Genomic DNA, 72,089 nt, shown 5'->3' with positions numbered 1-72,089 from the left:
GTCTATCAAGTATTCCTATTAGCCATACTTACCTGAGCTACTTATGGTACTTGGAAAGGATTCTTCTGTGTTTATCTAATGTTAAGAATATCAATTTCTTTAAATTATACTTCTCTAATTTGAGGATCAAATATGCTACATAATTGTTATATGAAATATTATAAATATTTGTTTAGGGCCAAAACTGAAATTAATCCAGTACTTGAAACATCATTGTAGGTCTTTCTATGCATGGATAATACATTAAAGAGTAGTGTTGTTAAGCCTGATTGCTGGATTCAAATCCACTAGAGTGCATGTACCTATCCAGAGGGGAGCCAGAACTTGATAGAGCTTGTCGCCGCACAACCAAACGTAAACGTTGTGGCGAGCTAAACCCCACATCACTGGGCCAGGCCAGTTGTATTGCTCACGGTTGCGTTGTCCCAGGCGAGCCGTCATCACGAGGTGGGAATGCTCCATGGGGTGTGTGTGTGTATTCCTTCGGTTGATTTTGTGACACGGACAGTCAGACTCTGCACACCGGTAACACAAACGAGGAACCAGAGAGCATATGGAACCGCTCAGCTGGCACTTGCTTGTGACACCTTGTGTGTAGTGTGTTTTGGTGTATGTAGTGCAAGTGTGGTGCAAGTTGGTGATTAGGACACATCACTTGTTGTCATCTACTTTTGTTGGTGATTAGGACACATCACTTGTTGTCATCTACTTTTGTTGGTGACTAGGACACATCACTTGTTGTCATCTACTTTTGTTGGTGACTAGGACACGTCACTTGTTGTCTTCTGCTTCTACCGTTTCTCCTTTCCTGTGACTACGACCTTGCAGTGGCTGGCGTGGACCCACGTAGCTCTCTCTCTGACCCTTGGCCTTCAGAGCTGTCCTACTGTAGTTATTGGGTTAACACTTGATAGGGATGTTTTCCTGAGTGCAGACAACTCAAGGTAATGGATTAGCACATTATCATTTAAATACAAAAATAGGATAGGCCCCTCAGAATTATTTGGGAGCCTTCCTGAGACATGCACATGCATAAATGTAAGGTTTGTGTTAGTCATTTAACATGCAAGAATCATAAACTCATCAGTCCAAAGTAGAGACATTTTATTGTAATTTAAAGGTGAGCTAACCCTGCGGATATCACCCCTTCTCAATGATTCTAAATGTTATATTAATTCACCATTTACCGTTTGATAACATATTAGTTTATCAGAAATATTTTCCTCTTCCATAAAACAGGTTTGAGAAATAAATGTTCCAATATAAAATCAATTACTCAATATAATTGACTCTTCCCTCCCTTTTCTTATATATGTCTCATATGAAATAATAACTTAGGAGTCTATTTAAGCATGGTGTAATCTATTAATCGAGAAGACTCAGTATCACCTGTGTGCAGCTTACAAAAAAACAAACAATTGTGAGAAACATATATTATGCAGGAAATGCATACCTTTGTTAAAAAAACAAAGCATATCTGATTTGGGAGGAAAAGCTTCTTCCCCTTAACATCTGAGTCACTACTGAAGGCATAGCATGAATGATAGTGGGTGTCTGAGGGTGTTATTACTGAGAAATGTCAAACACATTCAAAACCTTACATTTGAAAACTGGTTTGCATTCCTCCACTTAAAATGACGTTATCATTGGAAACAATAAAAGCGAATTGTTTTGATGTAGAATCTATCAATTGAATCGTTAGAGCAGAACAGAATGGTCGTATTGTAGCCTGAGTACCGTGCAGCCTTCAGTTTCACCAGGTGGAAACATTGTCCATATAATGTGAATACATGTAGAACTAGACATTAAGAGGCCCCTGACATTTAGGCCTATTTTAAAAAATAGTAGGGGCTTTTAACAGCTTGCCAACCTACAGGCATCCTCTGCATAGCAGTATGAATAGCCTTAAAAAAACAACCCACTCTGCGGTAACGAGAGTCATATTTCTGAACCAAATGCCCTAAGTTAAGCCGTTAGTCCCATCTGACTGACCCAAGGGTTGGTGCTGGTGTGACCGGGAGGCTTCTAGGTGTTCAAAGCAGATGTCAAGCTTTCAGTTCATGGCTTGGTGGGGGGAGTGGCCCACGTTAGACAGTATTGTTCAGTTTGAGGAGCGGCATTGTCTCTGGAAGCAGGTAATGGTGTCCATTCTCAGACCAGACCATTAATGTCATTTCATGTAGAGCAGCCATAGCATCTCTGCGACTGCACTCAGAACTGTGTCAGAACAGGGTGATTCTTAGTGAAGTCGTCCAAGGCCATAGACAGAATGGAACCACGTACCAACAAAAGGGACACAAGGTCATCAATGTCTCTCTTTACCATTGGCCTAATTGCACAACAAATTAGTGGGATAAATGTGGAGCACTAGTCCATCATCATGTGAAATGTTGAGTTAATCTAAATAATTACTTATGGGTTGAAATCAAATTAACATTATAACTAAAGTCAGTCATAATTGGACTTTGCACGGATCCGAATCTAAGCAATACACCATTTCCCCAGCTCTGTAATGAAAATGATAAGAAGATTAGGTACATCACAGGAGTGTTCCACACCCAAACATGCACACTTATCTTATTCTAGTAGAGATTAGAGGACAAGGTCTAATGTTGTGAACAAAATGATCAAGTCAAAGTTATTTTGTTTATTGTTATGTACCTAATTTAATTTAATAATTAATCTTGAATTACTAATAACTTTAAAGAAGGCAACAATTTACAATTTGGATGAAGTGATTACTCATCCAAAGTGTGTGTGTGTGTGTGTGCTTGTCTGCCCAAGGTTTAAAACATTTGGGACAGCACAGCAGTGAGAATGTTATGAGAACCAATCTGTTGTTTATACTAAACTCGAAGGAAGCTAGACTGGAACATTTTAAATAAATCAAAACACTTGCACATTAATTAAATACATTTGACATTTAGCTCGAGCTGGGTTCAATACTTTTCTTTATGGTATTTAAAATTGGGCTCGAGTAGAACCCCTGGATTTGGCTTGCAACACAAAGTGATACTGATCTCTGTAGGACTTGGAAGTGTTATGATTCAAAGTGCCTGTGAAAGAGAGGCCCTTGGAAAACAACACCTATTTTGTAACTGTAATTACTTATTTTAAAGAAATTGCAACATTATACTTTTAAAGAATTGCTCAATTAATTTAACACATTTATTATGCACACAATAAAAACTTCAACAAATATATTGATCCTGGCTTAACCAGCAACCTTTAGTCTGTTGTTCATAAGCTCGGTTTCAGAAAACTTGTCAGTAGTTTAACAACTATTTTAATTTTAGTAATGTCTATAGAGACCAATTGGTTGATACTAGAAATAATTTGAAGCAGTTTAATAAAAAATGTTAAACAATTTTTTTAAATGTAATTGAACTTCAACTTATATTAATTACCTGATTCCAGTGGCCAGTTGGAACAGAATAATTAACACAGTTTCCATTTTGCTGCAACAGCGCAAAAGGTTTCAACAACAATTAGTATTATGTCTGAGTCTAGTTCTGCTTATCTGCTTTGTTTCGGAATGTGTTCAATACATTACGTTTTTATTCATTATTACTATACAATACATAGATTAAGAATAAATGAAACAAATAATACAACATTGACCTAAAACCAGATTTTGCAACTCCGATCTCCTCAGGCAGGTCTCTGAGGGTCTCGGGGCGCAGGACGGGCATAGGGTTTATACAAGGTCACAAACATATCTTAACATACCAGCAATACCATCTAAGAATGGATTATTAAAGCAATATAATCTTATTTTCTTCTTACACCTATAGCGCTCACCCTGAACAGTGTGCTTCTTGTTTACATGTTCCCCTGCACACTCAGAGGCAGGACATAAAAACACTCTTTTTATTTTTCTCAAGTCATTTACTTTTGGTGAGATAATTAAAGTTTAGTTCATTTTTCCCTGTCTATGGACTGATTCATTATTAGTTGTTACAAAACATACACAAGACGGCGGGACAAACCAATATAGACCCCCATACAAACAATCAGACAAACAAAACATGAACTCTTAATAAACACCAGCGCGACAGCAAAGCTCTTCAGCTCAATTTAGTCCGGATTTTAGAGATCTTAGAGGGGGTGGGAATTCTCTCCAGTGCGGCGTCTTCTCACGCCTCACCCTTGCATACAAGTGATTTATCGGTGCCTGAAAGCCGTCCAAGAACGATAACTAGCTTATCCTCTTGCGACAACCACTAGGCTATTTGTTTCTAGTGGCGCTGTGCCCCCCCCGATCGGAGCCCACAGACTTTTTCCCTGCCCTTTCTCTCCAAACAACAGCTCAGTTGACTGTAGTCCGTACGACCAGCCTATATCTACTCGCTATCGAGTTCACCTCAAGGTGAAACACAGTTTGCCTATGCTTGCTTGCCACTACACACCTCTGATCAATTAGCCTATAATTTTATGTATGCACTCCTGACCGCCACCTGCTCCAGAGAACCGTGGCGCATCGGGTGATGCACGCACTTCGCGCTGGCCCGTCTAACCATGAGAAAAGCGGTCCTAAACAACGAGTGCTTTTAGACCGTCCCGTTTGAAGGACGGCGGTGCCGTGAGTTAAAACCTAGACAAAAAGCTGTGACTTTCTCCCTCTCAGCCTGCACTGCTCCAGCCCCACACACACATATGGGGAGGTTTTACACACACACGCAAGGCTGCAGCTGGAGCCGTGTTTTTACAGAGAGGTGATAGCAGCAAATATCTTTGGCTGCTTATTTTCAACTGCTGTGCTTAGCCACTACGACCCCCAAAATCCGGCGATTTGTTCAATACAAATCTTTTACATTGCTTTCAATTCACACAGAAGCTCCACTTCACTGATGCTCTTTCTTTAAGGTATCTCTAAACATGAGCTGTGTATGCCTGTATTGCACTTCCGTCCCGAGCAGCATACACAGAGGAAATAAGCCAGGACTGAGTCCCCAGACACTGATCTCCTGGGTTTATCATCCCCAAATGTTCATTAACCAAAAGGAAACGCAGCCGATCAGTTTCACAGGTAATTTTAGGATACCGTCAATCACAGATTCTGATAAGGCAATGTCCAAAGTAGATTTGAAAATCACACCTACCAGAATCTGAAGATCTGTTGGCATCCTGCCGACAACGCCAATTTGTAGAGGAAACTTCTGTGTAGCTATGCAGTGGGAGTCACCGACTCAGGAAGGAGACACGGGAAGAGCAGTAGCTTTGATGTCAAACACATGATGGTTTATTTGGAGTTAACGGCCGGAGGATTCACATCACAAGTCCAAGAGTCAGAGGTTCTGACTTCACGGTAGAGTTGCCACGTCAATTCTGGAGAGCCTCTCTCTTGCCAGCCCATCTAACTGGTTTCGCAGAGAGTAAACAACATATTTGAGGAGATAGCCTAAACAGTGTGGGAACACAGAGCTACTTGCCTCGGACACTTATGACCTCGAAGATTTTACCTTGGAGTCCACAAATACAGAGAAGGAAGTGTCCCAGTGTACCCACAACACAGACCATCTGTATCCCAGTATTGACCGGTCACAGAATGGGAACAATAACATTATTGGCTAAGCCGCCTCTAAGCCTGTGTCCTTAAAGAAGGTAAACAGACATCGAGGTTTGTCCTGTATGTTACTAATTGGCGTCTTATGATAATTATTTCCACAACACTCACTATGGCCCGTGTTATTTGCCTGCACTTGATCTGTCACCTCTTTTAACAATGTTCTTCCCTCACTTTATCTTCTCTTCACGTGAAGCTCTCCTCCCTCAGCTGGTGTAGTAGTTAGGCACGCTAACGCTAGCTATATAAATATGACGCTCTATGTATAAAAACACAACTTACCTTCTTATAACTTTCTCCACTTAAATGAACTTTCTTTCCTCTTGTTCGTTTTCTATATGTCTGGTCAGACATCAATCTGTTCCACGTAGCGCGCCCCCTAGAGGCCTGGAGCACTTCCGGAATGTTTTTTTTTTGTATGTGTTTTGGGATTTGTACCTGCTTTGGACTTTGCATATCGTTTTGGTATTTGCAGCGTTTTTTTTTGTTGCGTTTGTTTTCGGGGTTTGTGTGTTTTTCATTTCATTATTTGCAGGTGTTTCCTGCTTATGTATGCGTTTTGGGCCGTTGTTCCGCGTTTGCACCTGCCGGTCACCGAAGTATAGGCCTATATTACAGATCACAAACAAAAATGTATTTACTGGCCAGCTAACGCTAACACAGAGCTACTTGAAACTCTGAAAAACAGTAAAGCATTTAAGAAAAAAAGCCTTTCAGTTGTTGCAGAGAGTGAGCTATGACGATTGATACTACTCTTGTTGCTGTGCAGTAAATTTGAAGCTACAGCAAGCCACTAGCTAACTTAGCTTAGCATCAAGACTTGAGATTGTGGAAAAAGTTAGCATGACCTTATCTGAAGTCAACAACATCTGCATTTTCTCATCTTTCGAGGGTGGGTGTGAAGTCATTCAGATATAAATGATTCTACTTAAATGTAAATCGGCTGTAATTGTTCAGTAAGTGATTTCTCACATTTGTCTAAAAGATGAGGCTAGTAGAGTGATGTTTTTAGAGGTGCATTAATACATCTTTCAGCAATTTTCTCCCCAATTGTTTTTTAAAGATGCCAAAATGAGGAGGAGTCTTTCTATGATGATGCGTTTGATAACGCCAAAGGTAAAACAATATCCCGACAATTCAATTATTCCGTGGTGACCCAAAGTGGAACACAGTGGAACATTCCAGCCACAGATCCTTCAAGACTTCATTCAGGAGTAATAAACACTGTGATAATGGTATGCCCTTTTAAGAGGCTGTGCAATATATGTTGAATGTTCAAAAGTTCAAATTTACCTCCAAAGTTTTCTCTCTTATTATTATTATTATTATGTACTTTATATCACTTCCTGATAATCCTGAATGCCTGTCAACTTGTTCAGCCACTTTAAAATCTAAATTAAGAACTCTCCCTGTGTCTTTGATAGATTACTTTCCTCTACCGTAATGTTCTTTATTACATTTGGGTTTACTTCTACTTTGCTCAAACTGAATTATAATTATTAGTTCTTCATGTAATATTTTTTTTGTCTACTTTTCATTAGTATTTATTGAGTTATTTTGTTCTTGAAATATAAAAAAAGTATTGATTTGGGTTGCATTGCTTCTTAAAGAAATAAATCAGCAGCACCTATAAAGTTCCCTACTACACCACTTTGTATCACGTTTAATTCGAATGAAAAACAAAGTGGCAAAACAACACTTTACCCTTTTTACATGGGTTTATGTACTTGACTATTTCTTATCTAGAACCATTGACTTTTGGCTCAAGAGATATGTGAATGGTATAAAAACTCCATTAAGATGCCAAATGACAAAATTACAAAACATTTAGACCTCTACATATCCAACATTTTGCATTTCCATTCACTAGCCTCATTTTCTGTCCATACTTACAGAATCAACTTGCAGAAAAGCTCAATTATACTACTCTCAATCACACTATTGTGATTTGTTTGCAAACAGGAATACTAAACACACATTAGTACAGTTTTAATTTGGCCTCTGCTTTCTTTCCTGCCATTACGTGGAGCCCTTTTTGTATTTTGCATGTGAAACAATATGTTCATTATCCCGGAGGGTGGCAACCGACTGCTGCGCTCTCCCAGTAGCTCGGACGCATCTTCCACTGCTACTCCTTAATTAGTTGAGAGTGTGCCTGGAGACCCGCTCTGCACTTGACCTTTCTGAAGGTAAGGCAAGCAGCGCATGTTCATCAGACCACAGGAAACGAGCAGAGGAGAAAAGTTTTCATATTTCGATATACCGATAGTCTTACATGTGTGGCTTTGGTTTGCAGAGGATGCATGGCTCCTTTAAGTCAATATTTTAGTGGTACATTGAACCCGTCAGTTGTAATACATGAAGCATGACACAGTGTTCCACATCCTGAGAAAATGCATGCACCTGCAGAGGAAGTAAATCAAATTTTTTGGGTACATCTTTTAATTTAGAGGAACAGCTTGAAGTATGATACTCGGCGATAGAACATGTTCCATGGAATACCTTGGGGAATAATGACATATTCTAAAGGTGCATTGATGCAGTTAGAGGTTAGCTTAATGAGATTTTCTTTGGAGGGGTTTCTGGCTGCCAAGTTTCAAATAATCTAAAGGGAAGTCGACTCTTCTCATTGTCCATTGGAGAAAAGGAACATCCTCATTATCGTCCATAGCATTGGCTCATTGCAGGGGCCAAGGAGATATATCCATATAAATACTTTTTACTCTCCTCCAAAAGGAAGAAGTCTTCTTAGAGAAAGTGAACATTCCAGCTTGAATTACATCTGGAAATTCAGCTGACATCAATAGACAAGAAGCAGCAAACTTGGTACATTATGTACAAGAAGCCAATAAATATTGTAAGATATTCTCAGCCTTTTTCAGTGCTGTAGTGGAAATATTTTGATGCCGCAATTTTGAACCGGCCCATAGTTTCTCTGCTTTCTGGGACATTCACAGCAGTTTTTATATTAGATGTCGTCTCCACAATATAGAGATTACCGACACAAACTTGTAAAGTGTATGAAGTTTCAGGGTTGGAGCCTCAGTAGAATCTCAATTGGTTTTCAAGGCAGGAGTTATACAAGAAAGCTTTAGAGTTCTTGAGCGGAAAACACATATATTAATGCTGCCTCATTATTTCTTGTCATTTAATAGGAGAGAAAATAAGTGTTCCACAAGGTAATGGATTTTATTGTGTGTTGTTTCTGATGAGTGGCAGAGATGTATTTTACCTCTGAGTCTTGCAAAGTTCATGACATTTACAACAGCATCTTTGGTATTTACTTTGAAGGTTAGACTGGTCAGACAGCTTTTAGTTACCTTGAGCAAACTTTTGTCCTTTCATAATGAGGAGTTAATACATTATAGTCAATGCGTATTCATTGCCAATATTACATTACATTGCATTTAGTTGAGGCTTTTATCCAAAGCAACTTACAATAAGTGCGTTCGACCAACAAGATACAAACTTGAAGAAAACAGAATCATATAAGTACATCAGGTTTCATAGAGCAACAACATTTCAAGTGCTACTCAACTGGCTTTAGATAAGCCAGTCCTTTATTAGTATATACTAGCCAATACTGTGTGTGTCCTTGCCTGTGTAGGATGCATTGACAACACACTCTCACTCCCTAAGCGTCCAGGAGCGACGTTTGGTCAGGGTCCCGTGGCGTGCAGTTGGACGCGCCGAGGCTCCTTCAGCTTCATAAACGGACGCAAAGAGCTTTCAACTGATTGCAATGTATTCCCATCGGCGGCGGTATTTGACGCTTAGGGAAGCACCGCACCCGTTTATGTCGGCAGCTCTTAAAGGCAATGTGAGCGTCCATTCCCATTGAATAACGGAGAATTGTACACCCGGAAGTAAGTATTCTCCTCACTGTCGATTGATTTGACAGTGATATCTCCACTACTCATCAACTCAAAAACACCAGATTACCTTTGTTAATTAAACGACATTGATAGGTTTCAATTGTGTACAATGCTTTTGTGTTTTTCCCCTTCAATTCTGAGAAACAACTTGTTTTCTCTGAAATGTGGAGCGCCAAAGAGACTACACTACCCACAATCCCCAGCTATTGTTGTGACGACACCTGTCCGCTTTGACAAACCTCGTGATAAGTCAACAAGCTCTGTGATTGGATGAAACGTAAATTCATACAAAAAAAGTGATGTAGATTTTATTCTCATCTATTCAAAACCATTTTATTTATTCTAACGTAAATTACATGCCAGTGTTTTATCTTTTTATTACTTATATTTTTATACTTTATTTGCTATGAGTTATATCTGAAGCAAATTATGTTTCTGAAGATGTGTAGTCAATTCCACCCTTCAATGTAGCATACATGTGAACTCTCATTACAGGAACAATACCGGAAGCAGATGTAGGAAAGATCCTCAGCTCGCTGATTGGATGTTTTAGCAGCAATGCACGTTTTTAAAGATATTACTGATTTTCTTTGAATATAAGAATGTAAATACTAAGTTGAAAGAATAGTCAGGGATTTTGGGTGATGGGAGACACATCTATGGAATCACAATTTCAATAGCTTACCATTAAATGACGGATATACCTTTCTGTCTGTGATGTTTTACAAATCAGATATTAACGTGTAGAAGCAAAACATGAGAAATAGTATAGCAATATCCTGTAAAATTATGTAAAAACATGAATAAACTAAATATCTTCAGATGTTATACATACACAAGTGTCCTACACTAATAATACAAAGTTATTATTAGTATGCTGTGTGTACCTTGTGTGCACCGCCTAGTGGTTAAAGCACGTTATTGAATTATTTTTGTTGAATAATGTTATTTTATGAAAAAAATAGTACATACTTTCATAGGGGGAAAGTAGAAGGTCAATAATGGGGCGAAGCTAGTTCAGGCAGTCAACTCGAGCACTTATGCTGCATTCATACATAACGCTCCCTTGCCACTCTACAACCAACCAAACAGAGTCTCCTTAATACACCGCTCTATTTAACCTGCCAGATCTCTCTCCATGCATTGCTTGCTGCTGCTATTGCTGCAGCTACCTCTACGTCGCTGCTGCTTGCTGCCCCACCACCACCCCAGCTTCCACCCCAGCTTCCACCTGTAAGCTCGGGGGTTAGTTATTTAATCATCACTCATCGTGCTATGTATATCTATGGAGTGATGATGCCCGAGCCTAGTCGCCAAACTCAACTATATGCTGCTTCTAATAAACATGTTAAAGGAACACGTGAGTTGTCTGACTGAAATAGAAATATAGAATATAGAAAATCAAGAAGATACTGTAAGTGATCTCTACAATAAAACAGTTTAGTGCAGGATGTACAAATATATTAATATGAGGATGTGCAAAACAGACAAACTAATTAACCTCTATTAACACATTAAAGAATACTTTAGGTTAAGGTCTTCTTTCAAATAAGAAAAAAACTTTGGGGGTATCTAGAGAGAAATATTAAGCCTGACAAAGTAGGCTACTTAACGTCTAATATATTGCTTTCCTGCAATGTTAACTATGTTGAAGCACTTATTTGAACTGATATTATACACATTAATTATACTCTTATGTATGTAGATAGTATAAGAAATGTGCAGAATTTGACAGTTTAATGGTGGAGGTACACACATATTGATAGATGTCTTGTAATGCACTGTTGAGAAACCTGTGACCCAAGTTTTTCATTCATTGCATAACTACACCGTAGTTGTGTATATGATATGTCAATAAACCTTAGAAAATCTTGAAATCTTGAAAGGGATGTGCAAAATAGCCATTATATACAGTTTTTAACCCTTGTGTGGTGTTCGGGTCAAATTGACCCGATTTCCAACTATTAACTATTAGTAGAGAATAACGATTAATGAATATACTTTATAGAGATCTGCAGATAAATGTTTAGTCTTCTCAAGCACCAACTATCAAATATCTCTCCTGATTGTTGGCACTTGATAATCACCTTTCTCTGAATTTGACTCAGGTGTAACTAAAGTCTGCTTTAAGGGTTGTTTATATTTCACATCATTAATCAGAATCTGCAAAGTAACTAAACTAAATGTAGTGGAGTAAAAATACCAGGTTAACTTCTGAATTGTAATGGAGTAGAATTACAAAGTAACAATGAGCTGTCATGTGGGTATATATTAATGCTGCCCATTATGGATACAAGCGATTTTCACCCATTTAGTACTAACATGTTTTAAATTTGTACACACCAATTTGTTTCCTATCGCCTAAACCTCCAGGGCTGTACACAGTTTAATACTGTCAACTTCTAATTTTGGAAAAAACAAAAATGTCTTTTAAAACTACAATTCCCAGTAGAGACGTGCCATAGAGAACATGTTGCGAAACACAATAGCCAGCATGTGTAGTTCTGGGGGGGAGTTCAAATCCAGTTTTGAATAGTCTGCCGTGGTTTCGTTCCATTTCAAAGAGCTTGACGCTCGGCGTAACCTTGGCGCACTGCCACTCCAACATCCAATCCCAGAGCTTGAAGATTAATCACGGGGTTTGTCACAACAATAGCTGGGGATTGTGGGTAATGTAGTCTCTTTGGCGCTCCACATTTCAGAGAGAACAAGTTGTTTCTCAGAATTGAAGGGGAAAAACACAAAAGCATTGTACACAATTTAAACCTATCAATGTCGTTTAATTAACAAAGGTAATCTGGTGTTTTTGAGTTGATGAGTAGTGCAGATATCACTGTCAAATCAATCGAGAGTAAGGAGAATACTTACTTCCGGGCGTACAATTCTCCGTTATCCAATGGGAATGGACGCTCACATTGCCTTTAAGAGCTGCCGACATACAGTAAATGGATGCGGTGCTTCCATGAGCGTCAAATACCGCCGCCGATGGGAATACATTGCAATCAGTTGAAAGCTCTTTGCGTCCCTTTATGAAGCTGAAGGAGCATTGGCGCGTCACAACTGGGCGCCACGGGACCCTGACCAAACGTCGCTCCTGGACGTTTAGGGAGTGAGAGTGTGTTGGCATTGAATGCTGCAAGAAAGCATAACAAATAAATGAGCACAAGCATTTTGGCGAAAATATTTGCAGACCTTTACCAATTTCCTCTCTGCAACTTGTCTTACATCCATGAATATTCCCCAAAAGGTTCACCTTATATTCCATATGCAGGACTGATAACACATCAAAGTATGTATTGGGTATCATAAGGTAGCAGCCATGTGGGAGTTTCTTTTTTCAGTGCCATGCCATCAAGCCCAGAGCATTCTTTGGGATGAGTTATAATTATCTGAGCTGAGATAAAGTTGAGTTTATTGCTAAAATGCGGAGTCTGCTGATGCAGCTGCAGAACGCATTGGTAGGTTCATCAAAAATGTATGGAGAAAATCACAAAGGACAGTTTAAATACTGCTGATGGCTAATGTAATGTAATGTAGAGGAAGAGAACAGTTGGAATTCAAGGGAATATCTAATATTCTTAATAAGGAAGGTCACATTGTCACATTAGTCTAAGTGAGACCAGATATGGCTGCTCAATTCACAGGCCTGCAGTGGGGAATTACACAATGAAAGTAAGACACCTAGAGAAGAAGTCACACCATTTTTTCATGCCTTAAATAATTGTGTCTCACAGCTGCAAGCACTCGACAACGGCCCAAAACACTTCCATTTGGAGAAACGCGCTGCTGCTCCAGAATCAATCCAAAAATAAAAACACGTGCCAAAACAGATTTTAGGAAATATCTTCACCAACTTCACAACACATGTGCAGCATTTAAAAAATATATTTAGCAACTTAAAGAAACATACGCAGCGCTTACTAAACAAAATGCTGCAAAAACAAAATGCTGCAATTTAAAAAATGCAGAATAAGCAGAAAGAAGCTCAAAACAAGGGGAAACGGGGACGCTAAAAAGTGATGCACACAGCTGGGATCAGAGCGCTTGTTGACATCCGGGAATTATAATGTTGGCCAACTGTAAGTGTTATGTCAGTACATTTGAAATGACTATTAACTACGTTAGCTAGCTCGCTTACAGCAGATCTACAATAATCTTGGAAAGAATCATGTGATTACATTTTAAATAAGCAAATAAAACGTATATTTTAGGTACTTTTCCAGTGACAGTCTGCCTACTTTATAATCCCCGGACGTCAACAACCGCTCCGGTCCCAGCTCTGTGCATCACTTTTTATGCTGCGGTCACACCGGACACGATGCGAATATTCGCTTGGCTCTAATCGCTCTTATCGCATCGCTCTAAACGCTCGAGTTTCACCTCGGCTGTCAGCTGTGTTTACTTGCATCATTCAAACAAGACGCGTTGGCTTAGGGGCTTCAACTACAACAAAATGAACATATTTGACCGTGATTTAATTGTAATACACGTTTCAAAATGATGCCGAAGTAACAACATACTGATACCGGTTAGTAAAAACCATGAATGAATGCTTTGACAAGTCTGCAGACAAGACGGCAGGCGAACATTTAAAATGCGTGTTTTCTGAATGGAGATCGGATCGATCAGGCTAAGCTAACGTTGTATATGCTCCGGCCACACTCACAACAACGGCCTACAGACATAAATAAAGCAGCGACTGTATTCGCCATGACACAGACAGTCTGTGGTTTGTACATGTTTAACTTTTGTCCAGTTTCTGAACAGATATGAGGAGCTGTGAGTGCTAACAGCTAACGGCTGATGTTTTGGTTTTCTGGTTCAACGTAAGTTGAACCAGCTGAGATCCTCACCGCTGATTGGTTACTGTGAGAACGCGTCACGCAAATTTGACGCTCGAGTTGAAAAATTTGAACTCGAGCTGTTTAGTTTGGAAATGTTTTGGGTGGTTTTGACGCGTTTGCACCTGTCGGCCTACATAGCATACTGTTTCATCATTACAATAGCAGCTTAACTTGGCTGTTTCTGTTTGCTGTGCTGAGATTCTTAATTAAAGGTGCTGTTTTGGAAACCATATGAAGCATACAGTTATTAAAAATGTTCCCAATTCTATGCATCATTTTTGTAAATAATGCCCAGATTTAGACTATTTAAAAAAAGCGAAGATCTGCAATTTTCTTGCTGCAAACAAATACACTTGATATAAGGAGAATGCAACTTCTCTGACCAATTAGGCTTATTAATTGATTGTTAAACTTAAAAACAACATGCCAGCCCTTGCAGTTTCAGCAGGGTTGGAAGGTCAGCTCAAAGTTAAATCTAAAGCTGTTTTCACATGGGAAGTATAACCTGGAGACTTCATTTAAAATAATTGCAGAGGTCGTCAGTGTTCTTAAGCCTGTGCTAATCAGACATCTGTAGTCTGTAGAAAACAACTCCACTGTGCATTCGCTGCCAAACATCACATCAAACAGATCCAGCATACATTTACAAATAATTATTTAGTATTTATTCAATGTATTTCTATTAATTTTGCACTGACTGGAGCCCTTTTCCTCCCCTTTTCAGAGGAGAATTGTTGAGGTCTTGTGTACATTATGAATGACAACTGTGATTGGTTTCGGGGTGCAAATTCAGGAGGTTAATCTAGCTGCTAAGCATGGAGAGACATTTAGAAAGAGCACGATCAAATCCATCAAAAGAGGAAATCCTGGAAGTTAATGAGATCAATGGCACGCATTTCAGCAGCTGGTAAGGAACATTTTATCTTTCAACAGGCTCAGTAAAAACTTCTCTACTGATATGTTCTAAAAAAAGTGGTCAGGAGACAGAGTGGATGTCACAACATAAACACATAAAGTGTGTTTGTAATACAGTCCTGTGTTAACTCGGCTTCACAGCTTTGATATAGATCACTTTTGTATTTTATCAAGGTAGGAAATAACTGCCTTGATTTGTGTGTAACAAAACCATCTAAATGTGTGTGCTGCACTTGTTATCTTAGATCAGATCACCACATACACTATTGTTACATGGACTACACAATCAGAAGAAAACGCTACTACTAACTTCTATCCGTATGTAAGCAAGAACATATCTCAAATAGTACTTGATTATAGACTTCTGCATTTTATTTCGATGATCACAACAAAAATACTGACACAGAAAGAGCTGAAGTTTAATAAACCTTTATCGTCGTTATAGCATATGTTTTAATATTCAAGACGTTTTTTTTTACAGTACATTTATTCAGTAAATGTGTCATTGTTGCCTATGAACTTTTGTCAACAATACAGAGATAAACTTCACTGCAGAATAATTGACAGGCAGATTTGAATAATCATTTGACATTTGGCTGCAAATTCCTGTTAGGAAGTCAATTTAACATTAAAGCCGATGGTTCATTTTGATCAGAATGAATATTTAAGCAATGTCCTTGTGAAAGAAGAAAGAAACATATTTTTTGGATATAGATATTTATATTCTTTATGAAATAGCACTTGTTGTCATAATGACCCAACCTAAAACTCTTATGCTTGATATATTCTTCTATGTTGATTTTGTCAATGAATACATATCTCAATAAACTTTTCATTTAAACATTTGTATGAAGATACCCTCATTTATATTTATTTTCAGAGGCCATTTAAAAAAAGCCTTGTTTCTGTATGGAACCCTCAATCCCACTTGAAGTCTTGCCCCACGGTTTCAAAGAATTTGATATTGAATGGCCTATAAAACTCCTGCAGCTGCTCTATGACCTCCCGTTCGATCTGTACATGAGTCCTGCCCTTGGATTTTCCCAGGCAGCGCGGCTGGCTGCTGCTCTCCGGCTTTTTCAGACAGGGAAAGCCTTTGGTTCGGTTAAAGTAAAAGTGCTTGTCCGTGATTATTCGTTTCAGCCCTAAGAAGTCCTGAACGCGGCCCATTTCCCCCGCTGGATCTGTGATCAGCCGCTCCCCGCTCACAAAGTGCATCTGCGACAGGCGAAAGTACTGCAGCCAATTCTCCAGGTGCAGGATGTACATCCCAATCCGAATGGCGTTCCAGGAAGAGTCGACGAGACCCTCACTTTTGTTCTTAAAGGCCAGCTCCTCAAACGTAGGGATGTCGGGCTTCTTGGAAAGAGTCTGTGTGTAGTCGGAGATGGCTCTTGTGACTGGGTTACGCACCACAACAATCAGCTTTGTCTCGTGGGACATGCTGCAGATGCGTCTCGGAGCCTCTTTGGTGACAAAGTAGCTGGGTGTCTTCTCTAATGTGATCTGGCTGTCTAGTGTTCGTGGCATTAATCCCCTTGGGAGAGAAGAAAAGAATAAAACACACATGGATGAGTCAGCAGGAAATGTTATTTCCTATCCAGGAGCATTTCAACATTACTTTTCTGCTGGAGGGATGACAGTTGATAAAGACAAGTAGAAGTCATTCATCCCTATGTATATTGCAAATACTAAGTTAAAAACAACCATAGTATTATCATGTTGGGAAAAATACTGAAAAAAAGCTATGAACAAAAATATAAACGCAACACTTGTTTTTGCTCCCATTTTTCATGAGATGAACTCAAAGATCTAAAACATTTTCTATATACACAAAATAACCATTTCTCTCAAATATTGTTCACAAATCTGTGATAGTGAGCACTTCTCTTTTGCCGAGATAATCCATCCCACCTCACAGGTGTGGCATATCAAGATGCTGATTAGACAGCACAGGTGTGCCTTAGGCTGGCCACAATAAAAGGCCACTCTGAAACGTGCATTTTTGCTTTATTGGGGGGGTCTGGGGGGGTCCGAAAACCAGTCAGTATCTGGTGTGAGGGGTAGGGGTAGGGTTAGGATTAGGGTTAGGGTAATGTTGTGAATCGAGTGGCCCATGGTGGTGGTGGGGTTATGGTATGGGCAGGCGTATGTTATGGATGACGAACACAGGCCACTCGATTCACAACATTACCCTAACCCTAACCCTACCCCTCACACCAGATACTGACTGGTTTTCGGACCCCCCCAGACCCCCCCAATAAAGCAAAACTGCACGTTTCAGAGTGGCCTTTTATTGTGGCCAGCCTAAGGCACACCTGTGCAATAATCATGCTGTCTAATCAGCATCTTGATATGCCACACCTGTGAGGTGGGATGGATTATCTCGGCAAAGGAGAAGTGCTCACTCTCACAGATTTTTTCAGATTTGTGAACAATATTTGAGAGAAATGGTTATTTTGTGTATATAGAAAATGTTTTAGATCTTTGAGTTCATCTCATGAAAAATGGGAGCAAAAACAAAAGTGTTGCATTTATATTTTTGTTCAGTGTAGTTATACAATCTGCAGTTTGATGAATAAGGTGGAGAACATTGTTACTTTGTATTTTCATTTGCAAAGTAACTGTTAAAGTTACCTACGGTGGCCTACTGTAGGAAAATGGAGAAATGCACTGAACATTGGTTGTCAGGTTGGTGACGATGTTTCTTAATTTGCATGTGTTTTGGCACATTCATGTTTTTACATTTGCATAGTTTTTGAAATTGCAGCATGTTTCTCCAGATGGGAGTGTTTTGGGTCGAAATACATGTGCACCTGTCGCCAACCGTAAATGATCGCCAATGAATTGCGGTGGAGTCGGTAGAAGTATAAAACAACGGGACAGGAATATGCTTGGGTAAAGTAACTCAGAGCTGTGCTCAAGTACTTTAACAAATGTCCCAAGTTACCCTCTGCAACTGGAAAGACAATATACTCTTTGTAACAAGTAATAGAAAATCTGTAGAAAGTGTAGTATTACAAACAGTCATAGACTTTTTATCGCAAACTGTAGAGCTAACTTCCAGCGTACACAGAATTTTAAATAACTGTATCCCAAATAAAAACAATGTAAATTATTTGTTGGGCATTCATTGGCTACAAGACAGCTTGCACAACAAAAGCATGCATCATAATTATCATCATCCTGCTGCCAAGATAATGGCTGTGCAAACTACCCGCCAATGTTTCTTCTTGTCATGTGAGTTTTCCTTCCCCAGTCTAATATGTCATTCTGCTTTGTCACTGCGGTTCAATAACATTTGAGTAATGAGCATCTGATGTTGGCTGTTCAGAGAGTAAATGCCTCGGCCTTAAATCCTCCATGCTTTGCTCCCTGTATTCGTGCAAGCAGAAAAATAATTGTGCTGTAGCATCAGCACAATAAGCCTGCAGTGAGGTGACAATAATTACAAAATAGTATGATTAAACTCTTTATTAAACTGAGATATAGTACCAGAATTCCTCTATTTTACAGCAATTGGTTTCTGGATTTCAGCTACCACATCGTTCTGATGATTAACCACACTTTCTTTAACATTTCTGGTGGAAGGCTTTGATTAAAACATAACCTTTCTCAAAGCTTTCTCTCGCAAGGTAAGGGTATAGCAATAGGTTACCTCGAAAGTCTTGGAAATATTGATCCATTTAGTTTTATTTATGAATCTTGAGTTGTTGGCTCGGGTGCCTCTGGGCCACCAGGCAACTATTAATCTTTTATGAGAACAGCACCTTTTTGAGCAAACCGCTTTAGTTTCACACTCAAAAATACAGACATTTTCCAGGAGCTGCAGAACATTGTGTTATGGAAGCTGACTTTATTATAAGGATTGTCAATCCCATGCATTTTCATCATCTTCGGAGATGAAGATTGTATAGAAGAGAGGACATGAACAAAAAAAACTGGGCTGACAATGTGAACACAGACGGTGACAGTATGTAGATGGTTTTGCTTAAAATAGTCTTAATACAGATGCCTGCTGATTAATGTTGCACCCTAACATGAGTAAACTGGAGGATTTCACACTGAAATGTTTCCCTGACACCAGTTGTTTTTGATCCGATGCAGATTTAAAACTTAGTAAGCCTGTCTGTCAAAGGAAGTTGCATCATGTGCTATACAGTGATTTATTTATTTGAACAGCTGTGAGTCTAAGCGCCGTGTAAATGACATGTTACGCTGAAATTACGCATTGACGGGAGCGATACAGACACGATGAAAATAAGAGTGTTGGAAAAAGTTTGGAAGACAGCGGGACCACTGGGATCCATTATCATCAAAATGTAAAGAAGGATTCATTTGACTTTAAATTGTTAGGACAGACTGGAAATTAATTACACAAGTCATTACAGTATTTCACACCTAGGTTCCTGTTTTCTTTGGATATTAAAAACATTTTGATCTTGGTATCTTATCTACATAAGAACACGTTTTACCATTGCATATTAGAAGAGGAGCAGCTGTCAAATGGTGCATACATTTCGATCCTTTTTTACAATCGGAATATGTTCCAATCTTTTCAATAACATTTGGAAACTCTAAAAGAGCCATATTATTTTATGGTTTTATCGTGTTTATGTGCTTGGGAAGCTAACTCAAAGTCAGACGGTTCAAACTGTGGGAGTCTGGAATGCTTTGACATGCGCCAATTGAGCAACTTTTAGCAATGGATATAATTCCATTTAAAAAAGCAATGTAGTTCTACTTTATACATCATGGTTCATATATCACTACATTGTGTAGTCACATATGCAAGACAAGTGGCAGAGCATGGCATTGAGACATAAAGGTGTTAAGCAAAAATCTATACCCTTCTATATAGTATACTTGTGAAGCTGACCGTTGAGCGGCCAAGACCAAGCAAGGAGGCAGAGGCAGAACGTCCAAAAATATAACCCGACGTGGGCATTTATTAAAATCCCGGGCACAAAGTTCACAGCCTCAATCTTGCTGTTCTCCTTCCACCCATCCTGCAGCCACAAAGATCTCAAAAACACTACCAGCCTCCCAACAGACAGGGAAACAGAGCCTAAATACACACACTAATCAGCACAACAAGACACAGGTGAGGGGGGGAGGAGACAACACAGGACACCAGGTGCACACAATTACCCGGCCTGAAGCAGTCAGTCCATAGTGTACCTTTGTCACAATACTGTATGTATGTCTTGTTAGCAAAGTATTTCTACATCACTAAGTAACACTCACGCTTAATTCTATTGGCTGACGCTTCAACACATTTTACGTGATAGGCCAAGACCCCGTTTACACGAGGATGATACGGGTTGTATCCGCATAGTTTCTCTTGTCAATAGCCCTTTCATTTTCTGATAACGATTAATTAGCCCCGCCTCCCTCTCCCCACGTCTGCTGCTCAGAGATCAGCTGCTGGGCTGTCAGAAGAGGGGGAGGAAAAGAGAGGCTCCGTTTATTATTCTTATATTATTATATAGAGTCGTTATCAATTTGTTTTAAAGCTCAATAAATAATAAAATAACAAAGAAGACCTTTGACCGGCACTTTTCTAATTTTGTCTGGAAGATTTAAACTTTAATGGACATGTTGACCGGCGGAAAAAAATGTTAACGGAAATTCTGCCACACGGTCCCCTCGTCCCTTGGAAGAGGCGGAGAGGTGGGTTTTTTTCATCTGCTGGTGGACTACCGGAGATAATTACAGCAGGAGCACACGCCGTCCAAAGCGGAGAATAAACAGAAGGGCAACCATGGCAACCATGCTCCGAGGTCTTCTTCACTGCTTTTGGTGTATTTTGTGGCGGCAGCAGCGCCACTTACAGGCCCGGCATATATGTACTACAGCATTTCCAGCGGTCTCGTGTGAACGTAAACGTTAAATGAATCGAATGCGTGTGAACGGAAGACTTTTTAGAAAACGCATACTTTGCGTAAACGCAAACGTTCCCGTGTAAATGGGGTCTAAGAGGCGGGACATCTCTAAACGTTTCACCAATCACAACAGAGCCGGCCAGCTAACAATTCTGAGACTAGTCTCTGGTTTCAGACAGAGGGTGAAAAGATTCACTACAGCACAGGCAGTATGAGAAAAATAAAAACCTTTTTGAACATTAAAGTGTGTCACAGTAGAGACACAAAATACAAATATGTACCTGAACATTTGCATACAAGGGCCCCTTTAAGTGTCTTCTTATAAGAGAAGTTCCACTAAAACATTTATTTTTCCAACTATGTGTAAGAGAATATTTTAATCTGATCTGTTTATAGAGCTCTTATTAGTTTTTTAGAATCTGTGATACTGCAAACATCTGCTTGTAGTCACTCAAAGACTCCTCTGTGAGTTGAGGTCACAGGTCAAACGCTTCTCCCATATCCTGTGGGGGAGGGTTGAGACCTGGCTGCATCTCTTTGAGACAAGGAGATTATTGTCTCCCCTTTAATAGCTAATTAGGTATACGCGGGCTTTCTGTGGGCCGGCCTCTCCTCGTGTAGCAGCGATGTTTGTGGCTTTGGGGGCAGAGATAATCTTGGTGGAGCACAAGGACAGTGTGAAACTAAGATGATCTCCCGGCCGTATGTAATTAATGTACTGTGATCAATAAACTCTTAGTGCTTTGGCTAATCGACGTTCCAGACTCCTTCATTCTACCTCAACATTGCAACAACAGAAGTTTACCTTCACACTATGTGCATTTTTACATCATCATTTGATAACAGTTTGAAATAAACACAGAAATATAATGAGTGTGTTCTTCTGCTGTGCTAGATCTAATTCAGATCTCGCCATGTAGCTCATTTAACTGATACCTACAGCTTTTTATCCGAGCTCAGTTGTCCATTTAAAAATATTGTATATAACTAGCTGTGACTGCAGCCAAGAAGAACAAAGTACAATCCAATGATCAAAGCATGTTGGTCTTTATTTATTTTTATTTAAATCAGGGCTATTTGTACAGTAAAGGATGCTTTCGTGTCAGTGGGAGCAACATTGATCAATAACTACCAAGTTGCCTGCCTTGAAAGGATGTCAATAAGGAGCAGTGGGGGGCACCTGTCTGCAAACATTTATTTGAACTAGAAATATGTGGTTGGGGATCATTTAAATCAGGGGTGGGGAACCTTTTTCCTCTCAAGGGCCATTTCAATGTTTTCAACATCCTCCGAGGGCCGTACAAATTATTGACCTCTGCTTAAAAAAACTAAAATCACAGCCCATTCATTTCACCTTTCTTTCATGCTGTGCAAAGAAAAAGCAACCTCTTAATCCAGATATCTGGCCATGACTCGCGTATGCATGCACGTGCACGGTTGTGGCATGACCTCCAAAACAGAAAGATATGGACACAAGATGTGTGCAAATGTATTTTGTTTCCTATCCATGTGAACATGATTTAAGTGGGGGGGGACTTAACCTCCTCTAGGGGGGTCCGGGGGCATGCTCCCCCGGGAAGATTTATTTTTAAATGTTGAAGTTAAAAGCATCAATCTGGTGCACTTTGAGAGCAACATGAGGTGACCTATGGATACATCTCTCAACACCCATATGAAACAGAACTGTAAACAGATTTTCTTTTTCTTTATGGATATTTTACAAATCACTCCCCTTTCAAACTGTAACAACTTTTTTTTACTGTCATATAGTATTTTATACCTGTTTACTTTATTCTCTTGTTTTTTTATAACTATAATGATCATATAAAGGTGTGCCTTTACCTCACTGGTTGTAGAAAAAGCTTCTTATATTCGTTATCATAGCTAGCTAACCAGATGCTAATAACAACAAAGTTATTGACTGTATGATCAGTATGACAGATCGCCACTGGGCTTACAACTAAAGACACAGCCACGCAAAAACTGCAGCATGTGTACGGCTCCTTATGGGTACTGCAATTTTTGGAAGTGCCGGAGCGGAGCTGCGTTCTGGTGCTCCCGGTCAGAACTACACCCCTGTCAGACGAGACATATACCACGTGATGACACGTTAGGCTTGTGTTGTGTTCAAGGACCCTGACCTTGGCCAGGAAAAACAGGCACTCACTTGTTTAATTATTTTGCGGTCTAGATTTCTTTAATTTTTTTCTTTTTTGCGTGTGTTTATAAATGACCTCGAGGGCCACACCAAATGGTCTCGCGGGCCGTATACGGCCCGGGGGCCGGAGGTTCCCCACCCCTGATTTAAATGATCTGGTTGTCTCAAAATGATCATGTTTCAGCTTTGCTACAACTTAATTAATTGGTGGTTAACCTTTATTGGCCATTTGGGATATGTAAGTGACTAAAAGAGATGTATTTTTTAAATCATTTTCAAACACACCTGGCAGCAGCACTCTATCTGTTCCTTACTGAGATAGCAGGAATCCACCCAGAAGGGAAACATGGGATCCCTGAGGCAGGAGTCTGAACCAACCATCAGGAGTTTTTTTCTTTCAAACATGCCCCCAAGAAACTATCTGCACTGCACACAGCATCTGAAAGTAAAAGATAAAATTGAGGATCTTTATGGCAGTGGGTCCTTTCACTAAAAGCTGCTGTGTCCTTGTTTGGTAATGATTATTTGCAGTTAGAAAATCGACATGATTGTAATACCAATGGGACTGCTCCGAGGACAATTACCGATGTGTCTGACTCTCATCCTGCATGTATCAGTAGCAAAAACTTTAAAATACACTTAAATATAAACACTTTTGCTTTGGGACACGCACAGAGACACACACACACACACACACACACACACACACACACACACACACACACACACACACACACACACACACACACACACACACACACACACACACACACACACACACACACACACACACACACACACACACACACACACACACACACACACACACACACACACACACACACACACACACACACACACACACACACACACACACACACACACAGCTTGATTAACTGACATTTGAGTGAAGTGCTCTGATTGATTACCAGCTTCTCACTCAGAGTCTACGCTAAATTCTTTGTGGTAATTTACAGTTTTTTTCCAATTCTTGGTGAAACTTTAAGTCAGGATGCATTACGGGCTTGGCTGTGACATTTTAATCACTCAGAGAAAATGAACTCAGGTGTGGAAGATCTGCTCGATACTGTAAATGAGAGCTGTTCCTGGTTGAAAGCTAATTTGTTCTGGATGTGTCATTTAAAGCATTGCGTTTCATGCTTTAAATGCACAATTTGTGTTGGTAATTTCTGTATACAGTAAATGTAATCCTTTTTTATTTTTTCTTGATTCAGTCTTACTTTTGCAAGCATTATTTCAACTGTTATACTATTTTATACATGTTAACAGTTTGTTACTGTGGACCTATATAAAGCAAGAAACACCTTTTTGTATCCAGGCAAAGACAATTTAACAGCAAGGAGATAGTCCATATGTTTTAACATCACAGGAAGTCTATGCAGATAGGTGTAAAGCAGCCATTAATTGGTATATGCATTGTGTTCCTTTTATTGTCAGGCTTTCTGATCTGGATTTGATTTCACAGCAGGGAGACTTTACAGTCTATTACAATGTGTGTATAAAGGAATACTGCTCTTAATGAAAACAGAATAAAGCAAACACAAACATTAAACAGACTTAGTATAATTATCCACCTATTAACAATTACATTTGGGTTGGGAAGAAATGTATTATTTTACATTTACAGAGAAATGTAAATAAAAGTAAGCTAATCTAGTCACAACATACAAGTAAATGTAACCTTTTGGATGACCTCAATATCAAATGCAATGCAACAAAAAAATATGTAAGAAATTATGTAAGAAAACAGAACAATGTAACCTTAGAAAAGAAGAAACCAAGATATTTAATAATTGTGTAAGAATTTCTTTTTAGGTAAACCTGTCTTTCATTAAGCATATTCAGGCAGTAAAAAAGCAAGCATCAAATCCGAGCAAACTGAAAGTACTCTTTTTTTGTTTAATGCATACATGCACATCGATTGACATTTGAAGTATTATCCTACATAACAGTTCAGCTTACAAATAAGGAATACAATCTGCTTATTTTACAAGAAACACACTCTTTATTAACATTGTAATACTGCAAGTAATTCACTGCTTTGAAAAAATGTATATGTAATCTAAAAAAATATAAATGTAACGGAATACAGTTACCTTTTTTGTATCCTGTGCAATGGAACATTACATATTAGCTTAATAACCAAGTAGGGACAGAAAAATAAATAACCAAGTAAATAGAAATGGAGCATCCTTCAGCAGCTCTTACCTACAGGTAGTTAGGGGCAACAGTGGAAAGCATTGCAGTCATTGCCGCTCATTAATGAGCTGTGCTGTGCTGAAAGCTAGTCTGCATCGTAGTGACCCTCAAAGAGCCTGTGGGCTATCTCGCTGAACAATTTATCTGTGTTCTCACAGTGGAGGCAAGAGGTCTGGAGTTCACACTTACTCCCCTCTGGACACTGCTACATCATTATGGAGGAATAAGACACAAACATAGATGTCTGTATTTCAATAACCAAGGACTCGCCATTAAACCCAGATACAACAATCTCATGCAGTACACAGTTCCTCTGGGAGAACACTTACTACAGTTTTCCTACCTAAAGCGATTCATCCACAATTGGTTTATTCGTGATTACTACCAGAAATGATGCTTTCACTTTTGCCGGTTGATATCTGTAATTTGCTCTATTACGCTCAGGATGTACCGTAAAGGCGTAGTCATTTGTTTGTGTTGTACATAGTGAACATGTTAGTATTTTGCATGTGCTGAACCATTCAAGATGAAAACTTTAAACCCAGGGTCTGCCCTACCACTTCACAGAAATGTAGAGAACATCTCATCAAAGCACAGGGTATACAGACCTTAGGCATATTTGAGTTTGAAACAACCCGCGTTTAAACAAGTTCATCATTGTGCAATATCTAATGCATCCCCTTTTGTAACTACAGTAAAAGCACTATACGTATCAGAGTAGCTTGGTAAAGCATACATAATTTCCTAACTATGTAGCTGAAATTAAAGATTGCACGTCTGGTGAAGACTGCTATGAAAATTAGGGGAGTTAAAAAACATTGATCTCTTCAAAACATCTATGAGCAGTAGCGGCCGCTTCAATTCAACAGTCAATTCCAATGTTAATAAAAGCACACAGAAGCTGTATACGTTTTTGGGGAGTTTGATTTATTTTAAATTAACCACAACAAATACAAAATTAAAACCTATAATTGCACACTAAAACCATTATTTCAAAAAAAGAACTATTTCACATAAACCTTTATTTTTTACTGGGGCTGGGGTAGTTCAACTTACCTGCTTTTGGGGGGGGGGCGCGCCAAAGTTTATAGGCGCTGTACGCAATATAGGCGCAGTTCTGTTAGTACAAGATAATAAGCCCTTAGCATTTGCCTATACTGCCTATGCCTAGGCCGCGCGCTTGCTCCTATCGGCCACCATAGATAATAACATTACATGTTACTTGTTAGACGCTTTTATCCAAAGCGACTTACACACTCAATACTGTGGGCAATCCCCACAGGAACAATTTGGGGTGAAGTGTCTTGCCCAGGGACACAACGACATGCTGACTGCAGCGGGGTTTGAACCTGTGACCCTCTGATCCGAACACCTACGGACAACCCACTACGCCACACGCCTCCTTAATAGACTGGTGAACAGACCTTCCTTACACCCCATAGCTGCCAGAGCAAACAGCACCAAAAGATCTAAACTTCTTTCCAATATAACACTTGAATGAAAACGATTAACAGAGAACAATCAAATCCTCCCTGACTCACAAACCAAACAGATATAGAACGATAAAAGCTCTTTAGTACAGAGCTGTATAACTGAAGACTGTAAAGTATGAATAAAAAATGCTGCAAATTGCTGCTTTATCTACAGGATGTGTATGAATTATTTCTTACAGGGATGCAAACTTGTCACCTTTCGGCGAAATTCGCCGTTTTGAATCCAAAATAGGTCGTTTGTGTGATTCGTGGGTCTGGGATCCGGAGTAATCTGCGGCCGCGAGCTGTTATGTGCCATCATGACACGCACATGGGCGTCGCAGCCATTATATGAGGGTGGGACAAGTCCCCCCCACCATCACGGTAACTATTTTATTTTTTGAGTACAAATAAGTGTTTCTTGCTTCTTTCATTTACAAAAATATTATGTTCATTCATTTGGTGGTTACAGTGTTACATATAACAATAACAGAATAATATATGTATTATAATTATTGATGTGCTCATCACCTTAATGTTGCAGCTGGTAAAGGAGGAGCTAATTGAAATTACATGATATACTGCTGGGTAGCTTATGAAATTCACCATGGGATCAATAACGCTTTTATCTTAACCTATAATAATACATGATAAAATATGTCTTGATTATATTTTTTAGTGTTCTGAATCTTCTAGAAGTAAGTCTTTAGCATCTGAATAGAGCATCACCATGTGTCTACAATGTACCTCTCACACTTGACCACACCCCAAACTAATGGCACACACATGTCAGGGTATTGTTTTGTTATGAATGCTTAGTAAACAGTTTTAAGAAGCCATGGTATTAAATCCAACTAACTGTGAATTTATTTTAAAAAATGTAAGGAAGCTGCAGAATCAACCCCCGGTGGCACCAGCAGTGAAACTTGGACCAGCACCACCGACGAGTCCTTCCACTTTGATGCTGAGCCCTGCACTCCCCTGGCAGAATCCACCATCGGCATCACACCGGCACCGCTCGGAGAGAGGCCAAGCACACTCAGCACTGGAAGGCCTCCGGCGAAGCGCAGGATGATGCAGGATTCGCAGGAGGAGTCCGCCGTTGAGGCGTCAAAAACATTGCTGGAGGAGATCAAAATAAGACAGGCACAGTTGGCCCCGAGTGGACTTGATGATGATATCGCAGCCCAATCCAAAGTGTTTGAGCACAGACTGCGGCTGTTACCACCACATCAGATGCTTCCTGAATCAGGTTCAAAATAGCTTCTTCGATTGCTTAGAGGAAAATTATACCTCAAGTCATTTCACTTGCCCTGTTTTTGTGTACATAAAGTTCACTCATTTTTAAAGATGAGGCAAATTTTTTTTTTACAGACAGTTGTGGCAATAATGTGGCTATGTTGTATTGCATAGTATTTTTTATTGTATTGTATTTTTATTGAATGTTTACTTTTTGTATTATTATTGTTTATTTGGATAATAAACCACTTTTTACCGATACTGCAAAATGCAAAACTTTATTTCGTACCTTCATACATTTATACCTCCATACATTCAATTTAGCAAGAAGTGGCCATTATTCAGATGGGTGTTTCTGCAGGATAGGCAATGCAAAACTTTATTTTGTACCTTCATACTACAGCCATTACATAACACAACATAGAATGATTTATTTCTGCTTCAGAGAGCTGAAGTGGAGGAGCTGATTTAAATTACATTATATGAAATTCACCATGGAATCAATAACATTTTATCTTAACCTATAATAATACATGATAAAATATGTCTTGATTATATTTTCTAGTGTTCTGAATCTTCAAAGTTAACTGAAGTTATCAAATAAATGTAGCGTGGTATAAAGTACACTGAATGGGAGTAGAGCAGTGATATAAAGTTGCAGGATTAGTCTCAAGTACCTCAATATAATTATAGTATGTCTGCACTTTATGTGCTCATTTCATCATTCATGTATTTTATATTCTACTAAAACTGAATCAAACCATAAACAAGGTGGCCTGTTGGGATTACTATATATATATAATATATCTGCATTATTTTATCCCACTTTATGCTTTGCTCTTGCTGCTTGTTTTACACTGATTGTATATCTTATTTCTTACTGATGTAAAGCACTTGGAACTGCAATCCCCTGTATGAAAGGTGCTATACAAATAAGGTTATTATTATTCAGATGGATGTTTCTGCCCCTCTGTTCATTCTCCCATTATCCTCCTCAATCTGCCTAGAAGTATTTTAATGTTGTAGCTGTTACTATAACCAATACTAATGCTAGGGCTGCAACTGACAGTTATGTAGCAGGCCCGGTTCCAGAACAAAATGACTCAGGGTGCATCTGAGATTAGAGAGGGTCCAGTGGTAAAGTGCTATTTTTATAAGTGGGGAGTGGACCTAACACCCTCTAGGGGGGTCCTCACCTCCTCTAAGGGGGTCCGGGGGCATGCTCCCCCGGGAAGATTTTTTTTTAAATATCTGGTGCACTTTGAGAGCAACATTAAGAGATCTATGGATGTGCTCTTTGCTTGATTCACGCCTTCCCAGTCCCTTATCACGTACAAGAGCATGGCGCCAGTTGTTGTAGCCAGTTGTGGTGAAGGCATCTGACTTACTTGAACCAAAATGTCTACATGCATAGCAGAAGATGGCATCTTTTTTACATGAATATTCCAGCCAATCTCTGTTTTGAAACCATGAGCTGCAAAATGAGCGCCTTACCCCACTGTACACGCGAGTTGGGTACTTTTTTAAATATATCTGGGCAGGCTTTGTTTTGCCGAGGTCCTCTGGCACTTGTGGGGCGCCGAGGGGTGGCGGTGTTTGGGGCAACGAAGACGGCTGCGGCTGCTCCGCCTCCGTGGGCGAGGCGGGCGGGAGGACGTTAGTGTCGACGACAGTGAGAACAAACGTAACGTAATGTCCCCATGATCTGAACTGTTATAACCTGCAGTAGATGTAGTGTTACTGCTGGCGATTAGGGCTGGTTGTTTTAACCATTTTCTGATGTCCATCATTGACTGCTGTGTAAGCACCTTGTAGATGACGAACACGCAGCGGCACAGGTCACGCGCACCTCACATAATAACGTTACTTACCATTTAAATTGACCAAATAAATGCAGCAGACAATGTTATTTAACCACAATTACAATTTATTTTATTTCAACTAAATTATTATTATTATTATTATTACTACTATTATTATTATATATGTAATATTTTTCACTTTTCATTTTTTTCACTTTTCATTTTTTTCAAATGAGGGTGCATAACGACTCAACTGAGGGTGCAATGCACCCCCGTAGAACCGGGCCTGTTATGTAGGCACATTGTTATTGTTTCTTATCGCTAACCCCTCTTATGGCTGATAGCTCCAGTGCCGCACGAAACAAGTTTTCGATGGACGAGAGTGAAAATGGAACGCACACGCTATTTGTTGTTTGTTTATATCACGGTCTGTTCTTCTTCTCTGTCTTCCGGTTGTTGCCTCTTTTGAATGACGAATACACACTACCGCTGCCTGCTGGTAAAGAGAGTTATTGCCACTCACGCACTGAAGTCTTTGCGGTGTGTTTCCGTGCGACACATGGCCAAGACGCAGGAGAACACGGCGCAGTGGCGCCAGATTCATTTCAGAAGTGGGGGGGCCAAAAAGTGCGTGTGTATGTGACATAGCCTACTTGCCAACCCTCCCGATTTTCGCGGGAGACTCCCGTTTTCCTCCCGGGGTCATATTTATCCCGCATTTCTCCCGATTTCTGACTAAATCTGATTTGTTTCATTCTAACATAACGCACCAAATGTTACTGTTTCCACTCGGACTTCAATACAACTACACCATTGTTTGGTTTCCATGGTAACGTGTCTCTTTAGTAGCGCGAGCAAATGAAAGTCTGAGAGGGTCTTCAGGAGGAAGATAGTCAGAGAAAACAGAACAAGAATGGACAACTCAACCCTCTGCTCACTCCTTTCCTGTAAATTAAACTATACAGACCAGCCCACATATATGACAGCGCAGTTGCTCATTCCATCTCTTATTTTTTCCTGCTACGCTCTTGTTTGACAAGCTGAATGTTGACTGGTGTTTGACTGAAGTAAGCTCTGTGAAAAGTTCCAGTTATTAACTCGGTATTTACAAAGCTGTCATCTCCACATTTGGAGAAAGTTACAAGCCGTTTGACAGCAGCACATCTGCATATTTCACAGAAGGCTCGTTTAGTTGTTTTGCAAATAATTAACCACTATCTGTTTTTGTACCATTCTGCATTGAAGTACCTTTCTCTTTGCCCAAATAAGGTTTTATTGGCCCGTCTCAATGTCCCGACAACAAACCTCCATGCAGTCGGAACCAGCCTGTTTCGGTTCAACGATGCCGGCGGCGGCGGTTTTGACAGCCTTTGCGGCCGCAGAGCTGCTGCTGGGGTTCATCTGGCTGCGCTGGTTCTATGGTTGAAGGACCAGGCTCCGGAGTTGTGGATGTCAGGGATGTGACATTCAAGTTGTTGAATTTCAGCTTAGTTTGACTCTTGACTGTATTTTGTTTTCTTATGCGCCGGTTCTTCTGACATGTTTGCAAGTTTATCTATCTTGGTTAACGGCTGACACAACAACGTGTTAACACATAACGTAAACAACGTAACAAATAAACACATCTAAGCTTTGTTATTGGTTGTAATGTACATTGATACATTTGAATGGTGTGACAATGTCCTATTTGATTGGATTAAAATGTACATATTCTTCCCGTTATGTCTGCCTGCTGTATTTTACCTAATGCAAAGTGACCTGCTCCATCGAAATCAGTCGCATTGATCCGAAGACACATGTTGAGTTGTATACACTGTTGGAAAGAGGAGATTCCTAGCTTTCTAATGATATCAGGATTGTTTTTGTACTATATTAAGCAAAATATGTCACATTATATAATGACTGTCACCGAGTCATCATTTTGAGAAAAAGGCCTTTAAAGTTTCCTCTTCTCTGGATCGATCTGATTGATTATTAGCGGAGCAAATGATCAAAGTAGTACAGGGAAGATATTTTCGTTTGGATTACTGGTCTGGGGGAAGCTCGCGAGTGTGTGTGTGTATACGTGTGTGTGTGTTTGTGTATTTTTGCGTTTGTTTCCCGGGGAAAACTCTCAGGAGAAACACCGGCTGTTGTTATGCTTGCTGTGACGTCAAGTTACTCCGTTCTCCGCTTGTAATTATGCCGTTAAAAGCTTCAAAGCTGTATTTATCATCTGAATTTGCCGAAACAAGTTTAATATTCTGAAAGCTAAGACTTTGTTTATTTGAAATCAGATGAAAACGGTAATGGACCCTGCGGTGTTATCTATGATTACTATGCCTTACATTCATAATGTCAGCGGAGGGAGGGGAAGCGGCGCTGTGGAAGAGCAGAGTGGCGAGTGAGAGGCGAGCTGTGTTCTTCCCTTTACAAGCTTAAAAAATGCCTGTAGCTAATGAGATTGAATATAACAATCAAAAATAACAAAAATATACACAGCTAGATCAGATGGCGTTCATTTTAGATGCGACTTTAGAGTAGAGGGGAATTATTGAAACGGGATGTGTACAGTGTTCCGCGGCATCCGCTGCTGCGAAAATGTGGGGCAGGGCCGTAAAGTGGGGGGGGGCAATGGCCCCCCCCCCCGCTTCCGGCGCCCTTGACACGGCGACGCAACAGCCGGCGTCGGCGAGTCCTCTGGTGACTGCTTGGTGTGTCAGGGCCTTTATGGAGAGCAATGTGAGCGTCCATTCCCATTGGATAACGCAGGATTTTACACCTGGAAGTAAGTATTCTCTTTACTGTCGATTTATTTTACAGTGATATCTGCACTACTCATCAACTCAAAAACACCAGATTATCCTTGTTGATTACACAACATTGATTGGTTTAAATTGTGTACAATGCTTTTGTAATTTCCCCCTTCGATTCGGAGAAACAAATATTTGTTCAGTTTAGGATGGCCGAAGACACTATACTATACCAATAATCCTCAGCTATTGTTCCGCTTTGCTTCAAGCTCTGTGATTGTTTGACCTCCAACTGCATTCCATATGAAAGAAACGTTTCGTAAAAGATAAAAATCATACTTTATTCAGCAGTGCTTGCTTTGCTCTTTGAAAGTCATCACATGAATGCATTGTAATAAATAGTTTGGCTGCATTAAATATTACACATTTGTCGTAGTTCTTTATTTATCTACAGAGCTCTGGGTTGCGGTCGGATAGTTTAAAAATCAGCTCCTAAGTTCTAACCCTATCTCCTATTCCTTGTCCTCTGAGTGAAACGTTACGAAGTTAAGGGATAGTGGATAGGAGAATTCAAAAGGACTTAGGAGAAGAGACTGCGGTACTTTAGAAAATCCGAATGCACTTTCACTATCCGACGTGTTTATGATGCGCCAGCGGACGTCATTTTGTGCGTCTGCTGCTGTGGGGAAACTATGGAAACTACAGTTTTCTATAGCGGACTACAACATGGATGTTTAATAAGAACGAGGGACTACTGTAAACTCATCTAGAGACTCTGCACCGTGCTCTGATGCTGTTGTGTTATGCTTTATGAACGTGGACAACAGAGAAACATATTCTTCATGACCAAAGTTGGAATTGAAATAAAAAATGAAAGTGAAACTTATGCTCGTCACCCTCTCCCTCCGGTCCACATTAATACAAATGATCCCAATACTTATGATTGTATGAAAATATCTTAAAATCAATACAAATGTATTTATTATAAACGTTAGTCCTTAACACCTATCACTGTGTATATCACCATTCAAACATCTTTTAAAAGTTGAACAAACCCCACACAGCTCAGTAAAATGTTGATTTTATTTGATCATTTCAGTAAAAGCTAACGTTCATATTTCTCTCTTTGATTATAATACTGATGAACGTTCAAAACAAAGCACTTTGGCAACTTACCACATACGTTTTAAAATGCTTAATAAGCACCGTAACTTTCATGATATAATTTCTCCGTCATAATCGCTTGTTTCCGTGAACGGCCGACTGTTGTGTGACGCAAATGCTGCGGCTGCAAGGCATTGTGGGGCAGCATTTTCTCCTCTCCTTTCGGTTAGGGAAGTCCAGTGGTTCCTAAGCTAAAGGAGGTTATAAAGGAAGTTTGAAACCTCCTTTCCTATCATTCTAGAGAATTCGAACAGCACTTATCATGGCTGCCACTGAGGGACTTCTGGGTCATTTCACTCGGTTAGGAAGGTTCCTAAGTTAAATGGACTATTCGACTTCAGCCCTGGGTTGCGTTCCGATAATCCAAAAATCAGCTCCTAAATTCTAACCTAATACAAAAAAAAAAAATTCTAACCTAATTATTTAAAAAAAAAAAAAAATTCTAACCTAATTATTTTTTTTTAAAAAAACATTGAAATAACCCTATCTCCTATTCCTTGACCTCTGAGTGAAACGTCACGGGGTTAAGGGATAGTGGATAGGAGAATTCAAAAGGACTTAGGAGAAGAGACCGCAGTACTTTAGAGAATCCGAATGCACTTTCACTATCCGACGTGTTTATGATGCGTAGTGCTGGGGGGAAACGATTATTTTGAAAACGATTAATCGGGCGATTATTTGATCGATTAGTCGACTAATCTAACGATTATTTTTCTGTTGTTCAATTCATAAAAAACGTAATGTAAAAAAAAATGTTTTCACGATACTGTGTCTCAGGGGATCTTAATATTTAAGAACCTATTAATGTGTTATACCAGATTAACGGAAATAATCTCAGCTAACTGACGATACAAACCATGTTTACCAAAACAAAACACAAGTCTCATAAGAAGCATCTAAATTACCCCTGAGCGAAAAATGCTAGCGGACATTGGCACAGAACTCAAGATAAAAGTATCCTTATTACGTATCGTAGCTGCACATACAATATATCCGATTAAAGCTGAGACTCCACAGATTATGTAGGTATATAGTATCATCACTGAGTGATCCGGACTCGCGACAGGGGAAGCAAATACAGTCATCACAACACGTACCTTCACAGAGCTTCTAGGGAGATCGTCTCACCACCGTAGCTGTCAATCTGATCAAAAGACGTGTTCAATGGCATTAAAATGAGAAAAAACGCGGCTGAATCGGTTAATCCATAGGTTTTTAACGTCTATGTATAAAAAAATGATTGAATTTATAATCCATAATTCCATTTTATGTAAAAATCGGAGAGCAAATGCTAGCTGCTAATGGTAGCCACCACAGCTAGCTGCTGCTTCTGCTAGGCTATGCAGCAGTCTCAGTGAGATATACATATATAAATATCTTTGCGTTTTGGACTAACTTTAAAATATTCCCATGCTTTTGAAGACCTAGGGCGAGATGTTTTCGTTTGGGGGCTTCGTGCGCAATCCTGTGAGGAGGAGGTGGTAGCCGTTTCAGTCTCCATTGTGTTTGAAGTGCGATTGCGAACTGCTTGTTGCTTTGGGTGACCCACGTGTGTGTAGCGACGCGTCGACGCGGAAATATGTCGTGACGCGTCGATACAGCACTAATGATAATAATGATGCGCCAGCGGAGGTCATGAATGTGCGTCTGCTGCTGTGGGGAAACTATGGAAACTACAGTTTTCTATACAGCGGACTACAACATGGATGTTTAACAAGAACGAGGGACTACTGTAAACTCATCTAAGACTCTGCACCGTGCTCTGATGCTGTTGCTTTATGAACGTGGACAACAGAGAAACATATTCTTCATGACCAAAGTTGGAATTTAAATAAAAAAGGAAAGTGAAACTTATGCTCATCACCCTCTCCCTCCGGTCCACATTAATACAAATGATCCCAATACGTATGATTGTATGAAAATATCTTAAAATCAATACAAATGTATTTATTATAAACGTTAGTCCTTAACATCTATCACTGTGTATATCACCATTCAAACATCTTTTAAAAGTTGAACAAACCCCACACAGCTCAGTAAAGACTGTGAGATGTTGACTTTATTTGATCATTTCAGTAAAAACTAACGTTCATATTTCTCTTTTTGATTATAATACTGATGAACGTTCAGAGAAAAGCACTTTGGCAACTTACCACATACGTTTTAAAATGCTTAATAAGCACCGTAACTTTCATGATATCATTTATCGGTCATAATCGGTTGTTTCCGTGAACGGCCGACTGTTGTGATGGCAAATGCTGCGGCTGCAATGCATTGTGGGGCAGCATTTTCTCCTCTCCTTTTGGTTAGGGAGGTCCAGTGGTTCCTAAGCTAAAGGAGGTTATAAAGGAAGTTTGAAACCTCCTTTCCTTTCATTTGGAGAATTGGAACGGCACTTATCATGACTGCCAGTGACGTACTTCCGGGTCATTTCACTCCGTTAGGAAAGTTCCTAAGCTAAATGGACTATTTGAATGCAACCCTGGCCTCAAAATAGACCGGAAACTATTATTTGACCGTTCTGTTTTAATTTCACAATAAAGTTAGTAGTAATAATTTGTTTTGATATTATTGTTTTTTATTAACTACTAGACCGCTGGGTCATGTTAAGACCATCTTTTCTGTGTTGCTGTGGGTTTTTTCCATCGCTTTTGTGTTACAAATATCAAAACAATAACAGAATATATCCGTCGTAAACTAAACCGGAAACAGCAGTATATTTTATTTTGTAAACTTGACAGCACGTTATTACACGTTTAGAGTAATTGCAATGCAGGTAGATTGTGTTGCTTTTTAATGACTGTTTTAAAATGCCTTTTTCTTAATGTCTTTCATTTTTGTAAAGCACTTTTGAATGTGTTATATTTGATGAAAACATTTAAATATTAAGAGTACATACAAAATAGTGGGAAAGTAGAAGGTCAATGATATAAATATAGAATAGAAAATATCAAGAAGATACTGTAAGTGATCTCTACAATAAAACAGTTTAGTGCCTGATGTGCAAAACAGACAAACTAATAAGGCTTTATTTAAGGCGAGACACGGCAGGCAAAAACATCGTAGTACTGGTCAATTTTGAGATTTTGTGCTATTTTGATTCTATAACATGTTTTCTTTCAGGCTTTTGGAAGGAAAACGTACAAAATACACATTTAAGTGTTTATTTGACTATAGTTTGTCTATTTCTCCTAAATTCACCAAAAGTTAGCATTCTAACGTAACATAAAGTACCGCGACCGCTGTGTGCACCATGTCAACAGAAATATCGTTGGAAAGCTGTGTCTCTCCTGCACAATCTCATCAGATCCAAATATGGTCATTTCCTTTGTATCAGCAACCAATCGTGAAAGCACAAAGGGGTCTTAAATCAAGAAACAAAATCTCATTGGCTGGTGTCAATTTCTGACAACGTGATTCGTTCAGATGCGTCACGTGGTGTGCTAAAACACTTCCTGGTTAGCTTTCCGCTAGAAATTGAAATCTCAAAATGGCAAAAGAACGGCGAAGAAAACGTTCACAGAGAAGACGACAACAATTGTCACTTGCACGAAGCAAGGTTATACAAAAAACAAATGACCCTGAACATGAAATACTTTCACGGAGTGCGTCGATGCGCAAGCTATCATCCAAAGAACAGGAGGGTTTAGCTAGCGCCTCACTGCAATCTTTAAAGGTCGTTTTCTCAAAATGAGTTTTTTCTCCTACTCTGAGTTCGAAATTTCAACTTCAGTAGCACGTACATACACCAAACCTTCCAGTTATATTCCTATCAATATTATGAAGACTTTTACAGAAGGGTTTGTTCATATATCATTCATAGCCTGAATTATACAACATTGTATATCTAAAACATGGCGAAAATTGATATTTTATTTTTATGGAGTGATAAAAAGAGATATCCAATATCTCTTCTGTAAAAGCCTTAGTAATAATATGACTAATATGACTACAAAATGAAACAAGAATTTTGAACCTGGCTTTATCCAAAGTTCCGATTTTGATTCCTGAAATGTGTTAACTTAAAATATGTGCATATTTAATGAGATAATGGGTCATTTGCATATTTAAACATGCTATTTCAGAAAACTTGTAATACAAAAACCAATTGCCTTATTGTAAGTAATTAACTGGAGAAATTTCTAACTGATACCTTTAAGTTAAGAAAATTACCCTATTCACCTGGGGTGTCTCGCCTTAAACATTAAAGAATACTTTAGGTTAATGTCTTCTTTTAAGTAAGAAAAAAGCTTTGGGGGTATCTATCTACAGATAAATATTAAGCCTGACAAAGTACTTAACGTCTAATATATTGCATGGTTTGTTTTGGAACTTGAAAATCAACTTTCCTGCAATGTTAACTACACTGAACAACAATATAAACGCAACACTTTTGTTTTTGCTCCCATTTTTCATGAGATGAACTCAAAGATCTAAAACAATTTCTATATACACAAAATAACCATTTCTCTCAAATATTGTTCACAAATCTGAAAAAATCTGTGATAGTGAGCACTTCTCCTTTTCGGAGATAATCCATCCCACCTCACAGGTGTGGCATATCAAGATGCTGATTAGACAGCATGATTATTGCACAGGTGTGCCTTAGGCTGGCCACAATAAAAAGCCACTCTAAAACGTGCATTTTTGCTTTATTGGGGGGGTCTGGGGGGGTCCAAAAACCAGTCAGTATCTGGTGTGAGGGGTAGGGTTAGGGTTAGGGTAATGTTGTGAATCGAGTGGCCCATGGTGGTGGTGGGGTTATGGTATGGGCAGGCGTATGTTATGGACGACGAACACAGGCCACTCGATTCACAACATTACCCTAACCCAGTGGTTCTCAAACTTTTTCTGTCAGGCCCCCCCTTTGGAGAAAAAAAAAAGTCGGGCCCCCCCAACACAAATAGTCAGGCTCAGTGGCGGCGCCAGAGATTTATTTTGGGGGTGCTGTGGGGTAGCTTGACGTTTCATAGAGGGTGCTCAAACATAGGGTTTCCCATTAATGTACCGGTCGCTACAGTGGAATTTTCCACTGCAACAATCCCCACGCATATACACAGTGTACTCGCGACTGTTACATTGAAGGCTTGATAATCAGCTCACCGCATATAGGTGTAAGCAGGGGTAAAGTGCTATTTGTATAGGTGGTGTGTGGACCTCACATAGGGGGGTCCGGGGGCAAGCTCCCCCGGGAAGACTTTTAAATATTGAAGTTAAAAGCATCAATCTGGTGCACTTTGAGAGCAAAATGAAGAGATCTATGGATACATCTCTTAACACCCATTTGAAACAGAACTGTAAACAGATTTACTATTTCTTTATGGATATTTTACAAATCACTCCCTTTTAAACTTTATTCTTTTTTTAATGTCATATTATTTCATACCTGTTTTTAATGTATTCTCTTATTTTTTTATATCTATAATGATCATATAAACGTGTGCCTCGGAAATAATTGTTTACATTAATCGTGACCAAACGTTTGAGACCCACTGAGATAACACTGAGAGTCCTTTAGTTCACTGAGTCTCTCAGTCTGACAGGAGAGGACTCTCCTGCACCTTGTTGTTGAAAAAACTCCTTATATCCGTTAGCGTAGCTCGCTAGCACCAGAAGCTAACAACAACAATCGCCGGGGACCGGTGCTCTCTCGCGCGCGCACACAAAAGGGCTTGTTCCACACACACACACACACACACACACACACACACACACACACACACACACACACACACACACACACACACACACACACACACACACACACACACACACACACACACACACACACACACACACAACACACACACCACACACACACACACACACACACACACACACACACACACACACATCACACACACACACACACACACACACACACACACACACACACACACACACACACACACACACACACACACACACACACACACACACACACACACACACACACACACACACACACACACACACACACACACACACACACACACACACACACACACACACACACACACACACAACACACACACACACACACACACACACACACACACACACACACACACACACACACACACACACACACACACACACACACACACACACACACACACACACACACACACACACACACACACACACACACACACACACAGAGAGCCGAGCTTTAATGAAACAAAGAGACCCAGACGTAATAGTACTGTACTGTATCATATTATTTTCGAATCAATAATTTTTCAAAATATGATTTTTATTTTTATTTTTAATAACCATTTTTCCTCCTGGTCTCTCGCGCTCATAAACTTTGCGCACTGCCACTCCAACATCCAATCACAGAGCTTGAGGACAAATCACGGGGTTTGTCAAGCAAAGCACATGGTGTAGTCTCAAACGATAGCTGAGGATTCTGGGTAGTGTAGTGTCTTCGGCCATCCTAAACTGAACAAATATTTGTTTCTCCGAATCGAAGGGGGAAATTTCAAAAGCATTGTACACAATTTAAACCAATCAATGTTGTGTAATCAACAAGGATAATCTGGTGTTTTTTAGTTGATGAGTAGTGCAGATATCACTGTAAAATCAATCGACAGTAAAGAGAATACTTACTTCCGAGTGTAAAATCCTGCGTTATCCAATGGGAATGGATGCTCACATTGCTCTCCGTAATACAATAAAGGGGACATGATCAAATTGGAATATAATGTTCTTTTAAAAAACGTTAACTAAAGGGAACAATCCAACTAATTTAATAAAAATCACAGTTGTATTACACACAATGCACTGTTTTTTGAAAACAAAAATTCGTAACTAATGCACCATAATACATTCTGACGAAAAATACAAATTATTATGAATACAAATAAAATTAAAATAAGCCTCCCGTGAGCTATAAAGTAGATTTTAAAAACGTTTTATATAATAAAAGCTCACTGCTGGACGTTGTAGAAATGAATGTGTGCACCACGACAAAGCAGCCTCATTCACTTTACATTGGGGTTGTTTGCGTGGTGCAGACACGTAAATGTAGCAAAGTTCGTGACTCCACCAAGCAATGCGGTGTTAAGGAGTCGTGGTGGAGTCACGCATTCTGGTGAGATCAGGTTGTAACTATAGCATACATTGTCACTATCTACTAACGTTAGCTTTAGTCTTCGTTTTCTAATAGTTTTTTTCATAGGCTATAAACGGAGGTGGTATAAGTATAGATCTTGTACTTGAGTAAAAGTAAAAGTACTCAGATCTTGTATTAGAGTAAAAGTAGAAGTACTCAGATCTTGTACTAGAGTAAAAGTAGAAGTAGATCTTGTACTAGAGTAAAAGTAGAAGTACTCAGATCTTGTACTTGAGTAAAAGTAGAAGTACTCAGATCTTGTACTTGAGTAAAAGTAGAATACTCAAATCTTGTACTTCAGTAAAAGTAGAAGTAGGCCTACTCAGGTCTTGTACTTGAGTAAAAGTAGAAGTACCAGAATGTAGGAACAATCCTGCAATGAAAATGTTCCTCAAATAAAAGTACAAAAGTATTATCATCAAAATATAGTTAAAGTAGCGACAGTAAAAGTAGAAGTACTCAGATCTTGTACTTGAGTACCAGAGTGTAGGAATACTCTGTTACAGTAAAAGTACTGCATTCAAAATGTTCCTCAAGTAAAAGTATAAAAGTATTCTCATCAAAATATAGTGAAAGTAGTCATTGTGCAGATTGGTCCATTTCAGAATAATGTACATTATATGTTTTATAATGATTGATCATTAAAGTGTTTTCAAAGCTGGTAAAGGTGCAGCTAGTTTGAATGACTTTGTATACTGCAGGGTAGCTTGTGAATTTACTCCAGGTGGAACTAAAGTCTGATTTAACACTTGATTATATTTCACATCATTCATCCAGATCTGTGAAGTAACTAAAGGGATTAAATACCATGTACCTCTGAACTGTAGAGGAGAAGAAGAACAAAGTAGCAAAACATTGAAATACTTAAATAAAGTACAAGTATCTCAAAATTGTACCCAAGTATAGTACTTGAGTTTATGAACTTAGTTACTTTACACCAGTGGCTATAAAGATAGAAAGACTAAGCCTTGCACAGAGGCATGAAAATACATTTTCAAAATGCTCAACAGTGCTGCCAAAATTATAAACTGACTGCTACACAATTAAAATAAATGCTTTTATATATTTCTATTAGATGTGACTCTTTGGCGTTTCTGTTATTAACTGTTGCTTTAGTTGTTCTGACTGCTAAAATCCTCTGTTATTCCTCATTTTAAAGCCGATATTCCGTGGGGTCGGGGGGCTCGGATCCTTGTCACCTTTTTCATACCTGATGAGTTTGCATCCCTGTTCTTAGTGTGAAGGCGGTGGACTGTTCGGCTCCAGACAAGTGTGTATTGTTGAACCACTTAAACCTCCAAAGAACACCGGAGCTTCATCAGGGATGCAGACCATCAGAACGGGTAAAGGTCAGATTTGAATCATCTCCTTGTGAACGATCAATGAACTCAGAATGTATTACTGTCATTTCACTGTGGTGTGAACTTAAAACAGAATGTTGCATATCGTCAGTTCAGGGCAAGTTCTCAGTAAATGTTTGCAGAACAAATACAAAATTGTCATGCACCAAGGCTGCACATGCAAAACACAAGTGCCTTACTTACACATTTTTATATTCAATTGTGGGTTCAAAATGTGAAAAAAAAAATCAATTTTAGACAGTTGAATGATTTTGAGGAATTACGTAAGCAAAACATTGATCTGATTGTGATTTAACTTAGGAACCATTAATCACAATGTGAAGTGTTTCTGCAGAGCTTTAGAGAATGGCTTTCCCTCCTCCCCGTCAACAAATGTTTGTCATTACCAAGATGAATAATGAACCTTGCACTTGAATAATATGCAAGCTCACAGGCTGACCATGGAGGGACCCAAATGAAACCGTCCATTACATATGCTGTGTGTGTTTGGCCCTCTGGATTTATTCAACTACAAATTAAAAGAAAAAGTATCCTGGGCTCCATGTGCCAGTGTGTTATCACAATAAGCAGGATGTGGAGCAATGGTGGTCATGGTGTTTAAACACAAAAAGCTTGAGTAAAGAAATAAAAATGCAACATTTTCTAGAATAATTGGTTACCCTTTTTATCAGAGGTATTGTAAGTATTATCCAACCAATCTTTAGACTGAATTAAGCCTGTCAAGTGCTATCAAATGTAACAGTAGGGAACAACAACTAAATCCTGAAAACAAAGAATTCCATGCAAATTTAGACAAAAAAAGTAAGTATTGTCTTGTAAGTAAAACGTATTAAATCAATGTTTGAAATGTCCCGAGAGCCTGTCATAGCAGCTTCAGGATAATTGCTTTTTTAATACATGTACGGTGGGGCAAAAAAGTATTTAGTCAGCCACCAATTGTGCAAGTTCTCCCACTTAAAAAGATGAGAGAGGCCTGTAATTTTCATCCTAGGTACACTTCAACTATGAGAGACAGAATGGGGGGAAAGAATCCAGGAAATCACATTGTAGGATTTTTAATGAATTAATTGGTAAATTCCTCGGTAAAATAAGTATTTGGTCACCTACAAACAAACAGGATTTCTGGCTCTCACAGACCTGTAACTTCTTCTTTAAGAGCCTCCTCTGTCCTCCACTTGTTAACTGTATTAATGGCACCTGTTTGAACTCGTTATCAGTATAAAAGACACCTGTCCACAACCTCAAACAGTCACACTCCACTATGGCCAAGACCAAAGAGCTGTCAAAGGACACCAGAAACAAAATTATAGACCTGCACCAGGCTGGGAAGACTGAATCTGCAATAGGTAAGCAGCTTGGTGTGAAGAAATCAACTGTGGGAGCAATTATTAGAAAATGGAAGACATACAAGACCAGGGCCGTATCCAGGATTTTCTAAATACTGAGGTCCAAACATGCTAGGGGGGTTCGGGGATACCCCCCGAGATTTTTGGGATTTTCATGATCTACTTAGGTGCTTTTTAAGTCCTGTGGGGGGTCACAAATTGGATAATATATTGATTTCAAACCATGTCAGTGGGCTGACAATGTCAGCATCAATTATTTTTGAAAGTGTAATGCATAAGAATCAGTTGATTGTTACTATTAATGATCTGGACATGCAGAAGAGGCTAAAATGATCACAAAACATTGTCAACATTCATTTTCCATGTCTCTCTCCTTTCCATAACCTGCAGCCTCTCTTCCATCTTCTTGAGTCTCTCTGTCTTCTTCCTGTTCATTACTCTCTCTGTCCTCTACTCTTTCTCTTTGTTCAATCTCTCCCTCGTTGTTCACTTTTTGCTCCTCCTCACTTGTCGCTCCTGCCAGTGAATTAAAAGCAATTCAGCCATTTAGTTAATTTCACTTGTTTGTTTTGTTTTATTTAAATCTGTTTTGTTTGATTCTCAAAAGAGAACAAAGATGTAAGCAAATTGTGTTTTATAAAACGGTATGTTATGACATCATAACTGCAATAGATGTATGTTGTTTTACAATTATGCCTATTGTAAATGAAGACTATTGTTATAGATATATGGATGGATAGATGGATAGATAGATAGATAGATGGGGTTATTAAGCCTACATTCTTTTGTGTGACTGTACCTGCAGTTCCTCCCTGATTTCCATCACTTTCTCTCTCTCTGTCCCGTCTCTTCCTTACCTGAGCTTCGACTGATGTAGTCTTTTCATTATATCTGAGTTGAAAAGAAAACAATACAATGTTATATCTTCAATGTTTTACTCAAATTGAAATGAAAGAAAAGCATTACAACGTTTGTTAAAAGGTAATCCTTCTGACATTGGATGAACGTAATTAACTTTAGCTCTCTAGCTAGTTTATTCGGAGGCAGTCGCAATTTCTACAGGCTCGCACTACCTGTTAGCATCTGTTAGCATCTAGCTCTCCTGCTTACAAACTTTTAGCAATCCCTGCTTATACAAGAGTAGTAGTTTTAGTTATCTGCGATCTGCGGAGGCCTACCTGTGAGTACGGCTGTACTGAGGTGTTTTTCCTCCGGAGACGTCGCGAAGAGACGGAGCGGCTCCACCTGTTGCTGCATGCGATCTGCGATTTACGGAGGCCTGCTCGTCGCGAAGAGACGGAGCGGCTCCACCTGTTTGCTGCCTGCGATCTGCGATCTACGGAGGCCTGCTCCCACCTGCACGGCTGCACTGGAGAGGTTTTTACCCCGGAGTCGTCGCGGAGAGACGGAGTGGATCCACGCTTCGGGCTTGGCCTGCTTCCACCGGGCGTGTGCTGCTGTACGGAGGAGGATTTTACCACGGCTGGGGCCTGCTTCCCACCTGTCCTGGTTCTGCTGTAGCAGAGGCCTGCTTTCACCCCGGGGATACCACGCTGCTGCTTTCGCCTGTCCTTTGCTGCTGTGCTGATTTTGCTCCAGGAACATCACGGTTCCCTGGTCTGGGAAAATGGCCCATATCGGGATTCTGCTGTGCCTGTTAACTATTTTGGACTATGAGAAGATCTCTAATCATTCTGAGGAGTCTACTGGATTCAGGTCTGTTCTGCCACCCGCAGTGGGCATCCCCTGCAAAGGTTCGGATGTGTTACACAAACAATTACCGGTTGCCTTGTCACAGTCAATCTGCTCAACAAAATATGTTTGTCTTTTTTGTTTTCCTGCGATGATGGTTCTTCAGGACTGCTTCTTAAGCTCTAATCACACTCTCGCAGACTTTTCCGGTGATTCTAAAGTAGATGACAATGTATGTGTGTCGCTTAAGAGGAAAAGATGCCTGTTTTTTTTGTTGTTATTACTGTCAGGAAATGTACAACCTAACCCTGGTCCGCCCAATAGTAGTAGTCAGATCGCTACTCCTGCTGATTTTAAAGCTAGATCTGGGTTGGGTTTCATCCACTTGAATGTGCGCAGTCTGTTAGGTAAACTAGATTTTGTCCGTATCTGGGCGAGCTCGACTGACGCTGACGTCATTGTCTTATCAGAGACGTGGCTAAATAAATCTATTTTGGCCTCTGACATTGCCTTAAATGGTTTTAATGTGTATCGTACCGACCGGCCTAATAAAGGTGGCGGCGTTGCCATTTATGTTAAGAATAAGTTCAGTGTAACCGCTGTAGTTTCCAAATCTATCAGTAAGCAATTTGAATTTTTAGCCTTAAATATAGAAGTGGCAAAGGGTCAACAGGTCATGGTCGTGGGCTGTTACAGACCCCCCTCAGCTGTCAAAGACTCCTTGTCTTCACTAGCAAATATGTTATCGCAACTAGACTACAAGGAAATAGTGCTACTTGGAGATTTTAACTGGGACTGGTTAACTGCAGTGTCAGAGGATTTTAAAAACCTTTGTATCTCTTTAAATGTTACTCAGATTGTTGACAGTCCTACTCGCCCTAATATTAAGTCCCCAAATAAATCCTCCCTAATTGATCTCATTTTAACTAATGTTGACCTATAAATACTCAGCTGTGGGAGTATTTGCGAATGATCTGAGTGACCACTGTGTTGTAGCCACAATTAGGGACACTAAGGTCCAAAAGGTTAAACCTCGTATTATCATCAAGAGAGACATCAAACATGTTGTGGAGCAGGGTTTTGTGCATGATCTGTTTGGGTTTGATTGGGGAAAAATCGATCTGTGTGCTGATGTAGAAACCGCATGGTCTTATTTTTATCTTGGTTTTATGGAAATTATAGATAGACATGCACCCCTGCGTAAATTTAGAGTGAAGGGACGAGACAATCCTTGGTTTTCTGCTGAATTATCTATTCTCCTACATGAGAGAAACAAGGGCAAAGGCTAGGAATTCAGGCTCAGAGGTAGAATGGCTGTGTTTTAGGCAGCTAAGAAATAGCTTCACTTCACATGTCAAAAGTGCTAAATCTAAGTATTATCTGTCAGTGACCACAAAGAACCTGAACAACCCTAGAAAATTCTGGAAAGCCATAAAATCGATATCCACCGGTGATATCCGTAATGAGCTACCACCGTGCCTTACCACAGTATCTGGCACTATATCGGATAGGACCACCATACTAAATTGTTTTAATGAGCATTTTGTGTCCTGTGGCTCTCTGTTTCATTCTGTTTCTAATTCTGCTTCTGTGAACACCACAGTCGGTGACTCAGAACAATGTGGTCTGGAAAACCCCTTCAGTTTTACTCCTTTTACTGTTGATGTTGTTCGTGAAGTCTTAACCAAGCTAGATCCTAAAAAGCCGGCTGGTCCGGACAACGTAGAACCTTTCTTTTTAAAGATAGCTGCAGATTTTATTGCTCCACCTCTTACTACTCTTTTTAACCTCTCCCTCAGCACGAACAAAATCCCAAAAGTATGGAAGTCAGCTTATGTCCTGCCACTACTAAAAGGAGGGGAGGCCACCTTATTAAACAATTATAGACCCATCTCTAAATTGTCAGTTCTGGCCAAGGTTCTTGAACGCTTAGTGAGTGAACAGGTAAAGGAGTTTTTATGTAACAATGACATCCTGTCCAAACATCAGTCAGGTTTCAGAAAGCAACACAGCACCATCACTGCCACAATGAAAGTGGTAAATGATATTACGAGTATTTTAGATAATAAGCAGAGTTGTGCAGCTCTATTTGTTGACCTATCTAAAGCTTTTGATACTGTCGATCATTGCATTTTGAAGCAAAGGCTGGTCAGTATAGGCATGTCCAGCCATGCAGTAGGGTGGTTTGTAAACTACCTCTCTGAAAGATCCCAATGTGTTCAGTTTGATGGGCTGTCTTCTGAGTGGTTAAACATCACTAATGGTGTACCACAAGGTTCAGTTTTAGGTCCGCTATTATTCTCTATCTATATTAATAGTTTAGGTGAAAATGTCGAAGGAGCAACCTTACATTTTTATGCGGACGATACCGTTATGTACTGTGCAGGTCCCTCGATTAACGAGGCTGTTGTTAAATTACAGGCTGTTTTTAACATTATTCAGGCTCAGCTCTCTGAGCTTAAGCTTCTTTTAAATGTGGATAAAACCAAGGTAATGCTCTTTTCTAAAGCTAAAGCTAAAAATACACCAGAGACTGCTTTGGATATTGTAACTACACAAGAAATACAACTTGAAGTGGTTACCTGTTACAAATACTTGGGTATCTGGCTTGATGACTGTCTCACTTTTAAACTTCATGTCAATAACCTGCTTAAAAAGCTGAGGGTTAGGCTAGGTTTCTTCTACAGGAACAAGTCCTGTTTCTCGCTTGAGGCCAGGAAAAGGCTAGTCACTGTGACCTTTTTACCTGTGCTGGATTATGGTGATTTGTTATATATGAATGCACCTGCCAATTACCTGAGCAAGTTAGATGCTGCGTATCACAGTGCACTGAGATTTTTGACAAATTGTAAAGCACTTACGCATCACTGTACCATGTATACCAAGGCGGTTATGCCATCACTTACTGTACGGAGGCTCAGTCACTGGTACTTTTTCCATTTACAAAGCCATGTTGGATAAACTACCATCTTATATCTGCTCCCTGATCTCTCTGCGAATTGAAAGTACTTATTGCCTGAGATCGCATGCTGTGGTTTTATTAAATGTGCCAAGTGCTAGGACTGTCTTAGGGAAGAAAGCTTTTAGATGTGCAGCTCCACTAACATGAAACAGTCTGCAAAAAGAATGGAAAATTACCAAGCTAGTACCACTACATGTTTTTAAAGCTCGGTTGGATGCTACAAAATCAGATGCTGTTGGTACCTGTACTTGTGGTTAAATATGTAAATTGTAATCCCTGTACATTTTGCTGTATGATGTCCTTTTGTTGTTCTGTTGTTTATGTCTTCTTGTGGAACCTACTGCTGCAGGTCTCCCTTGAAAAAGAGATCATTGATCTCAATGGGATTTTACCTGGATAAATAAAGGTTTTGAATTGAATTGAATTCACGCAATTTAAACCAAAGTATAGCCTATAGCTGCAATATAAGTTAGTGTGCATGTTGTCGGACGTCCACTGACTAACGTAGAGCGTTCATACAGGATCTGCTGGTCATATGATGTCCTAATGAACAGAAACACAAGCAGCCCGCTGGACTCAGATCTCTAGATACCTCATCACTCCTTTGCTGCTCCGGTTCAAGTCCGGGCTGCGGAGGTTTGTTGATACATGTCGTCTTCTTCTGTTTGCTTTAATCGTAGTTATGCAGCGCCCCCATCGTCAGTAAATGGAAGTACTACAAAGAATCCCGTTTAGTGCAATTATTTCACAAGTTTTGTTACACAGCTCAAAAAATATTACCGAGGTCCGGACCTCGGTGAACTCAATGGTGGATCAGTAACACACTACGCCGCCAGGGACTCAAATCCTGCAGGACCAGACGTGTCCCCCTGCTTAAGCCAGTACATGTCCAGGCCCGTCTGAAGTTTGTTAGAGAGCATTTAGATAATCCAGAAGAGGATTGAGAGAATGTCATATGGTCAGATGAAACCAAAATATAACTTTTTGGTAAAAACTCAACTAGACGTGTTTGGAGGAGAAAGAATGCTGAGTTGCATCCAAAGAACACCATACCTACTGTGAAACATGGGGGTGGAAACATCATGCTTTGGGGCTGTTTTTCTGCAAAGGGACCAGGACGACTGATCCGTGTAAAGGAAAGAATGAATGGGGCCATGTATCGTGAGATTTTGAGTGACAACCTCCTCCCATCAGCAAGGGCATTGAAGATGAAACGTGGCTGGGTCTTTCAGCATGACAATGATTCCAAACACACCGCCCGGGCAACGAAGGAGTGGCTTCGTAAGAAGCATTTCAAGGTCCTGGAGTGGCCTAGCCAGTCTCCAGATCTCAACCCCATAGAAAATCTTTGGAGGGAGTTGAAAGTCCGTGTTGCCCAGCGACAGCCCCAAAACATCACTGCTCTAGAGGAGATCTGCATGGAGGAATGGGCCAAAATACCAGCAACAGTGTGTGAAAACCTTGTGAAGACTTACAGAAAACGTTTGACCTCTGTCATTGCCAACAAAGGGTGTATCCTGGCTCCAAGATGGTGGAATGAGCTCCCCATTGACATCAGGACGGCAGATAGCTTGCACATCTTCCGGCGCAAACTGAAAACTCATCTCTTTCGACTCCACTTCGAGCGTTAGAACTATTAACGAAGCACTTTTATACTAATAAAGGACTGGCTTACCTAAAGCCAGTTGAGTAGCACTTGAAATGTTTGGCTCTATGAAACCTGATGTACTTATATGATTCTGTTTTCGTCAAGGTTGTGTCTTCCTGGTCGAATGTACTTATTGTAAGTCGCTTTGGATAAAAGCGTCAGCTAAATGCAATGTAATGTAATGTATATAACAAAGTATTGAGATGAACTTTTGTTATTGACCAAATACTTATTTTCCACCATAATGTGCAAATAAATTCTTTAAAAATCAGACAATGTGATTTTCTGGATTTTTTTTTTTTCTTCTCATTCTGTCTCTCATAGTTGAGGTATACCTAGGGTGAAAATTACAGGCCCCTCTCATATTTTTAAGTGGGAGAACTTGCACAATTGGTGGCTGACTAAATACTTGTTTGCCCCACTGTATATGTGTTCAATTAAAGTTTTTGAGCATTTGGGTCTTGTGGTGTCACAGTTGCCGCAATACAAACCTTTTTTCCCCCATGATTTCATGTTATAATTTTAGCGATGGTTTCAAAAAGCTGTCTGCAAACATTCTGACTCTGGGAAATAGCATTTCATTTTATCACACACACACACGTCGGCAAGTGTAGTCACGGCTCTCTTAATATATGTATTACTTTCGAATTTCTTAAGACCCGTTGACATCAATCCGCTACTAAACATATATGCAAACAATGCTGATCTGCTGCACCAGCAAACTAACCAAAATCATGGAAACTTTGGACATGGGAAGCACACTCTAGCAGTGTCTCTCATTTTCCCGTCTCTGTACAAACGACTGAAAAAAAATACAAAGCCACCAACTCGACTTCAACAAAGCAACGCACTGTTCATCACAATCTGTCTGCTGCTTTCTGGAGATATTCATCCGTGTCCTGGTCCAAACCACGCTGAAGCCAACATCACCGCGGTCGGCACACTCAATACAACTTTCCCACGGAGTGACGTTTGGCTTACCCCGGGTGTCGTGAGAGCAGCGGAGGTCGAGGCGGCTGGCTGTGGGCTGAGCGGAGCGGCGCTGTTCGGGGTTGAACGATGGACCTCCGTGCGGGGCGAGGGGGACGCTGCTGTACAACCGCATGACACTCAAAACAACACTTTCTCTGGCTGTAATAATCCACGTGCATTTGGAAACATTAACACTCCAAATGTAAACAGGAAGCAGGTAAACCCGGAAATCAGAAAGAACCGGAACCGGAATCTCTTTCAGACCGTCAATAACTCAAGAACAGTCTGGGATCCCAAAGCTAAGCCATCAGGCCTTTTAGGGGGACATCTGAACATAAGAAGCATCAAATCTAAATGTGAGCAAGTCCATCATCTTTTAATGGACTCCAATTTAGACTTGTTGTGTTTATCCGAGACCTGGGCTGCTTCTCAGGTCGACTATTTTAATTTCCTCGCTCCTCGGTCTCACCGGAAGTTGATTTGCCTGCGCCATCTTGAGTACCGTCCCATGGCTCTTATTTCTGCCGGAGGACCGAGGATCGAGGAGCGATAATGGAGGAGCGATAATCGAGGAACCACCAGACCATCCTCCGATGAAATCCTCAGATACTCGCCCCGCCCCCTTACTGTGTATCGCTCACTGATTGGACGATGCAGTGCATGCACTGATCTCATTTCCCAGCGGAGTGAAGAAAATACATGAACCTCACGGGAGTCACTCTTCAGTTTATACCATATTTTGTTTCAATTCCTGTTTCATTTAGTTACACATATGTGATATATCTGAACAACAAAGTGGTCAAAAATCATTTTATTCATTTGTTGGAAACATTTTCATGATCGCTTTTTTCGTTTTACATTTACATTTATTGTCATTTCCATTCAGTCAGTCATTAAGTGCTATTAAAATGTTAATGTGCTACATATCCAAACAAACAAACAAACAAAGTGTGCAATCCAATGAATGTTAATCTAACTGGGTTTTGATAGATAACATATCTCTTTTTCTTCTCTCAATTATTTCATTTCTATTGTGCACTCTAATCAATATTAATCAAACTATTGTTCGTTTATACATTTTAAGAATGGCGTTTATCTTTTTTGAGAATGAGTTCTTATTTTATTTTATTTATTGGGATCTACAACAGATGATACAAATGTTTGTGTCAGTAAATGTGTACTAACAGAGGCGGGGGTGTGTGTGGAAATAACGGGGACAGAGCTGGCTGCTGTCAGACGATCAGCTGTGCAGCGTCATCACAAACGGACGTCGCTTCATGTGACGCTCCGGAGGAAAGGACGTCCCATTGCTCTTAAAACTCATTTCCCTGCTTCTCGTGGTTCCCTTGCGTCCCTCCATGCTTCCCTGGTGGGAGGGACTAAACGCAGGGAAACGACGCAAGTGAGGGAAGCAAGGATTTCATTTAATCGACCTGAGAAGCAGCCCTGGCTTCATGAGTCCGCCCCCACAGCAGCCTTTCACGTACCGGGTTTTAACATTTACCGGAGAGATAGACGCTGCTCGAAAGGAGGCGGGGTTATGATTTATGTCAAGGACAGTATTCCCTGCAATGAAATACAGTGGTCAAATTGTAAAGGATTGGAAACTATCGGTGTTAATATAACTCTGTCACCACAAATGTCATTTGTTCTTATTGTAATTTATAGGCCTCCATCTTCAAATAATCTTTTTTATGAACATTTTAAGAAGTTATTAAGAGAATGTAATTTCAACAAAGAAGTTATTATAATGGGTGATTTTAACATTAACTGGGAGGATAAATCGGCCAGAAAGAATCTAAAACAGATAACTGATCATTTTGACCTTGTGCAACTGATCAGTGGACCTACAAGAATAACAAATTCAACCAGCACTCAAATTGACTTAATATTTAGTAACAGACCAGAGAGAATTTTTAAATCCTTTAACATGTTAACTGGTCTTTCTGACCACAATATGACAGGAAACTAACCAAAAAGCGTTTTAGCCCTTCCGTTAGGAAATATGAATCTTGTGGAATCCCCAGAAACAAATATGAGACCTTTACAAATGCTGTTGAACAGATTACATGGGAAGATATTTTGCCTGGAATAGACCATGAAGAAGACAGTAAAATATTCTCAAAAACGTTAGAGAGGACTATTAACAACTTCAAATGCAAAATCAAGCATAGAAATAACAAACATACTGTCCCTTGGATAAATGAGGATATTTTCAGACTAATGAAATAACGTGATCTAGTCTTAAAAACTGCAATCAAAACTAAATTAAGCCATGACAGAAGTCATTTTACTATGCTTAGGAATAAAGTTTTAAAGAAATTAAGGAAAGCTAAGGCAGATTTCTTTTTAACTATAATAGACAAGGCAGGAGGTCATTCGAAACTGATCTGGGACCAGTTAAAAACATTAACTGGTCATCAACATAGGGAAAGAAAACAGTTTGAACTTAAAGTAAATGGGAAGCTTATAAACACTCCAGGCGATGTAGCTGAAGTTTTAAATCACTATTTTATTGATTATGTTGCTAACATTGCACAGTGTTTTTCTCCTGACTGCACAAGTAATTGTCAAATTGATACAATGGAGCCAGCTTTCAGCTTAAGAAACACAACTGAAGCAGAAGTTAAAAGAGTAATTAAATCCCTTAAACCATCTAAAGCAAAGGATATATTTGGTATGGATGCAGCTATGCTCAAAGACCTCAGTACAACTCTTTCTTATCCTATTCCAATATCATCAACCTCTCTTTCTGTCAAGGAATGTTTCCAAATGTCTGGAAGCCGGCTGTAGTTATCCCAATCTTTAAAGGTGGAGACCCAATGTCTACCAATAACTACAGGCCAATTAGTATCCTTCCTACAGTATCAAAAGTCGTTGAAAAACTTGTAGCTGAACAAATTATGAACCATCTGAATAACAGTGCTTTTTCTGTGCATCCAATGCAATTTGGCTTTAGGGCCAAATACTCTACAGAAACAGCCAACTGTTTCTTCACAGAACAAATCAAATCCAAAATGGATAAAGGTGGTGTTGTAGGAGCAGTGTTTCTCGACTTATTAAAGAAGGCCTTTGACACTGTTAACCACAAAAAACTCATATCTAAGCTATCCAGCATTGACTTCGCCACACTAACACTTAAATGGATAGAATCATATTTGTTCAACCGTTCTCAGTATGTCAGAGTACAGAATAATCAATCATCTAACCTCCAGCTGTCCACAGGTGTCCCACAAGGGTCAATTCTGGGTCCATTGTTATTTTCATTGTATATAAACGACTTACCATCGATATGTCCTGACACAAACATCCAAATGTATGCTGATGATACTGTAATTTATGTTCACGGAGGCAGTCTGACACAAGTGGCTAATGAACTGACGAACAAGATGGTTCATGTAACAGCTTGGTTGGAGCAATGCTGTCTGCAACTAAATGTCAGTAAAACTGTATGTATGTTCTTCACAAAAACCAAGTCCTCCTGCGTTGAGCCAGATGTGTTTGTGTCTGGGGAGAGGCTACAGGTGGTCTCAGAGTACAAATACCTGGGGGTCTTAATTGATTCAAGACTCAATTTTAAGGCTCAGGTGAAAAAGGTTTGCAACAGGGTCAAATTCAGTCTGTTCATTTTGAGGTTTACCAGGAACTGCATGTCAACAGAGGTACATGCACTCTATGGTTCTATCTCATATCACATACTGCTTAACAACCTGGTCACATGCCTGCACAACCACTCTTAAACCCTTGGAATCATTATACAAACAAACACTTAAAATAGTAGATAAGAAATCAGTTTATTCTCATCATTGCCCAATACTCACAAAATATAACTTGTTGAGCTGGGAAAATGTAATGAGATATGCAAATGCTTGCCTCATGTACAAAATAATACACGGCCTTACCTCACCTCCGCTCAGGCATTTTATCACCATACGCACACCTGTAACTAGGTCAACAAGAGCTGCAACAAGAGGAGACTGCGTTGTTCCATTAAGGAAGAGTTCATTCAGCCAATCTTCTTTTTCTTTTAAAGCTGCACAACAGTGGAACTCAATCCCAGTAAAGATTAGAGAACAAAACACCTGCAGTTTATTTAAATCTACCTTAAAAACATGGTTAGTGGAAAGTCAGCTCTGTCAACACTGACACAATCTGTACATTACAACGCTCTGTTTGTACATATGCCTTGAACTGTATCTGTCTGCTTTGTGAATATGTATTTTAGTTTAGTTTTTATATATGCTTTTATCATAATATAAGTATCTCTGTTGAATGTTGTTTTACTGATTGTATTTACCTGTTATTTGAAATGAATTTTTGTTTTTAGGATTACTTTTAACATCTGTCCAGGGACTACAGACGAAAAATAGCCTGTTGGCTAACTCTGGCGCATTTACAGAAATGTAATACTGTCCCTGTCAAATAAATAAAATAAAACACACACACACACACTTGCCTCCCTGCCTTCAAAAGCCATTACCAGCATGTATTACTCAGGTAGACTGTGCAGACAAAATGTTCCTATGCTGCGTGATTCTCATAATGTCTGTGCCACTGCACTTTCTAAAAATGGCATCTTCCTTTTTCCGTGATACGGCATAGATCCGGTCTCCACTGGAGAGGCTGCTCCATTATTAAAGTATCACTCACTTAGATTACAGCTGTGATGACATCTGATCATTAATCACCAGCAACAGAGGCCTGCCGCCCTGAAAGTCTATTAAGAGTTAACAAAGAGCGGACCAGACAAATTTGACAATCCTGAAGGCCAATTCAGCTATGAGAAACAGAGGTGAATAACAATTCAGCACTCTGGGAATCAAGCACCTATATTTTTCTAATTAAAAAGACAAACTGGTTGAAAATATCAGACGGAACGAGCCAGATGTCTTGCAGTGGAGAATTATTGGCCTTAGCCACATAAAAGAATCAAAACATATTCATAGTGGGACAATGCAGTCCCGCAATACTGGAAAATAAATCGTATAATTTCTTTGACCTTAAACCAAAACCTATTTAATCGCTGTCATTTCCACACCAGGCTGTTGTTTTCCTCTAAATAACATTTATTCATGGTTTGGTCTGCAGAGGGAAATGACTGACACTTGCTCTCTCCTTGAACAATAACACGCTGAATCGAGCAGAGCCACGAGCTGTCACATTAACATGTTGCAAAGGTATTCACGGACACTGAAATGAAGATGAGAAAATCTTTGAATTCCTACACTTCCCATTATGAGAGTTAGTATTACTGCTCTTTTTGCTTAGTTTGTAGATATTGGATGAATTTACAGCTGCTAATATCCTAATTTAAAACAATTGAACAATGCAGCTAATAATATTTTTAATGATTGTATAATGGACATTAAACGCCCTTCATGATATAAACAATGTGACATTGTGAATGTTTTAGGGGCTCATATTTTCAAAAAGGTATTTCTTTTTCTCATACTGCCTGTGCTGCAGCACCTCTTTTCACCCTCTGTCTGAAACCAGAGCCCAGTCTGTTAGCTGGCCAGCTCTGTTGTGATTGGTCAACCGCTTAAAGATGTCCCGCCACTTAACCTGTCAAGTACAATGTGTTGGAGCGCTAACCAATAGAAGCACAAGTGTTACGTAGTGATGTCACTACGCCACCTCCCTGACAGGAAAGAGAAATCCCAATAAAAAAACACCACAGGGCCCCTTTAGTCAGCTCCATTTATCACCTGTTTGTGCAGGTTAACAGCAGCATCTTAACTGACATAAATGGCAATTCAACTGACAATATTTCTTACATTGTGTCAACACTGGAGTCTTTATAAGTTCTTTATAGGTTTGCAGTGTAGCCTTTAGCAATGGCAAGGATATTTATAAATGGAGAGTGGACAATCCGCACACCTTCAGTAGTTGTTCTCCTGGGAGAGAGGGTGGGAATGTACAAAAGGAGACACAGAAGGAATAGCTCAGACAGGATTTTATCCCTGGTCATTGGGGACGCTCTGGGTTCGCCAAGAGAGGAACGTTAACAAGCTGACATTCTCTGAGGATGAGCTTAACTGCTGGATATTTTCAGAATCCCAATGTCTCCACAATGCTAAAGTTAGTTTGATAGTATTGTTTTTTGCGGGACAATAGAACAAATTGTTGCTGCAAAGGAGTTAAAGGGAGCAAGGTGGAGGATGAATGTAAAAAGCCAACTTTAACTTCCACTGTGGATTGCATCCTGAGTCCTGTGTGTCATGGTTCAGGCTACTTATAGCATTGGTAGTGTTATTTAATTAAGCCCCGAGCCTGTTTTTCAGGTCTCAGGCTCGAAAATGACATTCCCAGAACAAATGACCATATCTTCCCTTCTAAAAGGGTTAAATTAATAATCTTTTTTCTCAAAGCAAGGTTACATCTGTGAATTGGATGTAGAAGTGTCAGAAACAATATAGATGTTTTTATTTTAAAATAAATTCAGATTGAACACAGTAAAAACCAATTTAAATTATTGTGTCCATCCAAAACAAGTGCAATTTGATCTTGTTAGAGAGATTTAGCAAACAAAAAACACTTCTGGGGTCATTTGGGTGGATTTTACCTATCTCTGGCCCCCCTTGCTCGATTTTGCTGATTGACATCTCTTTCTAACCGTCAGAGCCAATGGAATCGAGGGGAACTCCCATATACTCCTTATTTGGTAATGTGTGTGTGTGAGACTGACGCATAGCCAAAACCGGAAGCTGCGATAACTCTGGTGGCTACCATTAGCAGCTAACTTTTACTCTCCAATTTTTACATACAAATTGAATTATGGATTATAAATACTTTTTTCAAATCCACAGAAACATTATCAACCTATGGATTAACCAATTCAGCCGCGTTTTTTCTCGTTTTAATGCCATTGAACAAGTCTTTTGATCAGATTGACAGCTACGGTGAGACGATCTCCCGTAAAAGCTCCTTAAAGGTACGTGTTGTGATGTCTGTGTTTGCTTCCCCTGTCAAGAGTTCGGATCACTCAGTGATGATACTATACCTAAATAATCTGTGGAACCTCAGCTTTAATCGGATATCTTGTATGTGCAGCTACGATAAGTAATAAGGGTATCTTTTATCTTGAGTTCTGTGCCAAAGTGCGTTAGCATTTTTCGCTCAGGGGTCATTTAGATGCTTCTTATGAGACTTCTGTTTTGTTTTGGTAAAAATGGTATGTATCAGTTAGCTGAGATTCTTCCCGTTAATCTGGTATAACACATTAATAGGTTCTTAAATGTTAAGATGCCCTGAGACACTGTGTCGTGAAAAAAAGCCCCCTGCCTAGGGGGACCTTGGGGCTTAAGAGGTTAAATATATCACGTTACAAATACCTAGTGACCCAACACACTCTCACTCCCTAAGCGTCCAATAACGACGTTTGGTCAGTGTCCGTGGCGTCCAGTTGTGACGCTACTAGGCTCCTTCAGCGTCATAAAGGGACGCAAATAGCGTTCAACTGATTGCAATGTATTCCCATCTGCGGTGGTATTTGACGCTCAGGGAAGCACGGCATTCGTTTATGTCGGCTTCCCTTAAAGGCAATGTGAGCGTCCATTCCCATTGGATAACGGAGAATTGTACACCCGGAAGTAAGTATTCCTCTTACTGTCGATTGATTTTACAGTGATATCTGCACTACTCATCGACTAAAAAACACCAGATTATCCTTGTTAATTACACAACATTGATAGGTTTAAATTGTGTACAATGCTTTTGTATTTTTCCCCTTCGATTCGGAGAAACAAATATTTTTTCTGAGTAAAGGATGGCAGAAAACACTACACTACCCAGAATCCCCAGCTATCGTTTGGACTACACCATGTGCTCTGTTTGACAAACCCTGTGATAGTCCTCAAGCTCTGTGATTGGTGAGTGTGCTCCGAGGGTTACGCCGATTCTCGAACAGCACTTGAAATGGGATGGAACCACGTCAGACTGTCCAAAACTGGATTTGAACGGGTCCACCGCGTCCCCCCTCTCCCACCCCGTCCCCAGAACTACACATGCTGGCTATTCTGTTTCGCAACATGCTCTCTATCTATGGCACGTCTCTACTGGGAGTTGTAGTTTTAAAAGACGTTTTCGTATTTCCCATAATAAGAAGTTGCCAGTATTAAACTGTGTACATCCCTGGAGGTTTAGGGGATAGGAAACACTTAAATGTAAAACATATAATTAATAAATGGGTGAAAATTGCTTGTGCCCATAATGGGCAGCATTAATATATATATACACACATGCCAGCTAAGGTCAGAAGAGCTTTATTTAAAAGCTGGTCTTATGTTTTTGACCCCTCCTGTTGTTAATAGATAACATTACATTACATTACATTACATTAATTGATAAGCCTGAAACATGCACTTGTCAAGGTTCAGAGGCAAATTTTGCAAATATGGCAGTAGCCATCGATCAGCTTAAGATAAGATATAATTTATTGATCCCAGGTTGGAAACATTTGCGTTACATCAGCATGTGTAACAGTTGTACATTATGCAGTGGTGTTTATTTGTAAATCATTTAGTATAATCACACAAATTCTGTGTTTCATATTTAACAATTCTGTGTTCTTTATGTATTGATTGTTCAATACCTGACAAGGCCGGAGATGAAATATCTACATACATCTTATAAGAGTATAATACATGATATATAATATCAGTTAAAATAAGTGCTTCAACATAGTTAACATTGCTGGAGGTACGCACAAATATTGATAGATGTCTTGTAATGCGCTATTGAGGAACCTGCGACCCAAGTTTTTCATTCAATGCAGAACTACACCATAGTTGTGTAGGCCTATATGATATGTCAATAAACCTTAGAAAATCTTGAAATCTTGAAAGGGATGTGCAAAATAGTAATTATATACAGTCTTTAGTGAACTATTAGTAGAGAATAACGAGTAATGAATATACTTTATAGGGATCCTATTAATATCTAATAATAAAAATAATGAAATTCAATAACATGCTTTAACCACTAGGTGTCCCTTTATATCAGCTGTGCACCTTTATGGTGTAAATACAGCCTATCTACCAATTGGATCAAATATAAAAGTCAGCCGAATTAGTGTTGATACTGCAAGGAGACGTATTGTGTGAAAAGAAATGTAAGATGTTGTTTAATTGCTGATATATTTATGACCCACGTCACGTTTTCCGTTCCTCATGTTTGTCTAGAAGTCTTCTCATCAGGGCTCTATAAATAGAGAACTACGGCAGATATGTAATATTTAATGCAGCCGAACTGTGTATTACAATGCCGTTATGTGATGACTTTCAAAGAGAAAATCAAGCACACTCGGAATAAAGTATTATTTTATTTTTTTTAAATGTTTTCGGTCTGTTTCCGGTATTTGTTAATGACGATGTGCTGTGAGATGTGAGACTGGAATTGCACAGGGGAAAATAACGTATCTTTAGATGCGGATTTTGTTAAACTAATATGTTTGCGCTGTGGATCAACACTATACATTGACGGGGAAGGGGGTAGCAATAAAGATAACACCATTAAACAGTTACACAACATAACAGAAATAATATCGATAGCAGCGTCCCTAGCAACCACCTTGGTAACAATGAAAACGTCGCGATATCCTGAAGTAATCTTCGTAATAATTAGCAAACTAAAGATCATGTACATCCACTGCACACATAATCTGAAATAACAACTCATATTTCTCGCATCAAATGACATCAAAACGCATTTTAATGGCCAAACTAACTTTAAAATAGGCATTTTCCACCGAGAATAAAACGAAGTTCGGCCATGTTTTATTTTTCTGCAGGGAGAAATTTGAAGATCACGTGACATAGACGCCAGCCATTGGAATGAATGGTGAAAAAAAACGGGTTTGTCAAACAGAGCACATGGTGTAGTCCAAACGATAGCTGGGGATTCTGGGTAGTGTAGTGTTTTCTGCCATCCTTTACTCCGAACAAATATTTGTTTCTCCGAATCGAAGGGGAAAAATACAAAAGCATTGCACACAATTTAAACCAATCAATGTTGTGTAATTAACAAGGATAATCTGGTGTTTTTTAGTCGATGAGTAGTGCAGATATCACTGTAAAATCAATCGACAGTAAGGGGAATACTTACTTCCGGGTGTACAATTCTCCGTTATCCAATGGGAATGGACGCTCACATTGCCTTTAAGGGCAGCCGACACAAACGAATGCCGTGCTTCCATGAGCATCAAATCCCGCCGCAGATGGGAATACATTGCAATCAGTTGAAAGCTATTTGCGTCACTTTATGACGCTGAAGGAGCCTAGGAGCGTCACAACTGGACGCCACGGACACTGACCAAACGTCGTTATTGGACGCTTAGGGAGTGAGAGTGTGTTGAGTGACCACATCAAGTTTGAAAAAGCAAAATAAAATCTAAGCTAACAAGATATGCTCTGTTTTAGTATAATACATATAGTTAAGCTCACACACACAACATATGTTGACCTACTGAATTAAAAAAGAACAAATCAAACAAAGGAAGTGGAAACTATAAAGCAGATTCAGACAGATTCACCATAACCCTACAGAACAGTATAACTCATTAAGCAGAAATCTGATCCTTTTACAAAAATCACAATATGGTCTTTTTAGTTGTTTAGTACCATTGTAATCTTGCTATTAATCCCCAATTTTTTGAAACACTCATCTGATTAGTCTTTTTTTAAGGTAACTGCAATGGAATACAGTTTACTTTTCTTTTATCCTGATTATTTAATACAGTTACGTCTAATCTGTAACTCTCCAAACCTGGTCATACAGTACACAAAATGTTATCAAGTCAGTCCAGGATTTTGTGTACGCCGCTGAGGCTTGTGTCTTAACCCTGGGTTAAGATAATGGGATGTCATTAGTTCATTTACTCATAAACCTAAGTAATGGACAAATGATAATGATTGATGGCACGAAGGAGGGGTTGAGGGATGATGTGACGAAGGTAACTTCGTCACTATGGACTGACGGCTTCAGGCCGGGTAATATGGCACTTTATTAGCGTGATTGCACAGTACAGTTGATGTCTGTGGCTGATGATTGTGTGCACCTGGTGTCCTGTGTTGTCTCCTCCTCCCTCACCTGTGTCTTGTTGTGCTGATTAGAGTGGGTGTATTTAGGGTCTGTTGCCCTGTCTGTTTGAGAGGCTGGCAGGGAGTGTGTGTGTGTGTGTGTGTGTGTGTGTGTGTGTGAGAGATCTTGGTGGCTGCAGGCTGGGCTCACGTGAACAGCAGCAGCAGGATTGAGGCTGTGTGTAATGTGTTCATATTTTAATAAATGCCCACGTCAGGTTATATTTTTGGACGTTCTGCCTCTGCCTCCTTGCTTGGTCTGGGCCGCTCACTGGTCAGTCTCACAGATGACCAAAGCTATTGCTATTCATCTTGAGGGGAGCATGAATGTGTCCAACAATATTACGGCAATACATGAGGAAAAGTCAGGTCATCGCTTAGGATGTCGTGATACATCCTCTGGGCACCATGAATGTGAATTTCAGGCCATCCATCCAATAGTTGTGAGATATTAGTTTCTAACAGAGTGGTGGACCGACCAAATGATAACCTATTTTATTACACAGTATATCAAAATGCTAGACTCAAATTTGCAGGATTGGCTCTTTTGGTTATTCAATTGCTTTACCCTGGAATTGTTTCATAATGTACGCATGCATGTTCACATTCTACTCTGAATTATTTTATTAAAATGAATAAAAGCACTGGGTCTCCACACTTCAGACTTCATTGGGGAAACATCCCAGAAAGAATTGTTTTTTAATTAATGTTAACAACTACATGTCTCTGAGCTACACTGGAATGAAGACGACTCATTAATAATGCAAAGTTACGCCTCACAATCCCTCGCTGTATTATGTGCACTTTTCTGTGTTAAATGAGAACCATCAAACTTTCTGTCCTTATCAACCTTTCAGATGATACTGTTCCGAGCCTCTGCTTCCCCGAGCCAATTAATGTGGACCTGGAGAATATTTGTTGCTGCAGCCTCTCATACAATTTCAACCCTTCTCGGAGAATCTACTGGAAGTGCTTCCGACTCCTGTGAAATCAATAGAGCCGAGATACCCTTTAAGTCTTGATGGTGTATAGCGACGTGTTTTTGTTTGATCTTTCTGATTCTGTGGAGGATGGAAAAAGTGGCGAGGATATTTGTGCCGGTGAAATGTCTGTGTTATCAGTGGTTGTGTGAATAGCTTCACATAAAATAAACGAGGCCCACGTGTGTGTTCTGTTCAGGGGGCACAGTAATGAACACTGCACCATTTTTCCTGGGAGGCTAAATGATCTGTCACACGCTTAATGTAACAGGACAGACTGTGCCGAACAAGTGGCCACCACACTCAAACTGACGAGAGTTAATTTGATGTCACATGTATGTTTCTGTCTGTTCAGCATATATATAAGTTAAAATAAGAATAATTTAAAAGGAAAAAAGTGTCTATGCCAAGAATGGAGTGTTTATATATAGTTAACAACGTTTTGTAAGTGTTATATGAGGATGAGGATGTCCATTTCTTGTAGCAACTTTGATAATAAAGAATATGAGATGGTGAAGCAGTTTGGAAAAAGCTACTTAGTGGGCTTTGCATCAAACATATGGAGCCCAAGGTCAAGAATTAACTTCCATGTCCAAATGAATTAATCAAATTAACCAACAATTAATCAATGGCAATTTCAGTTATCAAATAATTACCGCATTCATTCAGCAAGAGGCAAGGCTATAATGCTCATTAGGAACACATTAAAATTGTCGAATGAGTTGAAAGATTCCATTGTCAAGGACAAGAATGAACCTAGCAGTTAACATCTAATCAGGATGAAAGGTGCTCATTTCTAGCTTGTTGGTATGCTATGCGAGCATCCATTTCCACATGTGACTGTAAGCTCATGGGATAAAGTGTCTAGAGAAATCATGTTATGAACTGAAATGTAAAAAGAGGCCTGTCAGTGGCACTAATAGAGAAGTCATGGGATCCATATGTAATCTGGATCATTTATGTTTGTTTTGTTTCATTTCATTTCAACCATTGTCCAGGCATTTCACTTCAGCCCTGCCATTCACAGAGCCATGCAGCAAATTCATATGGATTCACATGAACTGGGTACATTGTTTTGATATGACGTCTTTTTATACAATAGATATCCTTCTTTCTGTGAGTGCATACGTTTATATTTCTACTGTATGTTTTCATCCAAATCTACACTTAATGTCTCATTTATAGGATATGTGTTTTTTACCTTTACACAAAGGTGCAATTTCCCTAGGTGTTGAGTTCAGATGTGTCTTTGTACTGGGTGTAAAGGGCCTGCCAAAAGTCCATGGATAAAGAATTGCTTTCCCGCAAAATAATTGTGCGTTCAGTGTTTGAAAGATAACTGATTTATCTATATAAAACTATCTGTAAATTACAGGCCACTGATAGACAGATGGAAATGACAACTGATAAATTAGTAACACAAAGTGAATGTGAAAGGTATACATTCATTACATGACGTGCTATAAATGTGAAAGTAAATCAAAATGTAAAGATACTTTGTGACGGAAAATCACTGAGGGCCGGTCAAATGACATGTCACTCATCAAGGTAAAAAACAGCTGACTCTGCCTGAATTAAACTAGCGTTTGAGTTCATTATATTCTTAAAGCAACTGTCAGCGTGTGCAATATTCCTTAGTAATTGTTGCATCATATTAGCATGAGATATTGAATGACCTCACTAGAGAAAACATAGGAAAACTTAGATCTCTGGTGAACTGTTGCTATTGCATCATTAGGCTGCATTAAGATGGTCGATTAATGTAGAGGAAGGTTGCTGGTGCAGTGAAAAGACTAATGGTGAGGGCAGGAGGATATCTGCTGGGTTGGTGTCTGATCTGATCTGTTGGAGGGATATAAAAATGCAACACCGTTTTTTCTGGTCTGCTGTGTTCGGATGCTTGGTTACAATATGTAAAACACAAGACTTTACACTTTGTCTCCTTTGGACATCATGTTAATCAACACTTCCTTCACCAACAAACAAGCATCCTCTTGTCGAGGTGTTTGCTGAGGTTTTCAATTAGTTTTCCAGCTCATTCTGTTAAGTGTTACAGAGAGCAACACGGTTAATTAGCTAATTCTTCCAAATTAATTGAATTTGTGTATTACACACAAGAATAAAGAATAACTGTCCATACAGTGGACCCTGAGGAAGTTTAGTGTTCGAAAAGCTCTTTCCTGTGAATACAAATAATACTGCCTAAAATATATTACCAAGTAAAATGCATGGAAAACTAAGTGAAATGAGAAGGAGATCTTAATGAACATTACAATTATTGATGACGTTTTGTTGTGTCTTAAATAGATGCATCTGTGGGATGTTATAGCTTTTGTTTATTAGTTAGAAGATGAAAATGACTGATTCCTGTTCAGGACTAGAGCAGTACACTTCTTTCATAATGTCATCACTGCAGTTATATTTAATTTTCTATTCTCATTATTTTGTATTTTTCTATGTTACAAATTGGAAATAATGAACAAATACAACATTACTTTTTATTTGCCTTCACTAAAGACATTCATAAACGACTTTTAATCACAATTGGTCAACTAACACATTCTGTAATTTAATTATAAGATCTGTAAAACAGAGTTTCTCCATAAAGAGTTTTGCAAAAGCATCCTTTTTAAAGCTTGTGTTAACCAGAAATGTTTTTTTGTTGCATTCAGCATGAAGAAAGCCCTTTAATTGACTAAGCTACTAAATACATCTTAGTGGACTTAAGAACAAAACAACCCGACTGCTAAAAACAACTAAAATCAAACTGGAGTATTCATTTTAGTTTATGATAGAGTGTCTGTTCGTTCACAACATTGTTGGGTCAAAACATTAATTGGTTAAGAGACACACCTTTAGTTCTCCTTAATTGCAGAATCTAGGGGTATAGCATTGCCTCTTGTAATATAAAAAATATAACATAAGTTTACAAAACAGCCCCAACCGTTTTGTTATCTAAGTACATTTTCAGACATAATGCAACAAATAACCATCAAGCATTTTGGAGGACATTTGCAGACTCAAGTGCCACTTCATTTCCCCACTGCGTACTTGATCATCACAGTTTTTGTGAAAAGAAGAATTAAACTCTGCTTAAATTTCAGTTTAAGTAAAGATCTTGTCAGTAGATTATAATCAACAGAGGCCATCTAAGAATGCTATAGAAGTGAGAGAGCTGGGAAAAGAGAGAGAGAGAGGTGATGCTCTGCTCGGTGCACCTTGTGAGTTATTTGCCTTTACCCAGAACATTGTGTGCCCTAGTGCAGCCTGTTTGAAGTGGGCTGCTGACCTGGGGGCTGCTGGTGTCAGGTGTGCTGATGGCTGTGTCAGTTTGTGTGAACTGATCCTACATCAGCCTCATGGAGCTGTCTGTTCAGCACCATGGAGCTCAACTCTAACATCTGCAGCTCTGAGAAAAACATCATACAGACTTAAAAATAACTTGTGATCTTAGTGGTGGTATGCTGCATTGGTTTAGTTTGCATGTTGGTATGTGTGATAGACCCAAACATAATATTAATACAATTACAGCAAAACGTGCCCTTTTAAATTGAATTATAGGCTCAAATCATTTTTAAAACAACTATATGACTAACAAGTGCTTTGGACTTGCAGAAAGGTGTAAACAAAACGGATTAAATAAACATTTGGACATAGTATTGTCTGGACCTTACATATCCCAAGAGTCCCCCTGCCCAGCAGAGCAGAGTGACTGCACTGAACCGGGTGACTGTCGAAATCAGAGCATTTATGCAAATAATATATCAAGACAAGTGCATCTGTCTCAGAAACATGACAAATAAGTGTGTTCCACGTGTTCCTCACCTGTACCAGTCCAGCCCTCTGTCATAGTTTCTGTCGAAAAAGTGCGGCTCAGTTCCTAGTGCTCGCACATCTGGATGTATCCGGATGAACTCCAGCACCGCCCTGGTACCTCCTTTCTTTACACCGACTATTAACGCATTAGGCAGCTTCTTATTCCCATATTTTTGGGCAACACTCATGTTTCTTAACTTCATGTCATCCGAGTGACCAGACGAGGCAGTGGCTTTAATGTCGCGCAGATCGCTGTATCCTCGCGGGGCAGCGGACCCATCCAGAGCAGACCTGACTTCCAGCGAAGCGCAATTGTCTAATTTCCCAAGAAGTTTCTTCCCTCCTGCGTTCTTGCTCGGCGGGCATCTTCTCCCCTCGTAACCCCGGTTTGTCATAACTGTGCTGCGACAAAAAAGAATACTGTAGCATAAATATGTGCAGGATAAAGACACAGTGAATATGAAGGCGAATCTGGCGCTGAATCTGTTCGTAGATGAGAGGAACCTATGTGCCATGTCTCCATGGGTTCAAAGTGCTGCATGATTTTCCATCGGAGTATTCCTCCTCTCTTGGTGTGTGGTCTGGCAATACTGGTTGCAATACTATAGGTTCTAAAGTCAGGCAGACTGGCATAAGAGGATAGGGGTGGCTTCGCTGATGCATCAACTGCGCGTAAATCGCATTATTCCTTTTCATAGGCTGCTGAAGTGTGCGAGAAACTTAGAGCAGAATACAATTAAAGCAGCTTCCAAGGGAAGACATGTCTCAGTCCTCCTTTAAACAAGTTTTTCTTAAGTAATTTGAAGTGGATCAAACACTAAGAACAAACGAACCCGAGGAGAATTTGACGCCCATCTTTATCCTCCTTCTCACTGATGCGTGTCGACTGAGATAAAAAGTCCCGTGTCCCTAAAACTCACCAGCAGGATTTTTCTGCTCGCTTCCAAATAGGATTTTGATGCTCAGCCTTCATTTTTTTTTCTTCAAGAAGTTGTGAAGATATGTGCTGGGGCTATACATATTTAACGAATCCTCTGACGTCATGCACATTATCATAATTATATATGCGGTTTATGCTTAAAGGAACATCCTGAATATTTTAGGTAACATCATTTTTGGTGATTTAAATATTACATTTGCCTTTTTGGGTGCCAGTGATTTATGAAGGGACTAAGTGCAAGTTAAAATGCATGACTTCTTAATATCAGAGCAGCATGTGTGTTAACTTAGCCTTGTGACATGGAGTTTATAATGTTCAATGTGTAAGCCACATGTCTCCATTCAAAGTAATCCACCAAAACAAGAAGCTATCAACAGTTTATGTATGTGTGGCTGTATGTTTAACACGCCGGCTTTTCACCTGCATGATTCATCAAGGCTGAGTATTTGTTTACACTACACCATTAGTAACCTCTAAAAGTCAAGATCACGCTTGATCCTTTGTGTTTATGCAGGCTGGATGCTGACAGGAATGCAAAGTTTTCAGCCTTTTCAATGTCATGGTCAAAGTTTGTTTCATTATGGAGCGTTTATAGTGTTTGCATTATGCAACACAGGGCTGCACACTGAGATGCAGTTGTGTAGTAGTGTTTCTATGAAAAAACATGACAGGGAAGAACCTAATAAAAACAGTAGTACTTGTAGTGCATGCCTGAAGAAAAACAATATTAAATTATTTTAGCAGATATTTACAATATAACATCAGAGAAACTTGTCAATCTACTTTGAGATTAGCGCACCCATCCATGATAGATGCAAACACAGAGCTCTGTCCTCTTATGTCACCTGAGTCCTGAGGTCCGCTCATTAAGTGACCAGCTAGATCTGGGATGCCATGATGGAGTCACACAGTCCTGATATTTGTCTGCGATCGGACATTGCCCAGCAGCAGACTCTAACTCCCCTGCGAGCGGAGGAGCCGAGGAGGAGAACCGAGGAGAGAGGAGGGGAAGCAGCAGGCGGTTAGAGAAATGAGAACTCCTCTCCTCTGAGCGGTCATTTTAAAGAGACGTCCATTAATGATGACAGGAGGCACAGCAGCCCTCTGTCTGATGGACAGATGTGTTCATGACGACTTATATATTTACTTTTAATTCATTCACAGTGCGGTATAATGAGACAATAACAGGCTACAGATGCGGACATATACACACACATATATTTATATGTATATATATTATTTATATAAATAGCCTATATACAATTTCAGAATCAAACAGAGCACTCTCATAATAACGTAACACTATCAGAGACTGGATATATCCCCCCCCCCCCCCCCCTCCCCTCTCTGGTCGCTACAATGAGGAAAATAAATTACGGGCCAAAAGTTTTATTTACAAGTATTAAAAGTAAGCAGAGGACACCAAACCAACTGAGACCTGTCTGTCCGCTGCATCTGCACACAATGTACCACACATACACCACACACACGCACATACTGTTCCTAAAACAGGCTACAGCCGTTGTGTATTTTATTATGTGAAGCACTAAATGGTTTTAGAAAAATATCGACTCTGTGTTTTTAGATATCTACTAAACTAAAGCAAATAAAAAGAGTAGGCCTGTTATACTGAGTGATACCGTGTTGAAAGTGTGCCGGTCCTACCCGGTCCTTAGTACCGGTAAGAGATTTCCAGGCGGTCCGGAGGACCAGGAAGAATTGACAGCTCCACCCGTGGAATGTATACTACGAAGGGAATATATTTTGGTTTGGATTACTGGTCTGGGAAAAGCTCGCGAGTGTGTGTGTGTGTGTGTGTGTGTGTGTGTGTGTGTGTGTGTGTGTGTGTGTGTGTGTGTATACGTGTGTGTGTGTTTGTGTATTTTTGCGTTTGTGCGTATTGTGTTTGTTTCCCGGGGAAAACACTCACGAGAAACACCGGCTGTTGTTATGCCTGCAGTGACGTTAAGTTATTCCGTTCTCCGCTTGTAATTATGCCGTTACAAGCTTCAAAGTTGTATTTGTGACCTGAATTTGCCGAAACAAGTTTAATATTCTGAAAGCCAAGACTTTGTTTAATTGAAATCAGATGAAAACAAACTGTAACGGACCCTGTCGTGTTATCTATGATTACTATACTCTTTCATAATTTCAGCCGGAGGGAGGGGGGCGGCGCTGCGGAAGAGCAGATTGCGAGGGAGAGGTGCCTGTCTTCGTCCCTTTACAAGCTTCAAAAATGTATATTCGTGTGATTTTGGAAATAAAAGTGTCATATTCTGAAAGACTTTGTTTGTTTAAAATCAAACAAAACACCCGAACCCCGAACAAATAGTTGTTTACGTAAATCCACGTTTATTTTGAAATGAGCCGTTGCGACTTCCGACTGATTTCGATAGAGCGGGTCACATATTGTCAAGTGTTTCTAATTTCTACCCCATAAAGGCATTACAAATGTGAAGTTTGTGTTCAGGGATGCATGAAGCCGGGGGCGGGAGGAGAACAATATGAACCAATGAAGGTCGGGGTAGCATTATAGTACCAACAAGAAATTCAAACCACTTTCACCCCTGGAGTGATAGGCCTATACGGGAGTGGCTATATAGCCTACAGGACGGTCCTGTATATAAGGTCTCTGAAATGGCTATATACAGGACCTTCCTGTACACAACGCCAAATGACTATATACAGGACCGTCCTGTACACAACCCTCTGAAATGGCTATATACAGGACGGTCCTGTATATAAGGTCTCTGAAATGGCTATATACAGGACCGTACAGGAGACATTTAAAACATATGTCATATGTATTATTGCTAGCCTACATAAACATTATATCGCAGTCTTAGTGTCGCCAACTCCGTTTCTAATATGCAATATGACTATAAAATGCGTCTATAATGTATTTTCGATCTTCCCAATTCAGACGAGAGATCTCTCCCCCGCCTGCTTGCGAGGGGGCGGGGCAGTTTACTATGAAGGGCCGTGTAGGCCAAAATTCAAACTCCCCTCGCACACACACTACTGAAAACATCTGGCCTTGCACACACACTACTGAAATACTCTCACATTCACTACTGAACACCTCACACACACACTACTGAAAACATCTGGCCTTGCACACACACTACTGAAATACTCTCACATTCACTACTGAACACCTCACACACACACTACTGAAAACATCTGGCCTTGCACACACACTACTGAAATCCTCTCACATTCACTACTGAACACCTCACACACACACTACTGAAAACATCTGGCCTTGCACACATACTACTGAAATCCTCACACACACACTACTGAAAACATCTGGCCTTGCACACATACTACTGAATCCTCACACACACACTACTGAAAACATCTGGCCTTGCACACATACTACTGAAATACTCTCACATTCACTACTGAACAACTCACACACACGCTACTGAAAATTAACGTCATACACACACTATTGAAATCCTCTCACATTCATTACTGAACACCTCGCACACACACTACTGAAAATTAACCTCACACACACACTACTGAAAAACATTTTACTGAAAGGTTCTCAGTAGGGAATGTGCATGTGTTTCACCTATGTGTGTGTGAGGGGATTCTTGATGTAACGGAAGTCATTCTTGCTGTAACGGAAGTCATTCTAATGTAACGGAAGTCATCTGCTAGTGGTCTCTTTGCTAGCCCCGTTAGCTTCATTAGCTCCAGGCTACTACTCGGACGTGTTTGTTGTGTTGATGCCTGGAGGAGTATTCTTCATTGAAATATCGCACTTATCTTATGGCTCTGCAGTTCAAACAGACCGTCCATGAATGCAGTTTATTCGGTAAGTGAAATTCAAGCACTTTATTTCTTACTTGTCTTTTTATTCAGCTAACAAGCGAGACGAAGCTACATCTGTGCTAACGATGCTATCCATAGCATACAAGTTAAAACATAATGGAGAAGTGTAAAACATTAAGAAGGATTATACTGTAAAACATAAGGCTTCTCGGTGAGGTTGGTAAAATAAGGTCATGCTTGTACATTAGTTAGTTTGCTAGTTAGGTAACTGCATTGTTATTGTTAATTTAAAATAGCTATGCTCGACGATGCAGACAGCTAGCGTCACATTAGTGTTGAAGAGCAGAGTATGAGATTAACCTCACTATAAGATCTGTGTATCTGAACAATATGAATCTCACATTTCCAGTTGGTTCCAGAAATAACGTTGACGTAGATATTGCAATATGGTTTGTTGAGCTGGAGTTGATTGTTGAAGCTTACTGGTTAACGTTCATCATATTAAACGAACGAACCCAA

At 39.7% G+C, this 72,089-nt stretch overlaps 1 protein-coding gene across 1 annotated transcript; it reads right to left on the bottom strand.

Annotated features, from left to right (window-relative positions):
* Nucleotides 1-15,557: 15,557 nt before the first annotated feature.
* hs3st2 (heparan sulfate (glucosamine) 3-O-sulfotransferase 2) lies at nucleotides 15,558-67,820 on the bottom strand. The gene is made up of 2 exons (XM_034219449.1): nucleotides 66,854-67,820; nucleotides 15,558-16,737 (listed from the first exon to the last, which is right to left on the bottom strand). Exons 1-2 carry the CDS (start codon nucleotides 67,357-67,359, stop codon nucleotides 16,119-16,121), a joined length of 1,125 nt encoding a protein of 374 aa, XP_034075340.1. The 5' UTR covers nucleotides 67,360-67,820; the 3' UTR covers nucleotides 15,558-16,118.
* Between the last annotated feature and the right edge of the window lie 4,269 nt (nucleotides 67,821-72,089).

This window comes from Gymnodraco acuticeps, unplaced genomic scaffold, assembly GCF_902827175.1.
Source record: "Gymnodraco acuticeps unplaced genomic scaffold, fGymAcu1.1, whole genome shotgun sequence".
Lineage (NCBI taxonomy): Eukaryota > Metazoa > Chordata > Actinopteri > Perciformes > Bathydraconidae > Gymnodraco > Gymnodraco acuticeps.
The sequence above is the reverse complement of the archived record's forward strand: the minus strand, read 5'-3'. Positions and strand labels throughout refer to the sequence as shown.

Excerpts from the sequence above, each read along its gene's own strand:
- hs3st2 (XM_034219449.1), bottom strand. The coding sequence starts at position 67,359 with ATGGCACATAGGTTCCTCTCATCTACGAACAGATTCAGCGCCAGATTC. Across the intron at positions 16,738-66,853 it reads AGAGGGCTGGACTGGTACAG|GGGATTAATGCCACGAACAC; the intron begins GTGAGGAACACG and ends TTCTCTCCCAAG.